Genomic DNA, 60,948 nt, shown 5'->3' with positions numbered 1-60,948 from the left:
CTTCATCGTCTCATCAAATCAGGTATTCCCTTCTTCAACTCGCTAATCCTTACTTTGTGACTTAAAAACTTACTAATACAATTTTAATCAAAGTTTCTAGAGGCTTAGAACATCAAAAGATTGTTCAATAGTTCAAAAATAATGAATTTTCATCAAAACAATAGTTTCGAAAGTTTACAGGCTTGTCGGAAAGGTCAAACCGTGAGAAACAGAGTTTTGGTACAAAACAGGGAAGTGTGCATATGTACGCTTGCAAACTTCTCAGTGTGCGTACACACACGTCCTCGTGCGTACGCACGCAGGTAAAATCGGACCATGCCACATACGCAGCTATGTGCCGCGTACACAGGAGTGCTGGACAGAGGCCAACACCTGCGTCGCGTGCATGCGTCGCGTACGTATCCAAGCCAGTTTCCAGAAAAATGTTAAGTTTGCAGAAAATAGATTTTTGTACCTAATTTCTGACGTCCATAACTTTCTTTACAAAATTTATATTTTTCACAAACTTTATACCATTTTAAAGATCTTGAAATTATCTTTAATTTGAAATAGGTTTTATTCAAATTCAAAATTCGAGGCTTAAGTTATGGATTGCCGAAGTTCATTAAAAATCAAGTTTTCATAAAAGTACCAAACCTCAAAACTCTCAAAACTTTCCATTCCAAAGCTTCCAAACTCTTACCAAAACTACATCAATTCTCCACCATACACATATCCACTTTCATATCATAGCTACTCTACCAATTCAATCAATTCAACATATGATCCATCTATTATTCTAATCAATTCTAACACCAATTTTCAACCAACTTCGACAACTCATCATTATAGTCAAACTCTCACCACAACACACATCAACAACATATATTTATCATAATACATTATTATCTTTAAACACCAACAAAATCATCATTCAACATAATCATCATTCATCAACTCAAATACATATTGCATTAATTAAAACCACTAAGTTTACACCAACACACAATCCAAATTTGCTTCCTTCACTCATTTAACAATTCACATTTATATTATCCTCTTCAAAATCATCAATCATCAATCTCTTTATTAGGATTACTAACTTTTAACATACATACATGCTTCAACCTATCTTATGATCATCTAGTCTATGTTTTCACGAGAGATTATATATTATTTACGAGAAACCAAAACCATACCTTGGCAGATTCCTCCCTAAACTCAAAACCACCAAAATTCAAGTTTCAAATACTCCAATCTACACCCAATTATTCCAGCCACTAAAGATTTGCTCCAAGAGCTCCAATTTGATATAAATTCAACTAGTTCATACAATTCAACAATTTGGCACAAGGGCACACAAAATTGGACAAACTACAAGGGTTTAGAGTTTCCTTATCTTACCCTTTTATGATTGGGGTAAAATACAACAATCATCCCATGTTAGATTACACCTAAACCACCAAAATCATCAAAATATCTCAACACCTATAACCAAAACGTGAAAACAGAATTGAATGGAGAATTGGGCATGAATTAGAAAAAAACATACCACTTCATTTGAATAAAATTGAAGAGGACTCCAAGATGAACGCGTGGTCGTAAACAACTTGTCAATCGGAGCTCCAGATTGAAAGCTACAAGGATTTAAAGTTGGAAGTAAAATGAAAACTAGGGTTTGGTGCTCTCCCATTCAAGTTCAGCGTGATTCATATAATGAGAGGGGTTGAGTGGCTGATTTGCTTAAGTTGAATTTATATATGTTGGGTCTTTGGCCGAATATGGGTTCGGTCTAACCGGTTTAGTCCATAACCTTAATTTTGGACCAAAATCTTTAAAATTAGTGTCAAAATTCTTATTTTAATTAGCTCTACCTTATTAAACTATAAAATTCTATTTTCTAATTTTCTTGAATACATATTAATTTACGAGTTATTTATTTATTAAATACTCGAGTTTTACATTCTACTAACCTAAATAAGAATTTTGTCTCCAAAATTCACATTCAGTTATTCGAAAATAGACATGGGTAGCCGTTTCTCATCTCGAATTCAAGTTCTCAGGTGTATGCTTCTATTCGGCCCCTAATCTTGCTTAATACTTCAAATGATTCATTTTATCTCGGTATTAATCCCTTAGTCTTGGTTTCTCACCAATTCTGATATGTTAAAGTAACTTTTAAGTACACAAAATTTCTCCCTTCGAACTATCTAGTCTAGGTCTTCATTCCTCTTATTCACATAACTCCTCTATTGGCTTTGCTCAACTGGAATCTCCACTCAAATTCAACCCATCATCATATTTTTCACATTCATACATACACATGTTAATTTCATCAGTTCAAGCTACACCACATCATGATGTTGCATCTGATCACATCCTAAGCCTTTTGATAATACATCAAACTTTTCCAGTGAGCATTGGCATTTGATGAGGGACATCGATGGGGTCACATGACCACGAACCCTGTTGAGTACATCAATTCAGTGTTGAAGGGTGTCTAAAATCTTCCTGTGTTGGCGCTCGTCCAAGCAACATATTATCAATTGAACGAGCTATTTACGCGGAAGAGTATTGAGGCTCACTAGCGCAAGCGTGCTAGATTTACTTACTCTGAATTTGCCACTCAGCGGATAAAAACAAATATACAGCGTGCAGGAAACATAGTTGTGCACCAGTTTGATAGAAGAAATGAGGTTTTCGAAGTACACAAAATGCCTAGTGGAGTGACTACCATATCGTCATGTGTATGTCAGCGATGTATACAAGATATCAGAGATTCGCGATGGTAGGTCATGAGTTAGGGAAGCACAGAGTGAGAGTGCGAGTGAAGAAGAACCGTACACCGTGTTAAGTGTAAAACGATGTCGTTTACTATGCTGTGTTGTCACTTCACGTTTCAGGTTAGCAGACCGTTAATAGTAGTGTCAAAAAATTAACAGAGGAATGAACGTGATTTAAAAAAATTATTTAGGGACTAATTTGATTAAAAAAATCATTCAAGGACAAAAATAATCTTTCATGGACGGATTTAACTATTAGCTCTTAAAAATAATGATAAAATATATTTTTTGTCTCTAAAATTTGTTAAAAGTTTTAAAAATATCTCTAAATTTTATTTTGTTTTAATTTTGTCCCAAAAATTTTTGATTTACATCAAATATATCCCAGATAATGCATGATAAATATGTTTAATTTGCTTATGTTAAAAATTGTTCTTGTAGAGTTATTACTAAATTGGTCATAATTTTTTAAAAAAATTTAATTATTAAAAATAAATTTAATACAAATAAAAAATTTTAAAATAAAATTAAAACAAAATAAAACTTAAGATTATTTTTAAAACTTTTTAATAAATTTTAAAAAAATATATACTTTACCCTAAAAATAATTTTTGAACTTTACATCATTTCCTAAAATATTTTTTTAAGCTATACTCTTATTTTAGTTTCGGTGTTTACCTTTTTAACCCTCGAGGACCGACCCAATGCCCTATCCCAAAAAGGGTAGCCCGGGTCTCTATGAAGGTTACGTTCTCATCGAGTTCGCATTCTTTCATCCCCAATTTCAAAAAAGAAGTCCCTTTTTTTCTTCTTTTCGAAATAAGGAAAAGATCTTGGAACCCAATAACCTCCTTTTTAAAATTTGTGTACAATAACCTCGAATAATCTCAAACCCTAGCACTGCTTCGTGCTCAGGTATTTTCTTGATTCATTTTAAGGGTTTTGGTTATTAGTAATTGGATTGATTTTTATTGACCATATATTTTACTTGACCCCAATCGTTTAAAGTTTGTAAATACTAATGCATGTTGGTATTGGTGTGGATGGATACAAATAAAATAATGTATTTGGTTTGATATTCTAGGGTAGCTTTTGTTCAAGTGTGCAACTTCATTGCTGGGGAACCTTATCTTTGTCCAAATTTTGAGGCAGTAACTACCTGTGGTTGCTGGTTGTGTTTGCAAACATAATTGGTACTGGCATTTTGGCTGCCGCTTGTGGATTTGTCTGAAAAATGGATCTTGAAGGCAACAGATTTGGGATGGGTAAGAACTCAGGAAGTGCTCTATTGATTCTTCTTCTTCTGAATAATGTGACAATGTCAATATGTCATGTGTATTTTGTGGAAAACATGGTTTCTAATGATTCATTCATGGCGTTTACAGGAGGGTCACGTGGAAAGTATATTTGTGTAACCCTTGAATTAATAATATTTCTGATTCTTGATTATTGAATGTCAAGACATAGATTAATGATAGAATTGTTGTTGATTAGTATTGGATTCTTGAGCAAGGTAAGTTTGTAAATTCGTAATGAACTTGGCATGCTTTCATCCCAAGAAATTTCACTGTTTATTGGAGCCTCACGATCATAGATTTTTCGCGAGGTTTAAAGTCAGTGATACAACAAATAGAGCTTATTGGACATATATGATCATGAGATGATCATCAATAATAATCCTGTTAAGGCATGCTCTAACATTTTAAAGTGTAAATTTTGTATATGTTTCTTTTGCAATTCAGTCGCTGATAACTTGCTGAATCTGGGTTTCATGTTCAATCATGTGTGTTAATTCATGAAGTCATAAACCTGCAAGAACTCTGTTTTTTCTCTTAGTAAATGTTGTTTGGTAATTCTTGGATTCAGGACATAAAGAACTTGGAGGTGGACGAGATCTCATAAACCAGTATAAGCTCTGGCCATACTATGAATTCTTCTGCAAGAGGTCACTTCCATCATCAATTTCGGACACGCACTATCTTCACAATGTGGTCGGTGACAAAAAAATTAGGAAGGGAGAAGGAATGGGACTGCATCAGTTCTGTAAGAACACCAACACAAGTGAGAGAAAAGCTTCCTTACATCCTTTTGAGTTGGATGTGCTAAATGAAGCTTTCCACATGAGGGAAATGGGTCCCATGCAGCTTTCTACTGTAAGAGTCTTGCTCTTTGCTTTCTCATCATGTCGAAGGGAATTGAATATTTTGAATTGACTTGTTTGATTGCTCTCTGTGTCATTCTGGTATCTTATAACAGTCGCAAAAGGGGCTAAGGACCGCAAAGCCAAAGTCAGAGAAACAATCAAAAGGCAACAAGATGGAGAAAATTGAGGACAAAACTGTTGATAGGAAGGATGAAAAACATAGTAAGCATAAAGTACATGAGGTAAAGGATGGAAGTTGTATAGAGAACAATGTAATTAGGCGCCATGATTCTCATCCCTTGCAATTAAAGAATCGACAAGACAAGGTTTTGTCCCGTTCGTTCTTCCCTTGTTATATAATGTTATGTGTTTTAATTCTTACCCTAATACATATGCGTTTGTGAATTTTACATCTTGAAGTAAGAATGCAATTTGTCACACTAAAATCTATTTTTGTGACTCTTGGCATTTTTAGAAAAGGAGGGCTGAGACAAGCAATGATCCTTCTGTTTGCAAGAGACCACCAAATACAAGAAAGTGAGAAGCTGGATTACAGGCTCAAGTTACTTGCTTCAGTAATTCAAAACCCGATGTAAACATTTTGTACAATTGACATTTGGTTGTGCTTTTCTGCCATGAATATTGAATAGAAGGACTATTGGCCTTATTACACCACAATTTCATGACTTGCCTTTCTCTAGAACTTCTCAGTTTTGTGCATAGTGCTTGTAGTCGGTTTACTTGTTTATTTATTTATTCTTTTTATAGGTCCAGGCTTGTAATCTTAAGAGAGGCGAGAGGGGAGGAAGGGACAACGAAATTAATACCATTCTTTAATTTTTACCAGTGGTTAATCTCTAAGGGTCTGAAATTATATTCATGCCAATATGACTCCTGCAAATGTAATATACCTGAAAAAGGTGTTTCTTCCTCTAAGTATTCTATAAAATTTGTTTGTTTGATATTTAAAATCAGTTTGTTCTGTGGTATGTGTACAAAAATGTTTCATGAACATAAAAATAAGGCATCAAATATGTATTCTTATAGGTGGTCACTTCAATGATGATATCTTCACGTGAAGATGATGTTGTGAACTGGTAGATAGTTCAGTCAAACATATTTAATTAAATATATTAAATCATATAATTCATTACATGAACATATCATTATTGTAGTCATCATTCCTATAAGAGATTGGTAGTTTATTTTGAATGTTTATAGCGATTATACACTAATATCAAGAATCTATGTGGTAATTCTTAAAATATGTTTAATATATTAAGGTTTAGTTTGTTTAAACTTGTATTTTTTATAAGTAACTTTTAAAAGTTAGTTTTTTAAAAATTATAGCATCTTTGGTAAATTAAATTAAAAATAATTTTAATAAGCATAAGCAAGAAATGCATTTGTTAAAATAGTTTTTAAAATTTAAACATATTATAATAGACATTAATGTAATAATTAAATTTGAATATTAATTAATATACTAGATTATATTAGATTTTTTAATTTTGATAAATACAAGCTAACTTTAAAAAGTTTTTTTTAGATGCTTTTAAAAACACCCTTACTTTCAAAAATTACAAATACAAACACATAAAGTTTTTGATTTACCAAATGCAAAACAAAATTTTTATGCTTTTAAAAAGCACAAACATCTTTTTAAAAAGTTTTACCAAATCAAGCCTAATTATATTATACTTTAGGGGTATTATAGTATTTTAAATTCCTTTTTGTTGGGAATTATTTTATTCTTAGCTCCTACCATGTAAAACTGACTTTTCTAAAAACATTTTTTTTTGGTGACTTTTCTAAAAACATTTAATTACCCACAAATATTTCTAAATATAACTTGCAATGAAGATGGGAATAAATTATTTTCAAAGAATTATTTCCAAAGCAACTTTATAAACCTTAGAACAAATATTCCATTAATATTTGCTAGTAGAAGCTGACTGTATATCTTTAATTTGATCTTATCAACGAATGAACTAATGAAGTACTGTAAAAGGATATAAAAATAAGTTAAATTATTTAATTCGGGAAAAAATATCTAAAAGTTCTTACTAAATTTTCAATCATGACTATATAATTTAGTTAGAAAATGCACTTAACTGTCCGGGCACAAAATTTCAAGTAATCTCCCAAAGATATTGATTTCAAATCACTTATAGAGATTTTCTTCCTAAATCATGCATTAATTATGCTTCAGGAGAATATAATAATGTCTTTGTATATTAGAGTATTTAACTTTATGCAGTCTTTTCTTTTCTTTTTTAACAAGAATTTTATCCAGTATCTAATAATGTTTGTAAAATGAGCAAATTCATGTATCTATTAGTAAGGCATTTTAAATGAGAACAGACCAATAACAATAAATTATCTAAGAGCAAATATTCATATATAGTTCATAAATCATAAGTTGAAGTCTAAATATTACAAAAAAAAGTTTAATTTTGATGCATTAATAGTGTAAAATATTTTACCCAGTTGTGTAACTGTAATTACATTTATTCTTTTGGATTACCATTCACGCGGTCAATATAAAATGTAGTTATTTTTATTAATATAACGTAACGTAATTGGATACACATGTAAAACTATTTTATACTAACAGTACATTAAAATTAAATTCTATTATAAAATTCAAAGTAGACATGGATTGTTTTAAATTTCAAAATAGTTTATATTTTATTAATACATTCAGGGATATATACATTACCAAAAAAATCATATGGTGCCAACAAATGATAGCTCAAATGGCATCGTCTCCACATACTTACCTAAAAGCTCGCGGGTTGGAGTCTCTTTATCTTCGATAAAAAAAAATCATATGGTAATATTATAATTAATCAGTTAGAGAGTTGGAGTACTTCCTGAAATAAAACCTTGATCATCTCAAGGTCATATGACAAAAAATGAAAAATAACTAGAGTCGAAGTATATATTTTCAAAAGTGATTTGTTAAAAGACGGAACATGCATTTAGACTTTTTAAGTTTTAATCAAAGATGTCATTCGCGATGATATATTTAAGAATTCCAGATTACTTATATCTTAAAATTGAGTTTGTTTTTTAGTCCATGCACCTTTACTGAGACAGTTTTAATAATGTAATTATGTTTCCTATAAATACTCATTTCATTATGTTCTAAGAGGACACCAAAGTCATCATATATGTTTGCGTTTCATCTGGAACAAGAGGGTCATCATGGTGTGAAGGAATATCATCAGGGTCTCTTTTGGGTTTGACCCATCTTCCATGATCATTACAGACCAAACCTTTGTTAGCTAATTGGTACCAAGATTGTGGAATCCTAAGCTCATCAACAAGCATGTCACAATACTTATTAACCAAAGCAACATCCCTTTTAGCTTCATTCCTAAACGGTGTCTCACTGCTCAAGTAGCCATCAACAAGGTGAAGGTATGTCTCCAAGCTATGAAACCCTGACAAGTTCATCCCTCCACCTTTGAGATAAGGAGATGAACCAACATCAAGTTTCAACTCAGCACCAACGTGTGTGTAAACCCATTCCAAACTTGTTATTTCATCAAACACCTTGAAGGCCTCATTGAAAACAAGCCCTGGCATTCTATGCACCCAATCTTGCTTCACCACAACACGCAGTGTCTTCACTCCCATTTCTTCCAACTCTTGTTTGAATGTAATGTTTCCAACTCTTGGTGCCCCAAAAGATATTACACTAATTGGAACATTATTTGGAACTTTATATGCTGCTTCATATGCATTCAGCAATGCCAATGCACCACCCAGGCTATGCCCAGTGATTGTGACACTAACTTCCTCACCCTTTTCTTCATAGAATTTCACCAATTTTGTAATCTCCTTCATCACCTGATCAGACGCACTTGATTTATTATACCTTGTTGTGTCACTCTTGGAAGTGTAAATGCTTAAAAAGCCATGCTCCACTTTGGCGCCTTTTTTCCCAATTGGATCCAATTTCCTCTGAAAATCCTCGTACCACTCGCATGGCGCCACCGTGCCACGCCACGCAACCACGATGTCCCGCCTTCCAATCCTACGTGTCTCTTGGTCATCGCTTACAGCCACGTAACCAATCCAATTGGAGTCTCTGCTCCACGTGTCAGGCACGAGGGACCTCTCAAGCCAGCGTGGCAGATCGATGTGTGACATGGCATATATGTACTTAGTAACGGCGTAACCGTTTCTAGAAAGACCCAATTTCTGAAAGAGTTTGTTACGGTTGTAACGGCAACTGCCACAGTACTGGGAGAGAGAGTCATAATCAAAGGCGTCGTAGGTGGCTTGTGAGAATTCTCCGTACTTGAGAATTTCTCTGCGTAGGCAGGGATGAAGAGGATCTAGAATGTTCTCCCAGTTTGAGCAACCGTGGATTTGGCGCCATTTTTGTGAGATATCTTCTCTTGGAGACATGGTTGGCGTTGAAAGTTTCTCTTCATGGTACCTTAGCAAGTCTATGCTGCGTGAAGGAGGACGATGAAGGACATTGCAAATGGATTCCGCCAAATTCATCGCCCTGTTTGGCCTCTTTGATTTTGGAATTTCAAGAGTCAATTCTTGATGAACTCGAGCCATATCGAACCGTTTCATGTTTATGTTCATGTTCATGTGGTTGTGGATTACGGCGGAACTGGAGAGTGCCATGGTGATGAACATAAAAAGAAATGAAATTGGAGGGAAGAATAGTTAAAGGAGAATCACTTTAGGTTATGTTGGCTGAGAATTAACAACTACTGGAAAATACATCTAGTATATATAATATTGGTGAAGGTTTGGTATGTAGAAGCAATGTCACGCGGGATTGTGGACGAAATATTATACAATAATAATCATATACACAAGGCTCAAAGCCTCAAATTATAACTTCTCTAATCTCTATTACCATTTCATTATATGGGGATGCTGTATTTGATTAGTCAGATTAGAACTTTCAACACGTTACTCAAATATTTTGAATTCAACTATTCACACGAGTGATATGCTTTTGCAGGAATGCACTACACCTAATCAAATATAGTATGTATTAATTCATACATTTTTTTTAACTAAATAATTAACCATTATAATAACCAAATATATTATAATAGAATAATCAAAATCTATAAAATAAACGAATAAATAAACTTATTTGCAGTAGTATAATGAAAAAAATTATACAATTTCTACATATAACAGTTACTGACTGGTAACTGAATTTTGATGTTGAAAGAAAAAAGAACAATAATATAGTTGACTTAAACAAAGGCACTATTAAGTCGATTATGAAGTCCAAATTAAAGATATAGAATATCATCACTTGTGTTGGTCCACATAATTTTCACGCGGCTGGCATGTGTTAAGGTCAGGTCAATCTAGTTTTGGGAAGATAATTGTTATTTGTTAAGGTGTCCAAATCAAGACTGAACAAAGACACTACATTGCCATGAACAAGTAACCATAAACATTTGACTTCTACTTAGACAATGGAATATGTAGACGTTCACATTGGTCATTGCTAGTTTCATACACCAAGGAAAAAAAATAATTAAAGAGGTACGTAATTCAAAGTAGTGGCTTCTTCATCTAAGCCTCCACAATCAAAATTGAATCAAGAATAAGTAAAGAACAGATATAAGCCTAGTTATTAAGGCACAAAATTTTAATTCTGAACGAATGTATGTGTTGGAGAATGCCATGCTTTTTGACATTCTCATGTACGCATTTGTTACCTGATTTCTCTTCTCGAATGCACAAGCACCAAAGTTATAGTTGTATCTGGTTCCACACTCCTCATCTGAGCTTTTTTTTGCCCCTCCTGTTTTAGAAACAATCATTCATGGTGAACACTACCTTAACCACAGAGGCTTAAGGGAATGGAGAAAGATACAATGGCAAGTCACTGTGACAAGAGCTGCTTGCATAGTTGCGTTTCTATATTCGTCATCTGAAATTGCAGCAACGTGGTCGACCTTGGCCTTTTGATAATTTGTCCCAAAGACAAATCATCTGCCTTGGTGATTGGTAGTGTGCAGTGAAGTAGCCATCCATGCATCCATACTGACAAAACTTCCAGTTGTGCGCGTAATGGACTGCTCCTGTGCTTGTATTATACCGCTCAACCCACATTCCCATACTTACATCCTCCATTTTGAACAGCTGCCACCATAAAACATAACTATTTCAGTCACCTATCAATTTAGGTGAAAAGTGAAAACTCACATGCAGTTTAGTTAATTGAGAACCGTTGGATGACAATTTTGTCAAATATGTCAAATTATCTAACAATTATCAATTACCGGCTTCACATGAAGATAAATACATGAGTTTTCACCATCAATTTATATTCATGTGCCAACATTAAACCTTATTATTATTACTATTATTATGGTGCTCAAAAGTAAAATTCAGAAGTAAAAAGAATATTAAGGCAACTAACCCTTAGCTTCCTATATTTATGTTGAGATAAGATGAAAGTAACTATGTCACTGGAAATTACATAAGCAGGCCCATTTGCATAAGGAGGATATACTTCTTCTGGCCACTCCTGCAACAATAAAATGTAAAACCTCAAGAGAACAGAAAACACAACACCATTCTTGTGAAATGGTCAAATATATGGAATTATATTTAAGACAATGATGATATCAAAGAAAAAAATAAGTCAACTATATAAAAGAAAAATAAGCATGAAAGATCACTACATCTTAAAAAAGGTATTGGTATATACTATATATTACTAATAATGACATAATAATAGTAATAATGGATGCACAACTCATGTATTTGGCAGCTGTCATACCTCATAAGTAACAGCCCATTTGCCATTTCTGAGAGGTCGATGCAAGAGATTGAGATTGCCCATATAAAGGGACTTTCTCTGGGGTACCTTCTCGATTTCTTTCAAGACTTTATCCACCCTAATGAACGTATCATCATCACATTTCATAACATATGCAGCACTCACATTCTTAATCTGCATGAACAAATGTGGACTTAAATGCCAGTCACCAAAAGAACCGGAGAGGAAAATGAAAAAGTTCGAAAGTGAGCTCACCCCAAACTCACAAATGGCCACAGTTTTAAGCACAACAAGCTCATAGCGATCCATAAAGGGCAAAATGACAATATCGCCAAAGTAAGCAGCCTCCTTCTTCAGCACTGCATTTATTTCCTTCCTTGGATTCTTCAGTTTATGTTTTTAGTATGCACAAGGAATACACGGAAAATTTAACCATACGGCCATATCTTAACAATAGAAAATACAAGACAAATATATGAAAAGTACACTGAGCATAGAAATCCTTGTGTATGTACAAATGTACAATATCTCTGCATAACATATATGTGATTCTATCACTCGGTCCAACAACTTTCAGTCAAATCAACTGACTAATGTTGAATTAAAGAATCAAGCTAGTATAATTACTAGTTAAAAGAAGATAGCTACATGGAAATAACTAATAGTATTTAAAGTTCTGTTCAGAAATCTCACCCCTGCACAACAAATTAAGAGCTTAAAATTTCAAAAGCCCCACTTGAAGCTTAAACCAGAGGTTCTGTCATTGTTCAAAATCTAAAGTTTTATCAAAAAGTAAAAAATAAAAGATAAAAATCCACAAAAGGGCCTTAGGAAGGTTGAGTTCCTCTTTTATATACAGGATTTTTCATAACAAGCATCCGTTTGAGCTAATGTCCCAAGTACTGAATGAATATATCCTTCTATCAATGCTAGATAACAAGAAATCTTACCAGTGCAACAAAGAACCGTACTACTACATCTGAATACTTTATTGCAGGTGATTGCATCCATGTTTTTCTAACCGCCATACGTTCTGCGAAGTGATTTGAAGCAGAAAGCACTCCAATGAGAAGTTTAATAGGGTGTTTGGGTAAAGGACTGGCTTTCCAGGACTCTGACATTTCCAGTACTCTTTGAGGTGAGAAACTAGGATGGGAAGTAGGAAGAGAGGTGGCATGAATTGAATGAACATCCACGTTCCCTTTAACTGCCAATCCTGTAGCATCTTCAAGTGTAAAACCCTGAAGATAAGTAAATAGAAAAGGTCAGCGTGAAAACACGTAACACCAGTAAGTGAAAGCAAGGTTACATTACAAAAGTTATCTCACAACAGATTAGTGTAATGAGAAGCCATATATGTAATTATAGATATTTAGGATAGCTATTAGATGAGAACTTCTATATTGTCTCAAGAAACTTACAGTGCGGTATGGAAATGAAGTTACATGGCGACCCCCAACATTAATATGAAATCCATCAACGCCAGCACGCAGCGTAAGGACAAACATTCTACCCTCTATAAAAGGAAATGGCCAGGTCACTGCTGGCTTCTGTTTACGCCCTATAAACCGCTTAAACCATGATGTCGTCTTGGACTCTTTTGAGTCCACAATCTCATTCCGCATCCATCTTTCACATTTTTTGTATCCATCGACTGCCAAATATAATGATAAATGAGTTATAAGGAAATGCGAACAGGGAAGATAAGACAGAGATGTAATCACCATAAACAACAGACTAGCATATTGATGACAAAATGCTAAAATAGAAATAAAACAACCAAATACCAAGATAAAATACCCTATTCACTAAGTATATTATATATTAATATAAGATAAAACCGCAATAAGCAGTACATTTTCTTAGGTTTCCAGATTCATGGTTTCTAAATTTTATCAAACTTTCTATAAAATGACCAAGTGAAGTTTCCCTCTTTTCATGAGACCTTTTCTATATTTCTTATTCAATCATTTCCAAGAATATTGAAACTGCATATATGTTTTAAAACAAGGACAATGGAGGCTGAAATTAACGATTTTATAATATGGTACAAGATAAATACAAAATATGATAAACCATACCAAGCATTCCATCTTCATCCCCAGATGGCAGACCATCACACCTTTGAGATGATCCCCAATGCATTCGATAACAGGTGTTATGCTCGATAACTGGCTGTTTGCTCCAATCCCCTCTTATTCGAGGATTCAAATGAAGAATTTTTGGAGGATCCTCCCCATCCACTGTCTTTAGCCCTTGCAATTCAACCATGAACTGTGAAACTGAAACCAATCCTTCACCTTTCTTCGACTTGGAAAGCTGGGGAACATACTCCTTATGAGCATGATGAGGTGTCCCAACCACAGTGATGGAAGAACCGGCTGCAAGCCCGCAAGGAAGAAACATCAAATTATCTCCTTTCAGCAGTTCATCCCCACTCATTGATACCCATGAAGGGCATGACTCAGGTTTTTCATCAAAAATAGAGCTTTCTCCTTGCTCCTTCTGAACAATCTCATCTGCTTCATTCCAGGCCTTTAACCCTAACATCCATGCCTCTTCTGCCATTCTCTCAAACACAGGCAATTCATTTATCCTCTGCTGGTCATGCATGATTTCCCCAGTTATCCTACCATATCGCAGAGGAATCTTCTTCAAGGGTTCAGGACCATGTTCTGCCTCCTTCATTGGCTCCATACTTGGCCTCAAGGGTGCACCCTGGTCCCTATTATCCACTAACCTCCGGTGAAGTGCATCTCTATAAACAGAACTCACAAAAGACTTGCTCAAATCTGAATCTTCAGAGCCTCCATCATCTTCCCCATCCAATCTACCATCACTCTCAACCCCACTTAGCGTTGATACAGTTCTTAGAAACTTTGGAAACTTACATGCTATAAATACCAAGTATAACCCCCCAATGCCAAACAAAAAATGAGACAACTTAAACCTTCTCGAAATGGAAGGATCACTTTTCGTTCTCCTCATCTTCAAAAACTTCCCAAAACTGCAACACACTTCTACAGAGACGACAACAATGAGCTCAAACCCCACATATCATTCTTTGAAAGAATAAATATTAAAATTTGAAACAAAAACAACTAGAGCTACTTATTAGGCAATGGGAGTGGACATCTTCGTAAAAAACAAAATAAATAAATAAATAACCAAAGGAAGAGATCGAGTTTAGGAATAGACGAAAGCAACCATCAATCAGAAAATTTAGAAGGAACCCGTTTCAGTTCAGCCCTGATAAATACTTAAAGCTTCAAGCTTTGGCCAGCATTCTGCAGAAAACTCGATCTCTAGATTGGTTGATTGAACCCTAAATGCCGAACCCGTGAAGATTAGTGCAAAGAAGAGAGGGAAATGTGAACGGGCGTGAGCCTGTAACTGAACGCTATGATGATCACCAGAACGTGAAGAACATGAGGGGGACCAAAACTTTTAAAATCGATGTTGGTTTTTGACCTTGTTTGTTTGTTTTTATTACCAAATTTCCTCTGTTAATTGTCCCGCGTTTATAAATTTTTTAGTCCTCTGGTTTCGTTTCAGGAATTTCGTTATAAATACTATACATTTACTTACTTGTTTCAAAATAAATATACTTCGCGAATGATATTAAATTATTAATGCCACTTTGATCAATGACATACATGCTGAAACTATAATAATGTGAGTGACAGAAAAATAACCTTAACATTTGGAGAGGAATAGTGCAAGTAATACCCCAACTTAGTCGAAAATTTTTTTAGTGGAATACTTTAACTTTCAACAAAAAAATTGACCTAAAAGTTTTAAAAATTCTTAAAGCTTATTATCTCTTCATTAAATAACAATGTAGATTAATTTATCTAACAGTAATATTATATGTACAAGTTTTTTTGTCAATCAATTCTAATTAAGTTAATCTAATATTAACAAAAATCATTGTTATTACTCTCACTCACTTATTCACCCAAACCTTATCATTTAACTTAGTTGGATTTGGTTCACAAAAAAAATACTTATATGTGTAGTATTTTTTTTGTCTAACTTATTACTAAAATTTAAATACAAAGATTGATATGTCTAATAAAATAAATATTATAAACTTATTTAGTTATTAAATTTTATTGATGATTAAATTATCCAATTAATTTTTTTTTGGGACGTAATTTAGGCTATTACTCTATTCAATAAAAGCATGCAACAATATTAGTCTTAATAAAATCAGTACGTTGAGTGATTAAACAAGAGTATTATTTAAAATCTCATCAATATTGAAAACGTTACACTATAAACATAATATTTAATTTATAAATCAACTCAACATATATCTTAAATATTTGAATAATATCTTTTAAAAAAGATTAGACGATTAATATTTTTAAATTTTTATCTTATATCTGTCTTATATTTGAATTAATATTAATCAATTCCTTTCTTTAACTAAAATGTTGATCTAGCATTACTTTATATTATTTAATCATATCTTATCACATCAACACATACAATTTGATTTCTTGTCTTCATATCTCTAATTGTATTCCTTGGCAAGTATGTTTATATTGTTCCTTTCGTTGATTTATATGCTTTCTTGGTAAAATCCTTTTCGTTTCCCTCTCTTTGGCAACAAAGATATATATGCCTTGCTTCAAAACTAGTTAACTTTTCATGTATTGGAAGCTTGTGCTAGTTATGGACTTATGGGAAGTGGGAACCACGTTTTCTCTTAATTTGCCGGCTTATGGTTCCCGCTATTTATTTTATCGAGGAACTTGCCACCAAACAAACTAAATCTACATTTTTTTTTCATCAGATTCTTGTTAATAACGATCTTAGTCGTAGCTTGGGACACCTGTGTTAAGAACTTTAAGTTTGTATCAGGGACGTCAGTATGAAAGCCCACATATCTTGGTTAAATTGCAAACACTAGCTTCAAGTAATAAAACAATGAAAAATAAAATAAGATATTAAGAGAAAAGATTGCATATAGTCTTCTAAAATATTTGCTTAACATTTAAATACAGGTATATATTTTACTAGATTGTAATATTGCATTGCAAAATATGAAAAGATTCACTTTTAAATGAAATCAAGAATAACATCCCTTAATTCATCATTTTGGAGAAATTAAAAAATTAGCTCCTCCCCTAGCTAGGATCATCAGAAAATGATTATTATTAGTGGTAATGTTATTGAGACGCATGTTACCTTAGCCACTTCTGTATGCGCGTTGCTACCATAATTTGGAACAACCATAAAACAAGGCATTAGACGATCATTGTAATTGTCTTCAGTGGCACATGCTGAACTAGCCAGATTTCCACTAGCTTAGCGAAAGCATTGTATAGTGGCTTCATCATGTGCACGAGACTTTCCTTTCTAACTGCATCTGGTGCCAACAGTAAGGACATTGAACATTGAATTCAATAATCCAGATTCAAATCATGAAGGAGCCTTTCCCTAGGATTTGCATCTAAAGGAGAAGCTGCTGCTGCTGCTGCTGGAAGCAGTGTTTCAGTGTTGGCCATATGAATTTGTTGGTAAGATTAGCTGAATCAGTCAGCAGTAGAGGTGAGTGATCTACTGCATTGATGTGCAATACTCCTTCTGGTGCACTAATCACTATATACATACATACATCAGATTAATCTCTGAGTTTTCCATTCACTCAATTCATACTCACATTTCCCTCTTTCTTGACTACACACTTTACTTTCGTTTGATGGTCAGCACTCATGGAGCACATCAGCAGAATTCCCATAGATTATATATGATGCAGAATGGAACCAGTTGAAAGTTAAATTCTATTTCTATTGGGAAAAATTGAAACCTTAACTGAAAAGATGAAGTAGACTATGCTTAAGTATTTTGCAGAGCTATTCATCAATATCATAATTCAATCACTGTAATAGAAGGAAACATTATCAATGATATGGAAGAAAAAGATTGAACAACAGTACACTTAGCTTTGAGTTTTAACAACGTATCGAGGAAGCATGCGGATGTCTTTGAGATGCCTCGGAAGGGACTAGACTAGACCAGCTACTGCCTAAGATAAGCAATGTTAGTTCCAACATGCACTCAACCATGCAGATTCCAAGGAGCAAGCACATTTCTGCTTAATAATATTAAAAGCGTCATCTTGAAAGGAATTATTACATTATGGATTGAAATACACATAACAGAGTTTAACCATACATTAAATCTAAGCACCTTAGTAGAGTACCTAAAGCAAGTTTATAAATTTGCATAGGCAGATTTGAGCAAAAAGAATGACAAAATCACAGTTTGCCTTTGTCTTCTTCCTTCATCTTCTTCTGCCACCTTCTCTTCTTGTAATCTAGCAACATTTCCGGCATCTTCTCCATCAACCTGGCCGTGTTCTCCCTCTTCTCCGCGGCTATCCTATCGCACTTGTGCCCTTTCCTCCTTGTTCTCATCTCCTTCCTTTCCGGATCAAACTGCCAATCTTCCCCAGCAAGAAGAACTTCCTTGCGAAGCCTAGCCCTCCGCCTGGCGCTGATGCTGAGGGGCTTCCATGCCCCCAGCTCCCAGTACCCCCACACACCCTTGGCAAGTTCATCCTTGTATTTAGCCAACTTCTCACGCCACGGATACTGATACTCCGCTGCCGCTACCGCCTTCGCCACATTACCAGCTGCAGCTTTCCCTGCCTGCCCCGCCATAACAACCTTCTCTTTCTTTCTTTTCAATTTCTACCGTCTTTCAGTGTTCCAAGAGCTGAAAATGATTTAGTCCATCAGGCAAATACACAAACACCTCATAGGCTAGGATTGCACATGGATCGGATCAGATATGGGCAAAATCTCTATCCGATCCACACTAAACTCATCGGATCGGATACAATATATCCGCATTTTTTATGCTCGGATCCGATCCACACATTTGCGGATCAGATATGGGATATATCCAAAAAAAAAAAATTAAATGTTTATTTCTATTAAAATCAAATCACAACTATTATATAATCAAAAGCATAAATAATTGACTTATCAAAGGAAGTGGACACTGATAACAAACATTGAACTAACCCAGTTCTTTTGGTCAATATCAGAAGGAAATAATATAATCAGCACAAGTAAATAAATAGATCTTGGTGAGGTAAAATAAGAACATTGTACCACTTCAGATAGATTATGCGAGAAAATTAAAATCAATAATTAAACAACAACAACAACAACAACAAAGCCTTGTCCCACTAAGTGGGGTCGGCTACATGAATCAAACGACAATAATTAAACAATAATGTAATAATTCAGCAGCAACAACAATAATTCAATTTAGCAGTAACTCAGAACTAAAATCATAACAGCAACTCAGAACAAGAAAATTAAAAAAAAATTATAATTCCAGGCAACCAAATCGGAGCACCCAAAGTCTCTAATAGAAGTGCAGAACTGGACAGAACCCGCGAGGCTAGGAGATCGGAATAAGTAAAACGGTAAAAAAGTGCAGAATCGCCGTATCAAAGAAAGGTAGAACAGAGGCAACCGGAACTAGGAACACGAACAGAGGCGAGGAATACCGGAGAGACTGGAAAAGCAGAGAACCGGCGAGAACAGAGAAGCTCGAAACCGGCGAGTGCGTTGAACCAGTAAACCACAATGAACGAGAGAATCTTTTGTGTAGCCGAGGACACCAGGCAGCACAAGACGATGACTGCGAGTGAGAAGGGGGATGGACAGTGAATGGGAGAAGACTCAGAAGAAAGGGAGAAGAGAGGAATTTAGAATTAGGGACATAGGCAAATACACAAACACCTGTGAAGCTAATATTTGACCAATATTTTATTAAAATGTATATTTCCACACATTTCTCCTCTTTCTTTGTAAATCGAATCACCGCAAAACACACCAATTTCTGCCGATTTCAAAGTTCTCATGTGATTAGATTCAATGACGTAACAATGGTAACAGTGATGAAATCCAACAAATTTAAAAGAAAAAACGAAGCTTATGGGCAGAAAAGAATGGGTACCGTTGTGTTCCTGAAAGGAATCAAGAGAAGATTGACGAAACGAAGTATCTTGGAGCTCGCAAGTCGCAACCCGCACTGAGACTCTGTCTCCAACTCCAAACCCTAATACAATCACGGATTTGTCTATCAGTCTATGCGAAAAAGTATAAATAGTTTCTTTAAGGACAAAGAAAAATATATCATTTTTGTCGGGAAAAAACTTTAAATAGTTCTGATAATTATTTTTAAGGATAGACTCTCAAAAAAAAAAAAAAGTACTCTTTTCGGTTCTTAATTTTTATTTTTATGGATTTATTAGTTTTAAATATTGATATAGTAGTTAATCAATTTCATAAAAATAAAAATTAAGAGTTAAAAAAAGTATTTTTTTATTTGAGAATCTCTTAATTTTTTTTTAAAATAATTGTCAAAAATTCAATTAGATATTATTATTTTTATGATTATGATAATTTTTTTATCTTAATTTTCAATACTACGTGAATGATCTCTAAATTAGTAAAATTATAATGAAGGAATTGGAAAATGCCAATTGTACTATAATTATAAAGTAAATATCTTTTTCGATTTGTAGTATTTTTTTTTTGCGAAAAAAAATCGTTTTTTAATCATCACTAAACTTCAAGCAGGTTCTCACTCATTTATATAATTTGACCGTTCGATTCTTGTAATCGATTGTAAACAATTGTCAATATGACGTGTCAGTTGGAGACTGAACTATTTATATCAAGTGTCACGTATCAATTAGAATCGTTTCAAGGATAAATTATTTCCTTTTTGCAAGTGAAACGTTGTTGTTGCTTGACAGTTCCATAAATCCCCTTTGTCAAAGAATTGAAAAGGTAGGTTTTCATCTTGCATCGATGTAAAAAGACTCTGCAACAGTTGGTATGAATATTGCGAATTTTGGTTTGTCATGCAGTCGTGAAAAACGATGCAGTGAGTATGAAGAAAGTTGGAGCAATCGAATGAGTGCTGATGGAAACAGCCTAAAAGGAATGTCGCAGAAGAGAAAAAAGAAATTTGTTTCTCCAGCGTGCAATTGTGGAACGTACGCTATTTTATTCGAATCTGGCACTTCTCAAAATCCAAAGAAGCTTTTCTTTGGTTGTTCTTATTTTAAAGTGAGTTTTATGTTTAAGATTTTGTTTGATGTGCTGAGTTATTTGGTGATTTTTAGAGTTTAATACTAGTTATCTTTGCTATAGAACAACCGTATGACATTGTAAATAATTTACTTGGCTAGATGAGTATATTATCTCTTTTTTTACTGATGAAGTGGTATAAAATGGAGTTGGAGACACAATGAAAAATATAAAAGAAAAGATTGTAGATATAAAGAAAAAACTGGTTGAATGCAAAAATGTTGAGAAAGATAGTGATACTTTTAGCAAGTAGAAATTGTTTGGATTGATTTTATTGGGCATTATAATAAAAAAGGAATTTAGTGTAGTTACAATTGTATAATGGTGGTGTACTTTTGTTTGTGTAATTTTAATGTTTTGTAAGTAGGTAAATATTGTATATAGTTTTGTTAGATAGACAATGATTTATGTAAATAATGTGAACAATGAATTTTAAAATTGATTCAATAAAATAAAAAAAACACTCCACTTCTAAATTATCTCCTAAACCTTAACATTAGAATAATCATTCGCACACCAAATAAATTAAACATCTAGCCATAGTTAACTATACTTGAGTAAATCGAATAAAAAAAATAACCATCTAATAAAAAAAAACATAATCATCTATATATCTATTAAATTAAACATCTAATATATTCATTATTCATATTATTTAGTATTTTTATTGTATGTCTATATTTTTCTTTTATTCTTTGGTCTTAGCAAAAAAAATTCGAATATACATACTCACAAGATAAATAAATTACCATAACGCGAGGGCCTTATCATAAACCAAATTTTTCCCCCTTAACTTTTTGGTTACTGGGGTCTATTTTTTTATTTTTTGCCAAACACAATTATTTGAATTTTGAACATAAAATCTTAAAATTTGAAGAATAAAAATATTTTATTTTTTTAAGATTTATGGTGTAAAAAAAATTAATTTTTTTAAAGTGCATCTTCTTATGTTTTGTATATTTAAAAGACAAAAATAATTTTATTTACGAAATCAAAGATATATTATATTTTGAGTAAATTACTATTTTTACTCACAAAAGTTAAAAACGCTGATATATTTATTCATAAAAAAAGAAAACTACCATTTGTACCCATAAAATATGGATTTTACACAATAAAATTATCCAAATACTAAAAAATCACCTAAAATTCATAAATTATCCTTATCTTCACCACCACTTTTCTAATCTCATGTCCCACCACCATTCAAACTCCTCTTCACCACCACTCTCATCCCCAACTACCATAATCACAACCAGCTTGCCGCCCTTCTCTCCGGCGCCCTTTCCTCCGACGACAATACTCCCACTCCCTCTTCCTCCACCACCTCCGTCTCATCGGTCGCGCTCTCAGACCCTTTCCCTTGCCTCGCCACCATCGCTTCCCTCCATCGTGTTATCCTCTACCCTCACAACTCTCTCCTCGTTACTCGCTCCGCTCACTTCTTCTTCCAAGGTCTCTCCCAACTCCTCTCCGACAAGTAAGTTAAACCCTAATCCCCATTCTCTAATTTTTAGTTTTCAAAAATTTTTCCAATTTTTCGATAAAAATTTCATCTTTTGTCGTTCTTTGCTTTAGGTCGTATGAAATTAGGCAAGCGGCTGTTGTAGCATACAGTGCACTATGTACAGTGATCTGTTCGGTTTTTGCGAGACAAAATCATGTTATACTTAGTGGTTTGGTTGACCGTTTCATAAGTTGTGCGTTGCGCTTGTTAAGCAATGTCAACGCCATGGGACGAAGGAATTGGCATTGAAAGGTTTGAGTGAATTTCTTAATGTTGGGGATATTGGTGGAATTGAGAGATATGTTTTGCCAATTCTCAAAACTTGTTAGGTGCTACTTGAGGATGAGAGAACTTTATTGAGCTTGTTGCATAAGCTTGTTGGAATTATCACTTTGATATCATTAAAGTTCTTGAGGTACTTTTAGCCTCATTTTCCTGACATTGTTGATTTGCTTTTCGGTTGGACGTTGGTGCCCGTCCTTACTGATTCGGATAGGAAGGGGGTTCGACGACGCCGCCAAAAAGAACAATAGCACGTAATAAATAGAGAAGAGAAAAGGAAAGGGAAGGAGGAGAATATGGTACTAGTGGTGGAGACGGAAAGAAGAATAGTTTAAGAATTTTATTTAATTTTTTAAAATTTAGATAATTTTATTTGCAAAAGTCATTTTTTTATAGATATAAATTATATTTTTTATCTTCAATAGATAAATATATCAGCCTCTTCAAATTTCGTAGGTAGAAATGATAATTTACTCTTATATTTTTTTTTTCTTTTTGAAATTCATTTTATGAATCTTTTACTTTTAAAATATATATTGCTCCCAATATGTTGATGCCAACTTCCCTTTGCGCTGTTGTTGTTCTTTACAAATGCTATTATTGATGTTGAGATCAATTCAACTCATTGATGCACATGGAATTACACCAACCAAAGGTTTTTCCTTGTTGTGGCCTAGTCGAGCATTCAAAAAGTTTAGGTGGCAGAGTCTAACGGTGCTGCGGCGGTGTGGTCGGAAAGAGTGGGATGCATCTGTTCTCTCATCTTTTTTTTTATGGAAAAAGAAGATGATGATGGTGCACCCATAGTCTAGCAGAAGGGAAATATTATGGTGCATCCAATTTGAAAGGGATGAAGACCGTTTGGTGAGCAGGGTAACTGGGTAAGACCGACTCGGTGCGGGACCCACCCTCTTATACTTGATAAGTCCAAACAATTATATTTATATAAGCAGTGTCGCTTATCATATAAGATGTGATGAGATTTTTAGTGTGCTAACTGCTTATCACGTAACCGTTCAGCGTCTCAGCAGTCATTAACACAACACTGTTCTCTTTACACATTACTCTCTCTCTCACACGCTCTCGCTCTCTCTCTCGCGCGCGCTCAAACTCTGTTTGTTGCTTCAATCACCAAAAAAGTTCTTCTTTTTGCTTCAATTCAGCGCTGTTCATCATCTTTCATTCACAGGTTAGCACTTCAAGTTCAACAATGATTTTTTCTCCTCTCTGCTTACTTTATTCCAGTGCAAGAGTTCTTTCTAGGTTGCATTTCTCTCTTCAATAATGTATTTATTCGTTTTTCTTTCTTCTCTTTTTAGGTAATTTTTCAATGATATATTATTTCAATTTGATGCAATTATTATTATAACTCTTGAACTATGCATTTCTTCGTTTCTTTCATTTTGTTAGTTTGTTACTTCCCCCAAACCTTTCTTTTGTTCTTTAAATTTGAACTTTCTTTGAGGATCATGTTTGTATAATCCTTTAACTCTGCAATCAGAAAGAAAGTGATTCAATAAAAAAAATTCGGATTCAGATTCTTGCAAACAATTTTTTTTCCTCCTATCTTCCTTATGAACTAAGTAATCATTCATACTCTTTCTTTTAATGGCATTTCTCTAATAACAGAAGGGATGGATCCTAATGTAGAACGGGCGGAGCCCTCTAAGGATACTTCGTCTGAGGTACAATGGCTGAATTTTTTCTTTTTTCTTTTTGCGCAAAGATTTGCTGTTTTAACTGTGAAATTAAGAAGACGGTTTTTCACATTCATTGTAGGTGAGATCAGCCATATCACCAAACTTTACCGTAAATGTTGTTCGAACATTGGAAGAGGAGTCGTCTCCTACTAGCATTGACTTTCATCCTGCTTCAGATGCGGTTCTTCTGGGTTTGATTACTAGAACACTTTTTTTTTCTTTTTATGTTTGATTATTGTTTCATTTCGATTGTATTTTGAGGAACTTGATGGCACATAAATGAAAAGGCTAATCTATAGCTACTGCTATATGTTTCTTCAGTTGGAACAGATAACGGCACTGTACTAATTTGGGATGTCAAGGCTGGTGTGAAACTTTACTTCCACCATTTTGTAGTTTGGGATTTATTAGTGTGTTGCACTACAGTTCAGGTATGTCCACACTTCCATACTAGGCCATGCTTTGCTGAGTAGCTTAAAACTTATAATCAAGTTAATGATTCGAAATTATGTTTACTATGAATCAGGATCTGGAGAATGATAAAAAATTGAGAGTTTCTGTTAACAAAGTCTTGTGGTGTGGTCCTAGTGGCTCATATTTTGGTAAGGATACTCAACTACTTAAGCAGTAAGTCAAATTCAGCAATGGCGACATAGTTTGACTTGCTGCTAACAAATTTTTTTTTTTTTTCCTTACGTTATACAGGGGTAGCATTTTCTCAACACCTTGTTCATGTATATCGTCGTGGCTCTGGTGGTATCGTTTACGTGAATAAAGAAGTAATATATCTGTTCTTCACCCTGTAAATCCCTAGTTATTACATGCATATAATATAAAATTAAAATTCTCATTCTGAATCTTGAAATGTTTTCTTCTCAGATTGATGCTCATGATGGCAGTGTCAATGATCTTGCATTTTCCCATCAGAAGCCGCATTCATCAGTCATACTGATGCTCATAACATGTGGAGATGACAGGAAAATACATGTGTGGAATGCTGATACTACAGCCTTACTTTATACTTTTGACGGTCACAGTGCTCCAGTTTGTTCAATCTGTCCTTACTTGAAGAATGAGGTTCATGTAAGGTCTTGCATTATCATAGTGTCTTTATTTAAGGAAACTGTCTTAGACGCACCGGTTGAATTCAGTGCATCGCACAGAGAAACATAGGATTGTCCTGGTTGCATGCATTTCTCATTCTTCTTCTGCTACATGATTCTTATGCAGTTAATCCTTTCAACGTCAATTGATGGAAAGATGAAGACATGGTTATATCACAAGAGGGGAGGAGGAGGCAATATTGATTGCCCTGGAGTTGGAGATTGCAAATTGGATTACAATGCTGCTAATAACAGGTTGTGAACTCACTAGCCACAATTTAGTTCCAAAAATTTGTTTCGGGTTAATAATTACTTGCCCCTTCCAATAATAACTGTCCGAGTCTGAACTTTTCTTTAGCAACATTAATTTTTTTGGTTTACCAATTTTCTCACTCAAGTTATTATTGGACTGAGAAAGTAGGAGGTAATTTGCACTCTTCTAATTGATCTTGATAAACTCCTTTTTAGGCTGTTCTTGTGCGGAATCACCAAGGATAGAGAGTCATATTTTGTGGAATGGGATGAAGTTAAAAGATGCATAAAAAGGTCATACAAAGGGCTTAAGAATCCATGCTCTTCAACCATCAAATTCAGTTCATCTCCAAACCAAATTTTGGCTGCTGGTGATGAACATATGGTTAAATTTTGGAGCATGGACAATGTTGAGCTCTTGACAAGCACGGATGCCGATGGAGAATTACCTGTAAGCTTGGGAATATATTTGATTGGGGATCTTATTTCTCTTTTTTTATTAATGTTTGAGGGGGGTGTTTCTAAGTAAATTTAACAAAATTTCAACTCTAGAAAGGTACTTTAATTTGTGAATTGTGACTTTACTTTCAGGAATGTCCATACATTTGTTTCAATAGAAGGAGCACATTACTTGCTGTATGTGCAAAAGAAAACAAGATCAAAATTTTAGAAATTTCCAATGAAAACTTGGGAAAGGTAAGCATGCACAAATTTACGCTTGCTATATTACGCCTTGAACATTTTAATGCACCAAGTCCAATTTTAATTGATGCTGGAGCGTGAAGCATAGACACAATGTTCTTTTTTCTGTTTAATTTAGGTATATAAACATGGTGCCTTGTTAATATTGTTTATATTTTCAGCATGAGTGCATAAAAAGGTCTGATTCAAATGAAATATGGCCGAACTATTGGAATGTTTCTGAAATTTGTGAACCATCTCAGTGCCAGAGTTTGCAACTGCCTGTTCATACCAAACATATGGTACTGCATTTAATATTCTTTATTAGGAATATTATGACTAATAATGTGTTTACTAACTTCTTAGAACATGATACATTTTCTCTGTTAGTGTTAATTAACCATTTTGACTCTGATGAATGAAACACCGGATAACATATCTTGAGTTTTTGTTTCAAGATTATTATCAGCAATTGTGTTCAACTAGTTTAAGTTGCACGAATGAAAAATAGTGAATAGTTTCCCTTTGATGGAAACGCAGATTGATAGATTGACTTACAATAATGCTGGAAGTTGCATTTTTGCATTGGCATTGAACGGTAGTGTTGTGCGTTGGATGTGGCCATGTGGCCATACTAACTTGGATGGCAAGGTAAGTTGAATTATAAATGAATTTAATTTGAATGCACTATTATTTTAAAAGTTTTATGTTGGATAATGCAAACATAAGATTGAATAACGGTGTAAAACCCTTTAATATTGTTTTGATATGCATCTACCGTTCTACCCAAACAAAGACAAATTATTTCTTTAAATAAAGATGACGTAATTATATGTAGGCAAATACAAAGGTTTCCCCTAAGAGCTTTCATCCGATCTTGAGGAATGACCTTAAAAAACACAACAGAAAAGACCAAGCTTCATGCCTTACTGTGTCAAAAGATGATCAGTATATCCTGTCCTCGTCAGGGGCTGAAATCAACCTCTTTGATCTGTATCTGTCTCGGGTAACCTTAAATTTATCTTTTGATGTTATAAATCTTTCTGCTTTAACATTTTCTAGGATCTTTTTGTTTCATAAAGTCATCATATGATGTATACTTTTTCTTTTAAGATGATGGGAAATTTCAAGAGGAATGCACCTATGGCAACATGTATTGCTTTTCACCCTCATATAGACGGAGTAGCTGCTTTTGGCATGGAAGACTGCAGTATATGTATATACAATTGCTTTATAATAGAGGTATATGCTTCTCTTGTATTGTTGCTATTATTAAAAAAAAAATAAAAAAAAAATGGAATAGGTGCATCATTGCTTTGCTTTCACTTACTCAGGATATAAAGAAGCTTGTTGATGGCCATACCAAAAGAGTAACTGCCCTTGCCTTCTCTAAAGAATATACTATTCTCGTTTCTGGTGATGCGGATGCTCGGGTAAGTTTTCACAAATAATTGTTTCTTTGTTCAGTAATCAGATTGAAGTAAGTGAAGGAGTAGAGAGCAGTGCAAGAGGGAGAATATATGAAAAATATTAAGTGCACTTCATAAGAATGCCTTTTAACTTTTTTTTGTACCTTAATGTTTTTCATTTGTTTACTTTAATCTATGTGAATATGTAAAACTAGATAAATATTCGAAAAAATAGGTAGTAAGTCACATTCACCTTATCATATGCATCCTCTTTCAAATGTGAGGATCCTTATCATGTGGTATATTGTCTCATTATTTTCACATCTCTTGAAGATTTGTGTATGGGATACCACTGACTGGACACTGTACAAAGTTATAAGCTTGGAATCTCAACAGAGAGTAGAATCTGAAACTTGCATTCAGTTTAACAAAGAATGGACACACTTCTTTGTTACACATAATACTCACCTTGCAATTTATGAGGCCAAAAGATTAAAATGGGTCAAACAGGTTCTTATTGCCTCTCTCTCTCTCTCTCTCAATTGTAGCTCTCTTGGTGAACAATAATTATATATATGTTTTGTTTGTTTGGTATACCAGCGGTTTCTAGAAGATCCAATCTCCCGGGCAGTTTTCTCATGTGATGGCCATATGATATATACCCTTTTAGAGAATGGAAATCTTGCAATGTATAATGCTTCAGATTTGGAAATTCATTGCAAAATTAATTTAGCTACTTTTGTTTCCAAAGATCCAAGGTATGATTTATCACCAATATACACATGATCTTATTTTTAGAATAATGTTGAATACATTTATTACTCTGCATATCACAATGCAAATATAATTGTAGTTTTTTTTTTCTTTTATTTTTAAACAGTTATACATATTATGCTGCCATGCATGCATTGGAATTAATAGTCTTATTACATATAATATGTTGAATACTTTCTTTTGTTTTTATTCCAGTTTGACCATCAAACCAGTTTCCATTGCTGCACATCCACATAAGCCATACCAATTTGCTCTGGGATTCACAAATGGTACTGTTCAGGTGTTTGAGCCTTAGAAAAAGTCGGAAGAAGCAGCCACTGTGATGAGTTAGCGAAGTCCCAGTAAAAATAATAATAATAAAATGACAGAAATTGTGTAAAAGTTTCTATGAAATACTATTTTGTTTCCCATTCAAATATACATCTTACTCTTTCATTGTATTCTAGATAATGCACACATTTAAATGGAGATATTCACTTTGTAGTCTCAAATTTGTTAATTGATATTCAAATTTGTTACTTTTAGTAGGTTCCTCCCAATCCACAAATATCAAACCTTGGACCTTGGTTAAAGAGAAATAAATATGTAGCACTAAAATAAAACCTTCTATCAATACAAATAAATTAACTTTGCTGTTTCACAATTTATTGTGCACTAACCTAGACTCATTAAGAAAGTAAACTTCACCTGAACTTATAAATCCAATCAGCACCTAACTTTGTTACACCTTTTTTTTTTTTCTTTCCTTTTACTTTTTAATTCATTGTCCATGCCTTTATATAATTATTTATTATACTTTATTCATTTCTTTTAATAGGACAAATAGGATTATGAAAAAATTTGTGATGAAGTTATAAATTTCTAAAACAGAAAAAGTATCAAGTAAGTATTTGATAAAATTTTGCGAAAACATAAGTAAAAAAATATTCTTCGTACATTTTTTCAGATTAAAAAGAAGAAAAAGAAGTTACAGGCAGCATGTAAATAAGAGAGAAGCTAGTTTAGCTGCTGACAAGTTTGGCTTCTAGGTAAGGGATGCACCTCCAGATACAACAATTCTAAATACTTCATCACGGAGTACCAAAGTTTCGCGTTGATCTCATGTATCTCCATTATCTGAGTTAACTATGCCATCACGGAACCTAAAACCATTAATCAATGATTATAATTTGAAGGAAATAGCAGCAATTCATGCAAATTGCCGCATGAGAACCTTTCGATTCGCTCACTCTCTACCTATTACCCGTTCGTTCATAGTATATATTCTGGCTTTGGCGGCTATGATACCGTACAACGAGTTCACACCCTACCCTATTTTGGGGGATTTCTTTGCTATCCCAATTTTGCTGGAATAAATAAATTACAATATTTATTCATTTTACGATATATATATATAGAGAGAGAGACTTAATTACTATAACTTTATAGTTTTATCAAACTTATATTAAATTTTTATATATTTTTCTTTAATTAGGTTCTGTTTTTAATTTTATAATAAGATTCTTTTAGTATAAAAAATATTAAAATTAATTAAATATTTTTTAATTAAAAATATTTATAATTAAAAATTTAATTATAAATCTTTTTTATCACATATTTTTTATGAAAAATATTCTATTAATTATAATATTTTTAATATAAAAATAGTTAATTATAAAATTAAAAATAGTATAAAAATTTAATTAAAAAACAAAAAAAATTTAATTATAAATTTCGTTAAAATATATTCTATATATATATATGAATTTAATTGACAATATTTTTATACGTGCATCTAATTATATAATGTCGCATCAATAAAAATAATTATATTTTATATTAACTACGTGAATAGTCATTCAAAAGAACAAATATAATTACAGGACTGAAAAAATATTTTGAATGAATACCCAATTCAGCCGAAAGGACTACGAGACTCCAAAACAAGAAAATACCTTTTTCGACCCTTGATCTTTACTTTTATGGAACTGATTAGTCCCTGTGCTAAAAAAAACATCAACACAGGAGCTAATCAGTCTCATAAAAATAAAAATCAGGAGTTAAAAAAATATTTTTTATTATTAAAAGCCTCATTATCTTTAGAAATAATTGTCAAGGCCAAGCAAGTGACTGACACGTCAGCAAGTGACCTGCTTGAAACCGATTGCTGAGACTGGAATGCACATATATCAAAGTAGGTAGAATCAATTTGTGTTTTTATATTTATTAGGAAGTGCAAAGTCCATCAAACAAATAGTTAAAGATCAAAAAAGATATTTACTTAATATTTTATTTTAGTCATTTGCCCTAAAATATTTTAAAATACAACAAAAATACCTAATTATTAAATATATATTCTCAAAATTTACTATTAATACATTAGTAGCATTAATACAAAAGAATAAATGTAACTTAATTGGTTTAAGTCTCATACTTTTATATTAAACTTTGAACTTAGACTTTAATAGACTTTCACAAATTAAAAGTGTTATTAACTTATTTATACAAATTAAAATTTCATTCTCTTTATCATTTATTATTTTTATTATCAATACAATTTTATAATTTTAATATTAAAATTAGTTGTAGTAAAACTAATTTTTTTATTTATATTGTTATTTATTTTAAAATAACATCATAGATTTGGATTTCAATAATTTTTTACAAATTAAAAATCTTTTCAACTTATTTATATAAATTAAAATCTTATTATTATTATTTATTATTCTCATTATCAATATTTAGTGTATTCACCAATGTTCATTACGTAGTGTGCCTTTTTTCCCCAAAGATAACACCATGAGCCCAAGAAAGTCAAAAGAAAAACCAATATTTTGCTTAGACCAACCCAAATATTGGGCTATAATGAAGGTTAATGGGTTGACCTTGTTGCTCCAAAAATATGGGAGTGAATCTTTTTCAGTAGAAAAAAAATTGGATGCGTTAAATTTAATTTTTTATTATTTTTTTTTTCATATTTATTTTTTGTCTTACTTATAAAATTAAAGATGAAGAATCATATTTTATTCTCTCAAGTGTTAAAAAAACTAAAAAAAATCTATTTCTCAAAAACATAACCATAATCAATACCCAAAATACAAAAACGTAATCACGACTGATCTAAGTTAATTACATTATTAAAGATTATTTTTTTTATAGACAACTGGACATTAAATCCAGAAAAAAATTAAATAAAAACTATCTTAAAAAATACAATTCCAATAAAATCTGCATAAAAATTTTAAAAAATACGAAAAAATAAAAAGAAAAAAAAAGACATTTTGACTAAAGTTTATAACCTTGTTATGCCAATCAATATGATGCACAACTATTCGCTTTTCAAAACTTATGATGAATGTCTCACTTACTTATCTTACGGTAGTATTTTTTAATAGTTAAAACTAACGTTTTTAGAGAATGCAATTCGATAATTTTTTAAAAGCAGAGATTTATTGTTATAGTTGTCAGAATTGAAGTGGTGATCGAATTGGTCATATTATTGGATTATTAGATTATTAGTTCAATTGGTGAGTGACTGATTGAATCAATTGACTTGGTCTCACGTAAATAAAAATTATAAAATAGTAAAAAACTTAAAATTAAAATTTAAAATACATAACTTCATTAACATTTTAAAAATAATCAAGCTATTTTAAAACAATATGAAACATGAATAATAAGTATTTTATTTGATAGTATTTTGTTTTTTTATATTAAAATAATTATTATTTTCAAAGTTCAATCATTTATTAATTAGTTTATACCTTATACGATTATATACTACAGATATTTATTGAAAAATAATACTAATAAATATCATATAATTATGAAAAGAAATAATTGAGTTTATAATTATTGTTAAATAAAATATAATTAATTTAAAAATGAGTGAGTTTATAACTAAAATTAAAATAAATTAAATAGAAGTAAACTATTTAATAAAAGATATCTATGTGTATTATAATTTGCATATATATTAACAAAGAGCATGACAATCTAGTGATTGTTCATGCATGCCACTTTCTCAAACGGGGCACACGTGTTGGAGCACAATAAACTTGCAGAACATTGGTGCGTTGTAGGTTCGCTTTCATATGCAATCGAACGGTTCAATCAGACTGATCTTCATCAAATTTGACCGATTTTTGTCAATTCGTTCCAAGTTTGACCAGTTCGTACTGGTTCTTTATCTTAAATAGTCCTAGTCTTGGACTGCATTGGTACAAGGCTCGGTTCACCAATTTTTCAGTTGAACCGGTCAGTCTAGTCCAATTTTAATAACTATGCTTACTGCTACTTTTAGAGTCCACTTCCATATAAATATTCATGTATCCAATGTTTAGGACCAACTCAAAACCTAACAAAACACTCCAGAATTCTACTAGAGTCACCGTACAACTACCTATATTAGCACTATAACAAGCTACATATTTATCTTCTTAGTCTTTTAATATACTGCTGTAAACCGGCTGACCATCCTTTGTAACAGAGTTGAATTTAGTTTAAAAAGGAGGGTTTAGGGAGATCCAATAGATTTGTTTTTCAATAAAGCACCTAACTCTTTTCTTTACCGAGCTATCTCTTTATGCAGTGAGTTATACTCTTTAATTAAGTGCACCTCCAAATTATGAATCTTACCTTCTTCTACTGTATTGTCCCTTTCAAAAATATGCTTCTACGATGATACCAAAGGGAGCATAAGGTGTAAGTAAACAACAAGGGCCAAAGAATGTTTGGGTAATAGAATTGAGATGATAAGTTCTTTAATAACAAGAAAAAGAAAGGTTGATTAAAGAATGTATCAGAATTTAATGAAGCATCCATGCTCTTCCACGTATTATTTGTGACTCTGCAGTTGTGAAAGACGTGGAGCAAAGACTCTGAAGAAGAGCTACAAACCGGACAAGTATCTTATTGAGTCATGTGTCTGCGAGCTCGAACCTCATTTATCAAAAAGACTTTATTTGCAACTAGTCAAAGAAAGGTGTCCAGTCTTTTGGGGCTTCATTTTTCAAATTCTCAAAAATAAATCAACTTTAGAGTCTTTATGGGCATTTAAGTAGATAGAGTACACTGACTTTAATATTAAATTTACCATTGGAATTAATATGTCATGCTATCTGATCATCTTTTAAATTTGTTTCTCGAGGCTTCAAAGATGAAAAATAGAGACCAAATTCTCTCCTAAAATCTTCTTAATTTCACCTAAATTCTAATCGCTATTTGTTGCATGTTCATTGATCATGTCGTTTAATATATCTTTTGATATATTTGGTTATACCAAATCTTTAAATTTATTTACGTCCGGGATCCAAAATTAATTTAATATATTCAAAATCAAAGTATACCAATGCAAAATAAAATACATATTTTTTTTTAACTTAGGATTTCGGTATAGTTCCATGAAAAACATTGAGATATTTTCATGTTTCTGGTTACCATTGAAGCAAATAATAAGCCAAATGAAATGAACACTAGTGGATATTTATTTTTATATACTCAAAAGTGATTTCAGCCGCATAAGAAAACTAAAGCTAGACACTTAGTCTTCATTTAGTTAGTAGGTAGAGACAAATAAAACATAGACACAAAGATATAAAATGACATAAATATAATGAAACATGAAATTTGAGAACTTGTTTAGTATTTAAAGACATAACACTACTTGTAATTTATCATTCTAAAAAATGACAATATTATTCTTATTACAAACTATTAACACCTTTTTATCATTATTTCTGTAAATTCTAAAAAATTAATAAATAATTAATTAATAAATTAATTTTTATTTAAAAAATTAAAAAATTAAAATTTTATAATTTAGAAAAGAAGAACTAATTAAAATACAAATTTTAACACTAAATCTAAAAATTTTGGTTCAAAATTAGGTTAAATGGGCCAAACTAGATCCACTTTGGGCCCAAGGCCCAACCCACTTGCCATATAAATGAAGGGCATCAGCCCTTCTTCCCTCAAATGAAATGGAAACACGCTGAAATGGGTGAGCGAGAGAAGAAGCCATAGCTAAACCCTTGGTCCAATTTCATTTCATTATAACTTTTAATCCGGAGCTCCGATTGATGAGCCGTCAGCGGCCACGCGTTCATCTCAGAATTCTCTACAAAATTCATCGAACGATGTCATGAGAAAATCATATTTGCTCACCTAGACTTCCCCTTTTTAGCTTCAAAAATCTTAAGTTTTGGTATTGAGAAATTGAATGATTTTGATGGTTTAGGTGAATTCTGACAACAAAAAGTTATCGGGTTTTGTCCAACTTCTGGTGGGTAATGGTAAGAAACTCATAAACCTTGTGAATCCTTTAATTATATGAGATTGGATAGTAAAATTAGTGGTTGTGTATGTAATTGTGTGAAATTAGGTTGTGTACATCTGAATTGGAACAATAATGATGATGTTGGAGGCTTTAGCTCGGGTATTCAGAGCTGGAAATTCACTTGGTGAAGGCTTGGAGCTTTTGTATTGAGGGCTTGCGGTGCCTTGTGGCTTAGGGAGAAATTGGCCAATATATGGTTTTAGTTTCACATAGATAATATGTAATGTCATGTGAAATCATAGGCTAAACGACCATAAGATATGTTGAAGCATGTATGTATGTTAAGGGTTAGAATTTTTAATGAGATTGTTAAGCTAACTTGAAATGAATGTTGTTGATTGGTGATTTGACGAGGATTAATGAGGATATTGAATGTGAATGTTGAGCCTATGATGAGAATGTGGCGAATCATTGATTGTTAATGAGTTTTGATAATGATTATGAATAAGTTTGGATGATTATGAATTTATTGGATTGAAATTGATAGAATTAGACATTGACACATTGAGAGAGGGGTGATAAGGGTATGGAAGGATTTTGGTTGGAATTTGGGTTGTTTTGGGTCGAAAAACTTTAGTTTGAGAATGAAATGTTGGTAAAATAGAGATTTGTGGATTTTGAAAAAAAAAAAAACTTATTTTTGACTGAGCTTTGACAGGCCATAACTCACTTTTCAAACCCCTAAACTTTTTCAAACTCATCTTAAATGAAAATTGGGTCCGTAAAGTTTGCACCATTCGAAAAACGGATGAAAAACGATTTTTAACAAAAGAGTTATACACGTCGAAAGTTGGGTGAGCAAAAGACATTTCTGCAACACTTAGCAGCTTTTTGGCATTTAGAAGGGCTCACGTACGCGAGTGCACACGCGACGCGGCCGTTTGGTTCGGCCAGACATGCTCGTGTATACGGGAGTGCGCCGCGTATTCGAGAAGTGAAAATTTATATGCTCGCGTGCGCGGGCAAGTACACGCAACCCGAGCAATCAATTCGGGCCAATGGAGTTCATGTACGCGAGTGAGGAAATTTACACCCCGCGTACGCGTAACACGGTACGCGTACGTGGAACCCTGTTTTTCAGCAAAATTGTGTTTTTGTGATTTTAACATGATTTCAAACTTTTAAACCTCTATTTTTACTTTCTAAGACCCTGAAACTTAGTTCTAATCATAGCGAGAAGGGTAAGCTTAGAGAAGGAGTTAACTTAACAGAGAAGAAAGATTTGAAGTAATGAATTGTGATTGAGAAAGCACGAAAATGATGGTTTGTAAATGAATGTGATATGTGACCCCTAGGTAGTAGGCATTGGCATTGTCCACTTGCTCCGGGTATGAGATGAGGAAACAAAATTACGAAAACTGAGTTTAATTATGAAATTTTGAATGAATATGAAAGAATTAAAATGATAACGAAAATGATAATGAATTTTTGAATGTGAAACCTGGGCAGTAGCAAGGATTGTGATTCGTCCTGCTTGCTCTAGGTCAGCGATTGTGACGCCTGGGTAGTAGCAGCAGTAGTGGATTATTTCACTTACTCCAAGTTGAGCTTTTAAACACCTGTTTGGGTAGTAGCAGTAGTAGTGGTTTAATTCCACTTGCTCTGGGTTAAGCAGGTAGTAGCAAGGGTGTTGTAACTTTTACCTACTTGCTCCGCAAAGGGTGTTTCTTTCCACGGTTAGCTACCAAGACATGTCGGGTTGGCTATATAACCGACAGATGATATCATCAGCCATTAGACAGGCATGCATCATATGCATTTGTATATTTTTCTTGGGTGTGCATTGTATTTGGATTGCTTAACTGTATAATTCTGCTTATCTGCTACTTGTTTTACTTGCCGTAATTGTACCTCTACTTATGTATTACTTGCATGCATTGTATGTCTATGCAACTGATATACCTCTCGTTTGGCGGAGGAGTGACGATGGAAGTTCCACCGAAGTTTTGGAGGATTGGAGGAAAAGGAAAAAATGAGGGATTGAGTTAGAATAGATTAAGATAGAATTGAGTTAGACCTAATTAAGTGCTTTAGATATCCCAGCCACCTTGTTTCTGGTTTTAAATTATAACTTTAAGATTTAAATTTGAGTGTCAAAATCTGGGATTGCCTCTAGCTTTTACTAGACCTTATATATTATGTATGTGGGCACTATTACCATGCTGAGAACCACCGGTTCTCATTCCATACAAATGTTGTTGTTTTCAGATGCAGGTCGAGAGGCACCTCACTAGGCATCTGGAGTTTCAATTGCCGCGAAGATGGGACTTTAGGTTTTTTGTTTTGTTATGTATGTATGTATCTCTACTTTCTTCGTACACAAGTCAACGATATCTTGAGCGTTGCACTTTTATTTTTACGATTTTGCTTTAACCTACCTTCAAGGCTCATCAAATATTATATTCTTTCAACTATATTATATATTTATATTTTATTTTAGAGGTCGTAGTGTCACACTACCTCTATTTTACGGTTTAAGCGTAAAATTCTGTGTGGTAGGGTGTTACAATTTATGTTCAAATTACCACCATTAAAATCACCATAACCACCTCTCTACCACCATTGCAATATAAATTACAACTATTAATAATAGCAAACAAAGAATAAATTAAAAATTTTGATCCAATCCAATTTAATATTTAAACACAATTTTTAATCAACATCTAAATAATAAATAAATAAATAATATATGAATTAGAAAAAATAAAACAGAGAACTAGATGGATCTAGCAACGAGGAAGAGAAACAAAAGAATTGTAGAAAAGAAGTGCAGGTAAAACTGAAAGAGGCAGAGAAACGGAGATATATCTATGAGGCAGATTGAGAGATGGAGAGGAAGGCGCGACAAAGGCAGTGACGGTGGATTTGGCAAAGACGGATGCAAAGCAGAGGCAACGACGAATCTAAATAGAGGGAAACTCGGAGATAAGGGAGCCAGGGTAGGAGAGAAAAGTTGAGATAGTGGAGATAAAGAAGATGATGAGAGGCAGTGAAGGAGGAAGCGGGGAAGGAGAAAGAGAAGGAGAAGGAGAGGCGGTAAAAAAGGACAAAAAAATAGAGGCGGTGGAGAGGGACAGAGAAAGTGAGGCGGCAGTTGGGGTGGGAGACATGGAAGAAGAAAGGAGGCCATGAGATAAAATGTAAGAAAGAAGAGAAAAAGAAGTAGATTATGATTAAAAGAAAAAGGATATAAATAAAAAAAAAGATAATAAGGATAAAAATAAAAATAAAAAATTATTTCTGTATCTCAAATGTATATCACATATTAAAATTAAAATATTAAAAATATTTATTTTATATTTATATGTGTATTACCGTATTTATAATAATTTTGTGTCTCATTAAATAAATAATATACATATGTCACTGTATTTATGTCTTTAATGAATATAAACACCAACCAAATGGACCGTTATAGATTGAGAGAGGGCCTTTTAATCCTAGTCTAGAACTTCACTTCCACTAGTTGCAAGAAAACAGATTAATCTAATAATTATTAATTAATTTAATAGTAATTTTCAGAATATGTTTGAGTAAAATCTAGTTAAAACCCAGGTGTGTCCTCTCTACTTCTAAACTTTAATTTATTCTTTGTGACTTACACTAATTGATTCCTTTGGTGGATCTTGAATCTTGAATGCCCTCGCTACATTAAATACCAAACTTGGGACTAATATTAATAAATCCCAACAATAGTTTGATTAGCTTCTCTCGATTGAAATCAAAATAGTAAGAAACGTTTTTAAAACCAAAACTCGCACTGCATGGTTAATCCCAACCCACTTGCCATGCTTGGAATGTGGTCCCATTAATAAACGCGTGGATTCCTAAATAGGCTTCACATCCAAGTGGGACTTATTGGCAATTTTTAGGGAGCTTTCCGTAGATAAACAGAAACTAAAAGACTGAAATTGAAATATAGAAATTAAGAGACAGAGATCGAAATAAATTTTAGTATTTTATTTGATGTAAAATAAAAGGCAAAAATTGAAATAAGAATAAAATTTTAATTTAATTTACACAAAAAATAAAAATAAAATTAATTAATTAAAATAAAGATATTTTAGGTATAAAATGTTATTAAAATTTCAGTCTTTATTTCTAAAAATTTTAATCTTCTGTCTCCCTACTTTTTAGAGGTACTGAAATATTTTAGAGACAGATAGAAATTTTAATACTAATTTCTGAACTAACAAATATAATACTGTGTCTCAATCTCTCAATTTTTATCTCAATACATCAAAATAAACGCTACCTTATAAATAAAGAGAGAATAATTTAATTTTTATATTTAATTTTATAATAATAAATTTTTTAAAATATATATTTAATACATTAAAAATATATAAAAAATATTTTTAATACTATTTTTAAATTAAAATATGTCCATAAAACATATGTTAAAGAAAAATAAATAAATAAAATAAAACAAAATGTTTTCAAATGTATCTAAAGGAATACTCCAGTAGTTTTGAATTCAACTCCGCAGAGAAGAATACCAATATCCTCAAAGCTATAATCATTTGATTAAAAAAAATGTTGACCAACCCACATCACTGGTGGAGTATGTATAATTGTATATAATTCCCATTTTTCTACGTAACACTGAATATTTTATTTCAAACCAATTTAGCTGATACTTCAATGTCTAGTAGGTACTTCAATATTTCTCCCACCACTACATCTTTGACTATGCCACATACATGTATATTTGTTTAAGAGTGATAAATAGATTAATCAAAATATAGTAGATGGAATTATCATTAATATAATGTAAATGAAAGAGATTCATTAGAGGTTTGACTTGAAACTTGAAAGACAACAGAATGTTGTTTCAGGGTAGGGGGAGTTGTAGGTAGGTCCAATTTTCATAATTAAGAGAGGATGCAAACATGGATTACTATAATTGAAAACAATAACTCCTGGCTAATGGGATTTTTCTTTTTTCTTTTTCTTTTTTTTTTATTCTATTCTTTTTTATTAGTAGTAGTACAGTATGTTGGAATTCCCTATGTCACCCGAAACATGTCCAAGAAAAAATCTAAGAGGCTGCTGACATGCTTTCTTGCCCTGCTGCCCCCGTCTGCCAATTATGCCTTTGAAATAAATGGCAAACAAAGAGGTTCCAAATGGACACATTTTGGTCAACATGTTCAATTCCCTGTTCCTTTTATCTCCTATTGCTGTAAGGCTCTAATAATTTGGACCGCTTGGATATTGACCTAGGGCAAAAATATATACCAAGAAAATTATTGCAATAATTTTTTAATAGTACTCTAGAACAAACAAAAGATAAAACAAATAAATAGAAAAATAGATAGATATTATTATTACTAGAGTAATAGAAATTGCTGTCATTTTTAAATAGACAATTTTTTTCTATCACTGGATAATATATTATTATATGCACAAGACAAAATTCGAACTTTCGATACTTACTTAAGGAGACAAGTGAGCTGCTCACTCAATCAACTTAAGTGAATAGTTTTAGATAGATCATTACTAAAAATATTTTTTTTATTGAAGGTCCAATCGAAAAATCGCCCATGATTATGGTAGTTTTGTGATGGTCTATAATACATAATAAGACATATCTTTTAAAATTTTTTTTAAGAGAGTGTATATTATAATGATGTTTTGCTTTTTAATAATTCTTTTATTATAAAAAAAATAATTTTATTTTTTATTAAAAAATATTTTTTATCATGACAATTAAACATAGTTCACACATGATTATTATCATTTAGTCACAATATCTTATATCGAATATTTTTTATGGCGTTCAGAAAAATATACGAATACTCAATTTTTTGAACATATTTAATTTCAAGTATCTATGTTGACCAAAATTAAATTTTTAGACTCTGTCAACGAATATAATTACTAAATATGCATGATGATAATAGAATTACTATTTTTAAAATATGTACCATCATTTTTGCATAATATTATTATATTCAGATAAACAACAATTATCATATGCTCATTAGCTATTTTAGAGAATTTGTGTTTGGAGAAAAAAGAAAGAATATATAAAAGATGAAACTTATTAGAAGGGAGAAAGAATATATATAACAATTGTTTGTCAAAAAATTATATGTACAGATTTAAAGATTTAATGATCTAAATCACACATTATAAAGCTACACTTTTCACTCAAAACCGTAACTCTTCACAAAGAAAAGTGTCACCTAATGGAAAAAAAATTAATTAGAAGATTTAAGAGAAGAAATAATTAAGTTATCAAAATTAATAGATCAAAAATTAATGATTTTAACTAATGTTAATTGTAATGACACCGAATTCTTAAAATCAATACAAAATGATTTTTCTCAAAATCTTTATTTTACTATAAGTTTTATTGAAGGACTTCAAAAACCTGAAAAAAACTTATTTTTTCACACGGAATTTCTAAAAAATGTTACCATGGAAATGATTCTCCACATCTTTATCATACCTTCAACCCACAATTAAATTCTATAGTAGATATGCTCGAAGAAATATTAGTATGTATAAAATTTCAAAGGGATAAGGAAAAAGAGAATCCTAAAGAAGAAAATTTTCAAAATATAATCAACATAACAGATCTAAAAGTAAAACTACCATTAAAATTATGAATATCGAAGAAAAATTAGAAGAAGTTACAATGCTTTTTAAACAATTAAAAATGGCTCAAGAAAATAATATTATGGAACATGGTTTTCAAATAGAAGAAGAGTTAGTTAATTCTGAAAATATAGAAAATGAAGAACACATTCTAGATTATTCAAGTGACGAAGAACCAGCAATTCCAATACAAGTAAAAAATGAAGCTGGAACATCTAAGGATAATCAATCTCAATTTAAATGGGAAACAGGTTTTGATAATTATGCTTTTAAAAAAGGGTTTATAAATAAAGATTCAAAATATACAAAAATACCATCAAAATACGTTCCTAAAATCCAGGAAATGGAAGGAGAAAGAATGCTCGATTTAGACTGCAAAAAGAACGAAAAATAAATTTTCGAAAACTGGTTAAATTCCTTCTTATTAGAAGCCTTTACTAATCCAAAACTTAGTGAATTATCTGGAAGAGACATTTGGAATTACATAGGGTTTCATACTAAAGGAACTATAAGAGATTATATGACATCAATAGAAAACCAAATAATAGAAGAATTAGAAACAAAAACAACAGCTTATGATAAGATATTATATATAATGATGATTCTATATAAAGAATTTTTTGGAAAAAAATATTATAGATCATAGACAAGAAGTCTATAATAAAGAATATCAAGAAGCAAAAAACCATTTAGCTAATATTCAGATATATGATTTATGAAATGTGGAATCTTATATATGTGAATATAGAATACATTATTACAAATTAAAAGAAGAAGATAAAAATCATTATCTTAGTATGTACATAACAAAACTTCCATATCCTGCTAATGAATTTATAATGGGAAGATTTATAAGAGAAATAAATAGAGGAACAATTGAAAATAATTTTAGTGGAGCAACCTCTGCAATAAGAGAGGAAATAAAAGAACGTTGTATGCAAGAAGCAACTCAAAAGATTTGCAAATATAATTAGAATTTGCTGTCAGGATAATGAAGAGATACCTCAAAAATATGGTCTTAATAAAAATTTTCAAAGAAAAAGAAAATATCAATTTAGAAAAAGAAAATACTATCCAAACTGGAGAAAAAAGAGATATTTTAGAAAAGAAAATAATAATAAAAATAGAAGACAAAAAAATAACTATTGCCCGAATAAAAAAGAAAATTGTAAATGTTAGTATTGCCAAGAAGAAGGACACTACGCAAATGAATGCCCGAAAAAGAAGGATAAAAAGGATCTTACTAAACAAATAGAAATTGCTAAGTCTTGTTTCATGGAACCATTAGAAGAATCTGATGATAACTTAGACTATATTTTTGAATATGTCTCGGAAACAAACTCAGAGACTGAGTAATAATGCTACATTTATTACTATAAAAATAACAGAAAAGTTTATAAATGCTTTCATAGATTCTGGGACAACACAATGCTTTGCTAGTTCAAATATAAAACTTGATTTGAAAAAATTAAAGAAACCATTAAGAGTTAGAATAGCTGACAAATCAATACATAAAATTGACCAAAAAGCAGAGATGGTTGAAATTTTTATTCAAAATTATAGGTTCATTGTTCCATCTATATATATGTTAGATTCTGGAATGGATTTTATCATAGGAAATAACTTTTTAAAGCTATATCATCCATTCATTCAAGAATTAACATATATAGTTTTAAAAGATCCACACGATTCTTCAATAAATCAAAAATCAAAACGTATAAAAATACCAACTACTACTATATATAAGATCTTAAAATTTAAAATATTTTCTATATTAGAAACATGTTATTTAAATCTATACTTTCAGATAAATATTCCAAAAAATAATCTTGAAATAAAGATAGAAGAACTCTTGGATGAAATTTGTGCTGAAAATCCTTTAGATATTAAAAATACAAATAACGAATTAGTAAGCATTAAATTAAAAGATCTCACAAAAGAGATAAATGTTCCAAATAAAATTCCTTTTTCTGCAAGAGATAGAGAATAGTTCTGATTAGAATGTAAAGATCTTTTGGAAAAAGGAATTATAAGATTAAGTAAAAGTCCTCATGCGGCTCCAGCTTTTTACGTTGAAAACAATAATGAAATTAAAAGGGGAAAACGAAGAATGGTAATAAACTATAAGAAAATGAATGAAGCAACTATTGGTGATGCTCATAAACTTCCAAGAAAAGATTCTATTTTAGAAAAAATAAAGGGAGCAACTTGGTTTTCATCTCTTGATGCAAAATCAGGATATTGGCAACTTCGTTTAGACGAAGAAACAAAGAAATTAACTGCTTTTACTTGCCCAACAAAAGAATCAACAAGTGTGTTGCTTTATGAATGGAATGTATTACCATTCGGATTAAAGCAAGCCCCAGGTATTTATCAAAGATTTATGGAAGAAAATCTAAAAGAGTTAAATAAATTTATTTTAGTATACATTGATGATATACTAATTTTTACAAAACAGGATAAAGAAGATCATCTTCAAAAATTATTAATAGTTTTAGAAAGATGTAAACAGAAAGGATTAGTTCTTAGCAAAAAGAAAGCAAGAATAGCAAAACAAGAAATAGAGTTTCTTGGATTAATTCTATCCACTCAAGGAAAGCTAAAACTTCAACCAAATGTTCTAGAAAAGGTAAATTTATTTCCTAACAGAATAGAAGATAGAAAACAATTACAAAGATTTTTAGGGTGTATAAATTATATTTCGGATCAAGGATTTTTAAAGAATATAACAGAATACACTAAAAGCTTATTTCCAAAAATAAGTACTAAAAAAGAATGGAAATGGGATGAAAAAGATAGTATACAAATTCAAAGAATTAAAGAATTATGTGAAAAACTTCCAGAACTTTATATTCCAGAAGAAAATGACTACTTAATAGTAGAAACAGATGCTTCAGACATAACCTGTTCAGGATGTCTAAAAGCTAAGAAAGCTATAAAAAGTTTGGAACAAGAAAAAGAATCACTAGATTCTAAATATCCCCCAAAGGAATTACTTTGCAGGTATATTTCAGGGACTTTTACTCCAACAGAACAAAGATATACCACTCATGAAAAGGAAACTCTAGCAGCAATTAAATCTCTTAAGAAATAAAAAATTGATTTACTACCCAGAGAATTTACATTAAGGACAGATTCAAGTTACCTACCAGGTTTCATACGATATAACTTAAAAGTTGATTATAATCATGGACGATTGGTAAGATGGCAATTATTTTTGTTACAATATCCAATAAAAATTGAATATATTAAGGGTGACAAAAATGTTATTGCAGATACATTAACAAGAGAATGGAGTTTGTTTACAACGCATTAGATCAAGAAATCCAGAAATACGAATAAGAACTCGAAAAATGCAAGCATTGTCAGCAAATAAGGACACAGATCCAATCCCTCAAGAAGGCCATCGAAGCAATGAAATCAACACAACAACCAAAACTATCAGAGTTCAGCCAGCTAAGCGTGGTGGACAAATCAGGTGAAGAAAAAATTCCAGAAAATAAAACAATTGCTGAAATTATCAAAAAATCCACCCAAGATAAAAAATATTATGTAATTTATAATGGCCCCATGAAAGGAGTATATGATGCCTGGGAAAAAGCAGCACCATTTACACATCAATCAAGGATAATTCATAAAGGAGGGTTTTTAACACTGGAAGAAGCAAATGAATCTTTCAGGGAATATGAAGCTCTTCATCCAGAGAAAACCCTAAAAAGAGCAGATAAAGCTCCAATTCAAACCCAGAGAACAGGAATAATAAGAAACATTCCTACAAGGGCTGAAATCAAGGAAAAGAAAAGGGTCTGTAGATCAAATCTCAAAGAAACCCTTAACATAGTCCTGAATTGGACTGAAGAAAAAAGGGCAATCTTGGGATATTATCCTATTGCCAAAGAACAGCTAACAAAGCTGGTTATATTTCCAGATGCTTCCCCATCTGACACCTATCAGTTTTTCCAGTATGGATTAATTGATACAATTTTAATTTTTAATGATTTGAAAATTATTAGTGACTTTCCTGCAGGATTCATTGATGCAGTAAAGAGATTTAAAAATATGATTGACAACGTAAATCCAAGGGATATATCCCTAAAATTTACGAATAGTCAACCTATTTTTAATGAAGAAGAAGAATGCTTGGTTCCAGCACATCAAGTAATCTTCATGTCCGTCTTCCCAGGAAATTTTCAACCAATTGATCAAGTTCAAGATTTAACAATCTACAGTCATGAAGGAAGACTAGCCAGCACACTAGCAAGGGTCTTCGAAAGAACTCAAAAGATAACAAGGGAATCTCACACAAGAATCAATTATAAAAGCATAAATACTTTGCTTGTGTCCAGTAAAAGGAATGAAATTGAAGAAAGAGAGATGAGACTCTTAGTGGAATTTGAATCAGCATTCTACAACTTATCTGGACTCTTAGAAAAGCTCCCCGAAGGGATAAAGAGGAATCTCTGCTATTTGATAAAAGACAGAGAAGACCACAAGTGCCAGCTATGTGTCTCAAAGTTATCTGAAGAAAGCAATAATGAAACGGAATCAACCCACATGATAAAGGAAGAAGACAACGCATCTGAAGGTCACATAATGAAAGAGAAGGACAGCACATCTGAAGCATCTCTCAACATTATTGCATAGTGACGTAAGCGCTTAGGTCATAGAGCACCAACAATGTAGCTGGTGCAAGATAATAAACAATGACGTAAGTAATGACGTCATAAGAAGGGTAAGGATGGAAATTGTCCATCAGACCTAACCATTATAAATAGGTTGCTTAGGCAATTGTAGAAGGCATCAGACAATTCTATATATGCTAGGAGAGCAAGGAGGAAGTTGCCAAGGCGATTCTATAGTCTGAAGAAGAATTCCCTTAGGAAAAACCAATTCTAATCTCCCCTCTGGAGATAAAAACATCTTATGTAAATATTCTAAATAAATAAAGTTTTTCTCCAGAAAGGTACGCCTTTATCCTAATCTCATAGTTATGAATTATTTAGAAAGTTTAGAATTAACGGAAGAATTTGATTATTATAAATTATCTGCCTTACTAGATAATGAAAAACAGGCTGTTCTAAAAACAGAATTAAATCTCAAATCAAATAAAAATTTTAATAAACAAAATCTTTTAAAAGAAGTTTTTAATAGAAAAAATATAATATACTATGGAAAAATTCAACTTGAAGCCCCTATAAAGATAAAATCCGCCAATGGAGAACTTGAAATAGCTTTGATAAATGATGAAGAATTGAGTAAACAGATTGAGAAAATTAAAGATCAACAAAAAAGATCTAAAATTGGATGGATTCATATTAGTACTATACAAGTCTTAATCAAATCTACATATATGAAAGGAATTAATTCACCAATAAGCTTAGCAATCTGTGACAAAAGAATTACTGATGACCCAATAGATCAAATAATTGGAATTGTTCATGGAAACTTGGCAAACGTAAATGTTAAATTCAATGCCCATCTTGGATATGCTATACCTTTATCAACTGAAAATCTTGGAAGATCTATAAGTTTGGCTTATAAATTTCACAAAAAGAATCTAATGGAACAAGACGATGAACCATTTTCAATTACATATGCAATAAATTATGCTTTAACAAATAGCCATCATAGTATAATATTTAAAAATAGAGAAAGAATTTATGTCGATGAATTATTTCAGAAAATTGTAAAGACAGAAATACCAAAATATAAAACTATTGAAAACACAGTTCTTTTACTAAAAGAACCATCAGGAAAATTAGTTTCATCAAATTTTCAAATAAGAGAATCCAAAATTAATAGCCCGTTAAGTTTATCTAAGTTAAAGATCAAAGAAGAAAATTCTGAAATAAAAGAATTAACAAAAAAGGTCGAAAAATTAAATGAAACCCTAAACACTAAGTTATGACAATAAATAAAGAAAAATATATGTAACTTATCAAGACAAGAAACAAGAGTTCTTTGAAAGAGAAAATCGGTTGAATTATTTACAGTTTTCTGAAATAAATTAAAGAGCATTTAAAGCTCTAAAAATAATCTATGACAAATTGAAAGGAGAAGTTGAAGAGTTAGAAAAATTAATAGAATCTCTAGAAAATAGTGATGAATCGATGATAGAATTTGCAGAAATTCTAAGATAAATAATGAAGTATACAAAGATTGAAAAGACCAGAAAACAAAATAAAAAGAAAAAGGGCGAAAAAATTAAAAAGTAAAATAAAGGGGTATAAAAGGGAATTAAATAATCTTCAGTTCGAAATTAATGACCTTATAATAAAAAGGATAGAAATAAGAATAAATATAAACAAGTTGGAACTAAACTTAAAAAATTTATAAATGTTTGGAAAACCATATTATGACTTAAAAGAATTAAAGCTGTTGAAAGAAAAAATGGAGAATGAAGTTGAAAAATTAAAAAGATATTTAGAAACAATAGAAAGTGTAGAAATAAAAGAGGTTTTTGAAGATTTGAAAAATTATATTAAAGAAAAAGACAAACAGATAAAAGATTTTATATACAATAATATATGCAAAAAAGAATATTATAAATTAAAACAAGATTGAAAAACTATAAAAATGAAATCAGAATTAGTAATAGTAGAAATTGTCAATACTTTTTATGAAATTGTAAACTATAAAGTACCACCAACCAAATCTATACAAATTATAAACTTATTCGAAGCAAAATATGAAGAGTTAATAGAAATTTTGAAAATAGAAATTTTGAAAAATAAATTACATTTAAAAATTGGTATCAGAGCCAAGTTAACGATTAAGGGTAACACTTTCTCTTTGAGTAACACTTTTAGTGACACGCTTTTAAATCAATAAAAGACAAAAATCTATAAATCTATACAAAAGTACATCTATAAAGTAGATGGACCCTTGTTTGCCAAAGCTCCAATACAATATCACAAATAGCACATGCGCTATAGTTTTATTGTGCTGTCAGCGGCTACATTGTAGTTTCTTAGTTTATGTCCTACTTATTATTGTCTATGGTATTGTTGCTGTCCAAAATAGCAAAAAATGTAAAAATAAATTAAAAGTATAAATATGTTATTAAAAAAACGTTTTAATTTCCATTGCCCTTTTTTTTAAATATTAAAAAAGTAAATTTTTTTTGGTCTTGTAAAAAAAAAAAAGCAACCTTTTTATATTTGTATCAAATACGTATCGAAAGGCAACCTTTTTTCTAATTTAGTATAGATTTAATTTTGAGAGTACTTTGCTAATAAGTATTTTAAAAATATTTGTCAATATTTTGAAGATAATGAAAAGGGGGACTTGTGACTAAACACTTTTGATTAGGAGTAGTAATTATGATTAGCGACACTTTTTCAAGCTTTTTTTTTCTGAAACTAATGAGTCATTACATATACCAGCATGATTATGAGACGAGCTCCACACAATATTCAGTTAGGGTTGTCTCCCTAATTCCTTCCTGCTGTATTCCTCTTAACTGGTTTTGTATAGTTAAATCAGGATGTACTTATATTTTAATGTTTTTAAAACATTAACGGTTTAGTTAACATATGTTATAAAATTATTTATTAAGGTTATTAATTAAAGTTTTTACAAAAGTATAAAATTTAAATTTTTAAACATTCATTGTGTATTTATTAAAATAAAAATTTTTAAGATTTACAAATAATAACCTAATGCATGTTAGGTGAATCCAAAAAAGAAAAACAAAATAAGCTTGTTCATTCTAAATCATTTAAAATACGTAAAAGAAATTAATTTTAACATAATCAATATTATCCAATTTTTTATTACATTATTTTTTAATTTTTATATTTTAAAAAATTTAAAATTTAGGACTAACTGGCCAATAATAATGGCTGCTAACGGTGGAGGTGAATAACGACGATGAAAGGTGAAGTTGTAGTGTTAGAATGAAAAAAGAGACAGCGGAGGCTTAGCATAGATGATATATCTATATGTTTCTTGTAAGCCGTAACCGTGAGTGTGTGAAGCATGAAGGTAATACTTAGAATTAGGGGTTGTCCACTCTATTTGATAAAAAAAAATGAAAAAAGAAAAAAAAGATAAGAACGCATCCTCTTCCTCCTCTTTCTTCTTCTTCTCCTTCTTCTTCTTTCAAATTCGCGCACCCAGGATCTTCTCCTCCTCCTCCAATGTTGCTTCTTCTTATTTTTCTTTTCTTTCTTTGTACATATTTGGGCGCCATTATTTTATTAAAAAAAGGATTTTTTTAATGAAAAAAGATATTTTTTAATTTTTTAACGTATTTGAGAAATTTCTAGTAGTAAAAGTAAAAGCACTAGTAAAATAAAAAAAAAAAGATATTTTTTAGAAATTGTAATTTACATCATTTTTTAAAATATATATATTTAAAAAAAGATATTTTTCATGTAATAAATAAACAAAAAAGTACTTTTATATTGTTATATTCAAACATAACTGATACATAAAAAGACATTTTTACATGAGATATCCAAACATAAAATTACTTTTACTTCTCTATAAGATCTTTTAAAAAAAGATAATTCTAAAAAAGATCTTTTCTTAAAAGTTCACCCAAACAAGCCCGTCGTCACCAATAACATCAACATGTCTTCTTCTTCTTCTTCTTCTTCTTTCTTCTTCTTCTTCTTCCTCTTTCGTTATCATCATCACCAATAACACCAATATTTTGCTAACATCTCTATTGGTTCTGATTTTCTTCGATGCCATCATTAAATAATTTTGATTCATTTATTAGTTTATTTCGGTTCATTTATGTGTTAATTGAGGTTCACTTGAACCTGCTGATAAGTATTGACCAAATTTTTTATTCCTCAAATTTCGGTTCATTTTTTAGTTTATTTCGGTTCATTTGTGTGTTAATTGAGGTTCATTTGGATCCAGAAATGAATTCGATATGTTTTTATTAATTATTGAGTCATTTTAACTGTTTGTTCAAATTTAAACTAATTTCGGTTCATCTGTGTGCTAATTGAGGTTCACTTGTTACTGTTAATAAGTATTGATCAAATTTTTTAGTAAAGAAGAATGAAACTATTCATTATCACTTTATTCAACGGCATTAGATTCTACTTCATTCTATTCAATTAGTTCAGTTTTGAACAAGCAGTCAAAAAGACTCAATTATCAACAAAAAATACATCGAATTCATTCTGAATCTAAATGAACCTCAAATAAACAAATAAATGAACCGAAATTACTTAAGAAATAAAAAACTTGGTCCAAACTTAATAGCAGCATCAATTAAACCTCAATTAATACACAAATAAACTGAAATTAGTTCAGTTTTGAACGAGCAATCAAGAAGACTAAATTATCAACAAAAATACGTATAATTTATTTCTGGATTCAAATGAACCTTAATTAAAATAAGAAATAAACTGAAATTACTTAAGAAATAAAAAATTTGATCAATACTTATGAGCAGCATCAAGTGAACCTCAATTTAATTCACAAATGAAGCGAAATTAGTTTAATTTTGAGCAGGTAGTCAAAAAGACCCAATCATCAACAAAAACACATCAAATTCATTTCTGAATCTAAATGAACCTCACTTAAAAAAAAGAAAAAAAATAAAGCAACAACAACAACAATAAAAAAATGATGATTGAGAGAAAATACGTGAAGAAGAAGGAAGAACGCAAAAAAAAAAAAAACACGAAAACAAAGACAAAAAAACGTTATTAAAACGTGTGTGTGTACACACTGGTATAATAAAAGTGGTTTTTATTGAATTTAGTCCTGCTTGATTGGACTTGGATAAAAAATACTTAAATGTATAATTAGGCTGTTAAAAAAATTGATTGATATTAAAGAAAAATAATTGATTATGTAATTAACTTATTTTGATTATGGCATCTTATTATGACTCTTATTTCTCTTCCTACAAGACATTCCATGAAAAAAATTCAAAGACTAGTATAATTTATTATTTTTTATTAATATTTTTAATCATTAACTTAATTTCTTTAGCTTAATAATCTAACAAAATAATTTTAGCCCACACTTTTAACATTGCTAACTAATTACCCGTCAAAAATAATAAAATTTACTAGCTTTTAGTATTCCTCCACAATCTATGATCTATCTCAAGCCACCGACTGTCAAGGGCGAAGCTTCATATATTAATGGGGAGCCCCCCAAAAAATATTGATGGCCCCTCTTCAGATTTTATGGACTTGAGCCATGATTAATTGATCATCACAAAAAAAATTAGAGGCTAATGATATTTTTTTTATACACAATTTAAAAGTTCAATCTTTTTTATAAGGTCAAGTAAAAAAAAATCATTCTTTTTTCTCTCTTTCTTTCGCACTCACATCACTTTTCTCTCTTTATTTTTAGTTAATTCTTTAATTATTTTTTATTTATTTATTTATCTAATTTATAATGACAATTTAAATTTTTTTAAAAAAATTTAAAATGATAATTATAATATTAACTTAGTGTATTTGTTTTTAAAATTTTTTCTCATTATTAATTATTTGTGACTTTTATTTTATTAATTTGTAAATAATAAAATCAGTACTGTTATAAATATGATTTAGAATTTAGTTAACCTACATAATATTTATCTATAAATTCTTAATTTATAAAAATTTATTTAAATAATAGATAATATAAAAAACAATAAATATTAGAATAAAACTTAAAATAGTCCCTAACAATTATTTCAAAAGACAACAAGGTCCTTAACAAAAAAAAATCCAATCTGGTCCTTGACAATTACTTCCAAAGGACAACAAGGTTTCTGTGCCAAAAAAATTCCAGATTATTTTTTTTGGCACAGAAACTAATCAATCCCAAAAAGAATATCAGAGACCGGATTGAGTGTTTTTTTTTAAGAGCCTCGTTGTCTTTTCGAGATAATTGTCAGAGACCGGATAGAATATTCACTCTAAATATTAAAGAAAAGGTCAAAAGAATAAAAATATTTTTATTATTATTACATCAAGACCAACTTTTTTAGTATTTAAGGTATCAAACATCAACATCTTAACTCCTCAATAAGATAATTCAAAATTACATCAATATTAATATTTGTAGATTTTAAATACAATAATCTATTTCTATAATATTTGATATTAGTTTTGAGATATTTATGTTTAAATATTATGTTATATAATATATTCAATTATCTTGTAAAGAATAAGTCTTATTAATCGTTGTCTTCAATATAAATATATATATATATATATATATATATATATATATATATATAAAATTAATTAATTTTTTATTAAAACAAAAAATAAAAAAATTCTGCCCCCACTAGATATCATCTAGCTTCGCCCCTGTCGACTGCCACTCATTTTTCACACCGGCCACCCCTCTTGGGCCAAACAAACATGGTACATAGTACTTTAAACCCTAAACTATATGCATATATTAATCAAAAGAAAAATCTCAAATTAGCTTTGAAAAAAAATTATTTTTAACCATAAATGTTTAGAACGCCGATAAAATTATCAAAAAAAAAATTAACCTAAATTTATACCTATAAAAATTGAGTTTTGTGTGATAAAAATATCTAACTCGTAAATTTTTATTGACTTTTTTAAGGAATTAACCAAAATTCCTAAATTAGCCTACTTTTTATCCCCAACCTCAATCGTTTTTAAATCCCAAAATTTTTAAAATCTTTTATCATCACTACCTTAACCATCCACATCACCACCAGCACTATCACTATCACTGCCACTACCACCCGCACTGCCATCACCACCAGCACTACTATCAACACACAAAATCCGGTGGTGATAGACTCTCTCCAACGGTGACTTTGAGCTCTGCTCAATTTCACCGATCATCTGGAAAAAAGACTTCTTCTGGAGTATCACCATGCTATTTGGTGGGCCCGAAATTGATTTCTCTTCGACGGAGTAGACTCGCCGCCGTAAGGGGCCATGTAGCAAGTGATGTCAAGATTCGCTGAGTTTGTGGTGGCGAACTGCAGATCGCGCCGTTCTCCGTCTATCTAATCTCTGCCTCAATCTCACACCATAGCCATTTGGGTAGCCCCAACCCGAATGTCTTCAAGCTCAATGTGAACCCAACAATTTCAGGAGATAATGGGCGATGCTTGTGCTATCTTCTGCAACTACAAAGGAACCATGTCATAGGTGCAGTTTGAAGGGTCTCATCTAACCTAAATGTGAGAGAGACAGAAAAAAAAAGCATGTATGTTGGACCTAGAGACTAAGAAGAACTGTCTTGCAACACTCAGATCCATGGCATTCTTCGAGAGGAACAAAAGCTATTTCGATTCTTCAGATGCAATAAAGTTCTTATTTTTTTGTTGGTTTTCCTAGAGTTTTTTAGCTATGGCCATGATTAAGAACGATATCATCAAGGAACAAGATCTAACCGAAAATTGTGATTAAGATCTTGTTTCATCTTAATCTAAATAGCATTTTAAGTAAAGACAACTCAAAATTTGGATGAGGAAGCCATTTGTGTTTTCTATGTTGATCGTGGTGATGGTAATACTGGTGGTAATGATGGTAGTGTAGGTGGTTAAAGTGGTAGTGACAAAAGATTTTAAAAAATTTGGAATTGAAAAAAAAGATATGAAGATTAGGAACAGAGAATATGATTAATTTGAGAATTTTTGTTAATTTTTTAAAAAAATCAATAAAAATTTATGGACTGAGTACTGTTTATAACAGAAAATTTATTTTTTTTATGGGTATAAATCAATAATTTTAACTACGTTCAGAATATTTATGGGCTGAAATGATTGTTTTTTCAATTAGTCTTTAAATTTCTTTTTTCTTAATAAACACTTGATCATAGCTTATGCTTGAATTATAGGGAATGTTAATTTACTTTTTGTGGATTGCTGATAAATGTTATGTAATTTATTATGGTCAATGTGATTAGATACACTACATTTAAATATTAATTATAAAGTTTATACTACAAATGTTCTATTTAATTTTACTGCACTTCAAAAAATACAACACAGATCAGGTTCTCATCAAAGCTACAGTCGAATAATTTGATACACTTTTAATAAACATTAGGTTCTCATCAAAACACAATACAAGAGTTGTCATTCTATGTTTCAACCAAATTTGGCACATCCATAGTTATCAAAATGCACTTTAATTGACATTTACTCTTTATCTACTATTCAACAGTAATACAAATTAGTTCTTAAACAGAACAAAGAAATTGATGAAGACACCGATTGTAATCCCAATGCACATCATGATTAGAAGAATTTTAATTCTCTTCAATTTCTCTTTCAATTCTTGTGTAAGAACAGATAGCATCAGAGAACGGTGTCCTTACACTCTACTAATTCGAACAGCTTCCTAACACTCTTCTATTTGAGTTTTTCACGTGAAGATAGCACGGTTTTGTTGTTCTAAGAGCATTCCTCCTCTTCAACCATGTATTTCTCTTCCAATTCACCAATCCATTAAAAATATTTGCAATTCTGGTTTTTATTCTGTCGAAAACACAAATTGAAAACCGATGAAGAACAGTGATAAATCAAAAGGTGCGAAAAACATATTAAAATAGGAACAACAACGAAGACCCATTGGAGAGCAAAATCAAGTCACACTTACTTTCGATAGTGGGCACCGAAATAACTATCTTATTGGGTCAGCATTCGTCTTCGAATTTAGAGCAACAACAACAAGAGAGCAGAGACACGTACTATCATACTGCTTCGAACCAAAGTCTTCGCACCTATCGTTGCATCCTTCTGCCATTGGCGCAAACCTTCACTTCATTCCAGCTACATCCATGGTTGAATCCTTCTTCAGAAGCATCATGTTCTCATTTTGCAATTGGAAATTATGGTTAATGAATTGAAAAATTTGAGAATGAGTTCAGGTAAAATTTTCGTTTGTCATATAAGCTTTTTTGTTTGTCATATTAGACATTTCCGTTAATAAAAAAGACATCACTTGACGGACGAATATTTCGTATACGTTTTTAAATTATTTAATGATATTTTTATTAATAATAAAAAGAAGGACATTATTGTGAGTGTTTACAAAATTTAAAAGTATTTTTTATGATTAACCCGAATATTACAATATTTATTTCTAGACATTCAGAGATTCATGTAACTTAATTTATATGTAAATTAAGAATTACAAATTAAAATAATAACTTAGAAATAATTTAGGGGCCAAGTTGAATTTGTCATCTATGAAATACTGATCATAAAATTTGCGAATTTCTTCATATATGATATATTGATATGTGTGTTACCTGGCAAGATATGACCCGAGTGGAAAAGAAACCTTCTGATGAGATAACCAATTAGAATCGCAAATCTGTAAGCTCCTCAAAATTATTGCACATAAAGAAAGGGCCCTCAATTATTATAACGTGCTCTTTTTTCTTCTGTACAAATATTTTTTCTTCTTCTGTACAAATACAATAATAATATAATAAGGTAATCAACTTCTCCAACAATTATCATCAGCACAATGTTTATGCATACATCATCATCGTTTCCACGCTATTTAGGATCATTTTCTTTCTTTAGTCATTTTCTAGCTATATCTTCATTTGCATTATTTTCCCCTAAATCGATTGATATATATATATATATATATATATATATATATATAACTTTATTTATTGAAGCTCGTTTATTTATTTGAATCCCTGTGCTGTCCATGATTCTATAACAGATGTGACTGCTTTTGTCCAAGAGCAAAGATCCTATGTATATATGGGTCTTATTTTGACTAATCGTTTTCTAATCTTAATACAATTAATGTCTAGCTTTCGGGCTTCAAGTCTTCAAATGTGTATACATTTTTCCTTCAGTAAACTACTATACTACTTATGAATATTTTGAACGCTAACAAAATTATTTATAAAAAATTAAAATTAAAATTATACACTCAAAATAATAGAATTCAAACGATAAAATTATTTAAATATTATAAAATTATAAAATTATTTATTTTTTAATTTAATATAATTCTAAATTTTTATTTACATTTTCTTTCTATCCTACTCCACTTAGCTAATAGCCACCCCCGCTTTCCACTTTAATCCAAACAAATTACAAAATAAGTTCAAGTGAAGTACTGAATTTTGCATGTATTTTTTCAAAAATAAAAAGTATAGAGATTATGATTTAACATTAAAACTAGATATGAACAAGATTTATGATAGGGTGTAATAAAATTTTGTTTGGAAGATGATGAAAAAATTAGGTTTTTGTGATCGATAGATGAAGTAAATTGAGGAAATTGTGACAACAGTATCTTATTCTTTTACTATGAATAAATAATCTCATAGTTATTTTAAACTATGTAAAGGATTACAACAAGGGGATCCTCTATTTCTCTACCTATTTTTGTTTTACGCAGAGAAACTCTTCCATCTACTACACAGAGAAGAACAGAGACTGAAAATATATGGTTTGAGACTCAATTAGAAGTGTCCGACAATCAATCATCTTTTCTTCGCAGACGATTCAATTTTTTTTAACAAATCTTTAGAAATAAAGTGCTAGATATTGCTATAGATCCTATAGAATTACGAAGAAATTAGTGGTCAAAGGATAAATTTAGACAAATCATCAATCTTCTTTAGTAAGAGCACACCAATTCTAGTCCGAGACCATTTGGCAGAGATTCTCCTTGTCCCTCATGTTGGCAATCAAAATAAATATTTAGGTTTACCGACAGTGATTCCGAGATAAAAAAAAAACATTTAACTACATTAAAAATAGGGTGTGTCAGAAGCTCATCCACAGGAAGAGGGCTCTATTATCTTCTAATAGACGCGAAGTGCTTATTATGGCAGTGGCAATAGCAATGCCCATATACACTCTAAGTTGCTTCAAGTTACCGAAGATACTAATTGAAGAGATTCAGAGAGTCATACTCCAGTTTTGGTAGGGGCAGAAAAGGTCAGAAAACAAAATGCAGTGGATCGGACGGAGAATTTCTTGCATACTAAAAATGCAAGGGAGTCTCAACTTTAAAAATTTAAAAGCTTTTAACCTTGTCATGCTTGCAAAGCAAAATTAAAAGTTAGTTTCCAGACCTAATTCTCTCATCAATAAAGTGTTATAGAATAAATATTACAGATATTATAGATTTAAAATTTTAACTTATAAATTTACTAAAATAAAAAGGTCAAATCATAATTAAACTTAAAATAAATACTAATAAATAATATGTATATTTAATTCAACTTAATTAATTAAAATCTTCAATATAATTTATAAATAATAAAATGCTTCATTTTTCATAATTATTAACCATTATTTTGACTAATTTTTAATGTATCTTTTAAATAAATAATTTAATTATATTTATAAAATATTCTTTTATTCTTTTAGTTATTATTCTTATAATTAAATTAATTAACATATGATCATTCTCAATTTATTTAACAAAACTCGTATAAAAAATACTGTCAGAATTTGGCCTAAGATTAGTGGTTAGATAAAATCATTCGCAAAAGTGATTATCCATAATTCAAATCATTTATATAATTTAGGTAAAAATGGCCTAATTAATGTCGCAATTCATCATTCCCTTACAATCAATCCCTAGTAAATAAATATATGAGTTTAATTTTAATATATTAATAATATAAAAATATTTTATATAATTATTTAATTAAATTTATATAGTTAGATAATTTTTTAAATAATAAAATTAAAAATAAATTATTATAATTAAAAAATATATAATTAATTATATCTATAAAATTTTTTTATACTAATAATACATAAAAATTAAATTTTTAATATATATGTAGATATCTTTTATTAATAGTTAAGAAAAAGACACAGAGATATATATATACACCATTATGAGATATATAAACTTTTTTTTTTATCGGATGTACCCGAAGGGACATGAGATATATAAACTTACGGGTTGATGCATGCTACTAAAATTTCTAACAATAATTAGTTACAAAAATAATGAAACTAATGCAGAGTTATTTAATCCGACGTAAAACGTACGTGTTTAATGTAAATTCTAATGTGTGATGGAATCATTTGTAAATGAAGTATCTGGCAAAAAGCAGAATAGTTGGGGAACAGAACGTGTGTGACCAATCACCCAATCAAAGTGTGACAGTAGTCAGTGCTTGGAGACCCACCTCCTAAATAATAAGAACTCACGTTTTGCGTTTGTTTTTTAAAATAGAATAAGAGAAGATATTAAAAATAAGATATAAAAAATAAAAATATAAAATTTTGTATTATTATATTTTATTTAATAATAAATTAAAATAAATGATAAAAATTTAATTTATTTTTATTTTTTTATTTAAAAAATTTGAGACGAAAAATATAATAATAAAAAATATAATTATAAAAAATTAATAAGAATAATAAAAAAAGTTATATTTTTTATTAGTGTTTTTGTATTTTTTTATTAGAATGGACACAAAATATATTAATTTAGTATTTTTAGACATATTATTTTTATTTATGTCTATCCTCTGTTAAATACGATTTTGTGTATTTGTGTTTTTATTTCGGTGTCCTGTATGTCTCTATAAACAAACATAACCTAAAAGAACAACCACTAAATTAACAAATTAACATATATATAAGACTATGTTTGTTCACAAGTATAGGATATTAAAACATAAATATAAAAATATAAAATTATATTTAACAGATAAGATTTAGATAGAGATATTATATTGAGTGTTAATGAGTTTGGATGGTCGGTTGATGACGAGATACTTAAGGTGTTAATGGAACCTGAATGTGAACTTCCTACAAAAGGAGCTATGCGTGCGATTTGTTGGTTAGATGGCAGGTAAGACCACCTGCAAGGACACTTCTAGACCAAAGTAAGTTAAGCGTCCGTACGATAAGACGGTTAAGTTAGGATTATAGTGATGTACCTGGGAAGAGGGATAAGTCCCTCTCCTTTATTCCAACTTATTCTGGTAGGCCCTCTTTTGTGATGGCGCAGCCCTTTAAAAGTTTTCACCAACTGTCAAGATCTCTTCAAAAGATCGGGACACGTGCGGGACGTCATGTTGTACGGACAGGGAGCGAGTTCATTTGGTAGACTCCCATTTTTTGGGTTGGGCCAGAACATTGAAAGATACTAAATTAGTATATTTTGTATTTATTCTAATATAAAAGACACAAAAATACTAACAAGAGACATAATTTATTTTTTATTTTTTTTATTATTGTTACTAATTTTTTATAATTATATTTTTTATTATTATATTTTTCTTTTTTAAATTTTTTTAACAAAAAAATAAAAATAAATTAAGCTTTCATAGTTTATCACCAAATAAAATATAAAAATATAAATTTTTGTATCTTATTTTTAGTATTTTATTTTATTACATACTCTCAAAACTAAACATAGTCTAATATATATAAAAATAATTAAATAATATATATTTATACACAAATATATAATAATTAATTTAATAAATAATTTTAGTATACACATCATTCTTTTTACATTATATATAGAACTAGATTAATTCTGTGTCAAATTGATTTAATATCAAATTTATCTAATTTTTCTTTTAAAATAAATTTTAAATATTTAAGATTGTTTATTTTTATATTATTTAAATTAAATATTAAATTTTAGTCCTCCTTTTATAAATTATGCATTAAAATTTTAGGTAAAAGTGCTCGTAGTAATAAAAAGTATTTTTATCTAAAAAAATTAAAAAAGACGATTTTAATACGAAAAAAACGTTAAAAATAATTTTAAATAAAAAATTACGTTAGAGATAATTTTGATTCTAATTCTCAACGTTAACAACCAAAATAATACTTATTACTTAAAATTTTTATCAATTTTATATAAATATTAGGGTAGCAAACTTTTACTATATATATGACACGTGTATGTTTTTTTTATTAAAGGATATTTGATGTTGGTTGCTAATTAATAGTACCTGAGAAAGGATTGCCATGTATTTCAATTCAAAGGAGTGGGACCCACAAATCTAAGTGAGCTGTCCCATATATTTTGACACATTTTAGCGTCTCCACTGACATCTATCTCCCGTTATATATCTTTCTTTTCACGTACCCCACAAGACCATGAACACCCCCACCCCTACCGATAAAACTGACCAAAGATAAAGAATATGGAAAAAGAAAGGTGTACGAAAATGAAAGCCTACCTAGCTAGCTACCCTGTTCATCATTATTCATCCCATGAACTGATGAAACCCCTTTTTTATATTTTTCTTCATGGATATTCTATAGCGAGAATTTTAATTTTTTATTCTCCATATGAATCCCTTAGCTAGAAAAATTTGTGTATATCTTCAGTGTGCCGAAATTCCTATATGTGTATGGGTGAGTGTGGTGAGTGTGATGTGTGACTATGTCAAACAAATAATTCAATATATGCATGTGGCAATCAATTAATCTAATTAAAATCTTTGCCGACTGTCCTTTCTCCCATAATTATTTTAATTCCGTATGATATATTAATAAAGATTATTCCGTATATATAGATTTTAATTTGTGGGCGTACATGCATGGACTAAGATGGCTGCT

At 30.9% G+C, this 60,948-nt stretch overlaps 5 protein-coding genes across 8 annotated transcripts; 2 read left to right on the top strand and 3 right to left on the bottom strand.

Annotated features, from left to right (window-relative positions):
- The first annotated feature begins 3,466 nt into the window (after positions 1-3,466).
- Positions 3,467-5,836, top strand: LOC130969818 (probable mediator of RNA polymerase II transcription subunit 19b). 2 transcript variants are annotated; one of them, XR_009081928.1, is made up of 6 exons: positions 3,467-3,677; positions 3,847-4,027; positions 4,629-4,915; positions 5,019-5,231; positions 5,381-5,497; positions 5,674-5,836. XR_009081928.1 is itself a non-coding variant. In XM_057895714.1 (5 exons), exons 2-5 carry the CDS (start codon positions 3,997-3,999, stop codon positions 5,444-5,446), a joined length of 597 nt encoding a protein of 198 aa, XP_057751697.1. In that variant the 5' UTR covers positions 3,467-3,677; positions 3,847-3,996; the 3' UTR covers positions 5,447-5,819. The 2 variants fall into 2 exon arrangements, 1 of the variants encoding a protein (XP_057751697.1); XM_057895714.1 differs by having other exon boundaries at positions 5,381-5,819.
- Positions 5,837-7,587: 1,751 nt separating this feature from the next.
- LOC130966693 (phospholipase A1-Igamma1, chloroplastic) lies at positions 7,588-9,759 on the bottom strand. Its single transcript, XM_057891513.1, has one exon. It carries the CDS (start codon positions 9,568-9,570, stop codon positions 8,056-8,058), a length of 1,515 nt encoding a protein of 504 aa, XP_057747496.1. The 5' UTR covers positions 9,571-9,759; the 3' UTR covers positions 7,588-8,055.
- A 404-nt stretch (positions 9,760-10,163) lies between these two features.
- On the bottom strand, positions 10,164-15,156 carry LOC130967914 (hydroxyproline O-galactosyltransferase GALT2-like). The gene is made up of 7 exons (XM_057892961.1): positions 13,774-15,156; positions 13,114-13,346; positions 12,643-12,933; positions 11,948-12,076; positions 11,693-11,866; positions 11,330-11,437; positions 10,164-11,049 (listed from the first exon to the last, which is right to left on the bottom strand). The coding sequence occupies exons 1-7, from the start codon at positions 14,678-14,680 to the stop codon at positions 10,834-10,836; spliced, it is 2,058 nt and encodes a 685-aa protein (XP_057748944.1). The 5' UTR covers positions 14,681-15,156; the 3' UTR covers positions 10,164-10,833.
- Positions 15,157-16,677: 1,521 nt separating this feature from the next.
- LOC130965419 (uncharacterized) lies at positions 16,678-19,852 on the bottom strand. 3 transcript variants are annotated; one of them, XR_009081220.1, is made up of 4 exons: positions 19,679-19,808; positions 19,227-19,360; positions 17,907-18,421; positions 16,678-17,795 (listed from the first exon to the last, which is right to left on the bottom strand). XR_009081220.1 is itself a non-coding variant. In XM_057890185.1 (2 exons), exon 2 carries the CDS (start codon positions 18,364-18,366, stop codon positions 17,962-17,964), a length of 405 nt encoding a protein of 134 aa, XP_057746168.1. In that variant the 5' UTR covers positions 18,367-18,421; positions 19,679-19,852; the 3' UTR covers positions 17,802-17,961. The 3 variants fall into 3 exon arrangements, 1 of the variants encoding a protein (XP_057746168.1); XR_009081221.1 differs by having other exon boundaries at positions 16,678-17,729; XM_057890185.1 differs by lacking the exons at positions 16,678-17,795; positions 19,227-19,360 and having other exon boundaries at positions 17,802-18,421; positions 19,679-19,852.
- A 2,159-nt stretch (positions 19,853-22,011) lies between these two features.
- Positions 22,012-27,425, top strand: LOC130967299 (topless-related protein 1-like). The gene is made up of 14 exons (XM_057892115.1): positions 22,012-22,300; positions 24,239-24,294; positions 24,389-24,500; positions 24,631-24,740; positions 24,836-24,911; positions 25,015-25,088; positions 25,189-25,392; positions 25,540-25,667; positions 25,881-26,115; positions 26,256-26,360; positions 26,528-26,647; positions 26,886-26,996; positions 27,184-27,351; positions 27,408-27,425. The coding sequence occupies exons 1-14, from the start codon at positions 22,012-22,014 to the stop codon at positions 27,423-27,425; spliced, it is 1,806 nt and encodes a 601-aa protein (XP_057748098.1).
- The last annotated feature ends 33,523 nt before the right edge of the window (positions 27,426-60,948 follow it).

Source organism: Arachis stenosperma, chromosome 3, assembly GCF_014773155.1.
Source record: "Arachis stenosperma cultivar V10309 chromosome 3, arast.V10309.gnm1.PFL2, whole genome shotgun sequence".
NCBI classification, from domain to species: Eukaryota; Viridiplantae; Streptophyta; class Magnoliopsida; order Fabales; family Fabaceae; genus Arachis; species Arachis stenosperma.
This window is presented reverse-complemented; position numbering and strand designations above follow the sequence as displayed.

Coding starts and splice junctions, on each gene's coding strand:
- LOC130965419 (XM_057890185.1), bottom strand. CDS start 18,366: ATGGCGGGGCAGGCAGGGAAAGCTGCAGCTGGTAATGTGGCGAAGGCG.
- LOC130966693 (XM_057891513.1), bottom strand. CDS start 9,570: ATGTTCATCACCATGGCACTCTCCAGTTCCGCCGTAATCCACAACCAC.
- LOC130967914 (XM_057892961.1), bottom strand. CDS start 14,680: ATGAGGAGAACGAAAAGTGATCCTTCCATTTCGAGAAGGTTTAAGTTG. Junction 13,347..13,773: donor GGATGAAGATGGAATGCTTG/GTATGGTTTATC, acceptor TATATTTGGCAG/TCGATGGATACAAAAAATGT. Junction 11,438..11,692: donor AATGGGCTGTTACTTATGAG/GTATGACAGCTG, acceptor TTATTGTTGCAG/GAGTGGCCAGAAGAAGTATA.
- LOC130967299 (XM_057892115.1), top strand. CDS start 22,012: ATGTCCCACCACCATTCAAACTCCTCTTCACCACCACTCTCATCCCCA. Junction 25,668..25,880: donor TACAATGCTGCTAATAACAG/GTTGTGAACTCA, acceptor ACTCCTTTTTAG/GCTGTTCTTGTGCGGAATCA. Junction 26,116..26,255: donor ATGCCGATGGAGAATTACCT/GTAAGCTTGGGA, acceptor CTTTACTTTCAG/GAATGTCCATACATTTGTTT.
- LOC130969818 (XM_057895714.1), top strand. CDS start 3,997: ATGGATCTTGAAGGCAACAGATTTGGGATGG. Junction 4,028..4,628: donor AGGCAACAGATTTGGGATGG/GTAAGAACTCAG, acceptor TCTTGGATTCAG/GACATAAAGAACTTGGAGGT. Junction 5,232..5,380: donor TAAAGAATCGACAAGACAAG/GTTTTGTCCCGT, acceptor TGGCATTTTTAG/AAAAGGAGGGCTGAGACAAG.